This window comes from Cibotium barometz, chromosome 49, assembly GCF_041138505.1.
Source record: "Cibotium barometz isolate CiBa-2024 chromosome 49, ASM4113850v1, whole genome shotgun sequence".
Taxonomy (NCBI): Eukaryota; Viridiplantae; Streptophyta; class Polypodiopsida; order Cyatheales; family Cibotiaceae; genus Cibotium; species Cibotium barometz.
In genome coordinates, this window is record NC_141094.1 from 9,199,455 (window position 1) to 9,264,582 (window position 65,128).

General features: G+C 44.1%; 1 protein-coding gene across 1 annotated transcript; it reads left to right on the forward strand.

Annotated features, from left to right (window-relative positions):
* Positions 1 to 11,448: 11,448 nt before the first annotated feature.
* On the forward strand, positions 11,449 to 59,905 carry LOC147610270 (isocitrate dehydrogenase [NAD] regulatory subunit 1, mitochondrial-like). The gene is made up of 4 exons (XM_086786056.1): positions 11,449 to 12,275; positions 27,194 to 27,433; positions 59,044 to 59,122; positions 59,372 to 59,905. The coding sequence occupies exons 1-4, from the start codon at positions 11,718 to 11,720 to the stop codon at positions 59,644 to 59,646; spliced, it is 1,152 nt and encodes a 383-aa protein (XP_086642182.1). The 5' UTR covers positions 11,449 to 11,717; the 3' UTR covers positions 59,647 to 59,905.
* The last annotated feature ends 5,223 nt before the right edge of the window (positions 59,906 to 65,128 follow it).

Sequence of the window (65,128 nt, forward strand, 5' to 3'; positions counted from 1 at the left end):
GTCCAAGCTCCCACCTCAATACGTAAGTGTCAACTGAACTCGAAGAAGCGAAGAGGGAGGCGATGCAAGGAAGGTGAGATTGCATTTGTGCACATGATGAAAGGCGATTTCAAAATGATGGAAAAAGGAAAGAATTTTGAATTTATGGCACAGTCGTGGGACTGGGCAGCTGCCTTAATGAAGAATACCACGTGTCGTCCTATGATTGGTCCAAAAAAAGTAACCGTTTCACGGCGTGAACTGTTTTGCACCAGTTCATGGCATGAACTATTTTGGATCAATTCACTGTGTGAACCTTTTAAGATCAATTCACGGCATGAACCTTTTTGTACCAGTTCATGGCGTGAACTTTTTTGGATCATGTGTGTGCAAGATTGATACCTTCTATTTCTCTTCATGCTCAGACATTCAAACATGCATTTAAAGGAGTGAATGATACCCAGTTTTACCTTGTATCCATTTTGTGACTAATGGATACCTTCATCTTTTTATTGCCATGGGAACCAAGGTGGCACTTTGGCACTTCTAAGTAGGAGGCATTTTAACTCTGTGTGGGAGTGCTTGATTCTTCCCTCCACCCAACTAAATAGTTTTTCTATCGAGTCCTGTGGATTGGGGCTTGTATCAGTGTCCATTTGTTGAACCTTCTTTTTTCTCCTTTCAAGGTCCTTGTCTAGGTCCTTGATTGAGATGGTTACAAGTATTGGTTTGGCTATATTTAACCCATCTTGTTGGGTTGGCTTCTTCCTCCACACCAGTGTTTATACACTTTTAGCATTGGTTTTAGTTGGGAGTTGGTTCTAAATGCCTTTACTACCCTTTCCTTTGTATTCAGAGGTGTGTGCAATAGTGACCACTAGGTGGAGTCTAGGTGCCCATATTGTTGTATTACCTTGGTAGTAACGTTGTGCCATGCGCACGTCCTTTTGGACCCATTTCTTACGAATTCTTCGTGGAGTGTTGATTTGTTTGGAGTATCGCGCCAACTTACTTGTGAAGACCATTTACGTTCCTTATCTCCCTTTTGAATGCTTGTTGTTGATTCCTTATTGACCCCCTTCTTCTCCTTGTGGAGCTGGTTTCTAAGTTGACCCTTAGGCACCCAATGACGTGTACCCTCTAACTTGGATTGCTTTTTGCATAGGGATTGCAGAATTGCTGCCTTTTTTGCTTCATGAGTTGATGTCACCATGCTTGGTGTTTCTATCTCCTCAATCATGCCTTGCTTCCCTATGTTTATCGAACTCCATAAGGGTACGGATATGACATTGTTGCCCTCATTTAGAAGTGATGTCCTCTTCTCCCATTGGATATTACAGTTGTTGGCGTAAATCCAGGATCGGCCTAGGATCATTTCCTCTACCATGGAACCTGCACGCATGACAAACACCTTCCCAACCAAGGAATTATTTCTTATGGAAATATTAACACTTAAAAATCCCTCAGCTTTCGTAGTTGTCAAGTGCACACTGCGTACTTGTGCGTTGGTGGTTTCAAGGTGCGGTTTATCTAAGGCTACCCATGTCTCACATATGAGATCAAGTTATGACTTGATCCCGTATCTATCAATGCAATACTCATTGCATGACATTTAGCCATAGAGAGTCCCACCCTGAGTTGTGTTGGCTCAATGTTTAGTTCCTCTTCGTCCAGGAGAGTTAGTGAAGCCATGTTCACATGCAACCTTCTCTTCTGGAGGAGGAGTATCTATTTGGCTTTGGCCTCCCTTGCCTTAGCCTCTTCTTGAGCTTGCTGGATTTTTTCTTTTGCGAGTTGCTTCCGTTGTTTTAAGAGATATTCTTGCAAGAGCATCTCTTGGGTCAGTGGTCCAAAATATTTTTTAAGTTTTCTCCCATTGACATAACCCTTCATCTATACGCCCTCAATTGTCTCAATTCTAACCGACCCCCTGAGATGTGATATCCGACACTCGGAAGGGTCCTAGGCCTCTCTACTTGAGTTTCTTTTTTCTGGTGCTCCCTACACCATACATGAGGACAAGGTCCCCCCTCCAAAACATGTTCCGTATAGGGCAATGGATAATGGTCTTTCCTAGTAACTACGTTGACCTTTTTAAGATCAACACATACCCTAAGTTTCCCATTCTTTTTTGGCACTATTACGATCGATGACAACCAATCCATATGTTCTATCTCATAGATGAAATCCGCAACAATGAGTTTATCGATTTCCTCCTTTAGAATTGTCGCATATTTAGGATTTATTTGGTATGGTTTCTGTCAAGTTGGTCTCGATCCTTCCATGATTGGGATCGTATGTTGCACTACCTCAGGTGGTACACCCTTCATCTCCTTGTAGTTCTAGGCGAAACAATCCTTAAACTCTTTAAGGAGAGTAACGAGCTCATTTTTTTCAACCGATGTCAAGTCCTTAGCAATATAAACAAGTATGGCTTCCTCCCCTAGTCTCACAATATCAACTTCCTTGACTTCAACTGGGCCATCCTATGATGTGGGCCGCCCATATTCCTTAACCCTTTTTGCTATCAGTTAGACTACTTTCCGTTTGTCACGATGTAGGTTTTGAAGTGGTCTGGTAGTACTGAAAGCAAGTCTGATTTATCCTCATTCTCACTTTTTGTTTTATCCATGACTTTCCTGGCCTCTCGCTCAGCTTCTGCCAAAGCTTTGTTTCTTTTTCAATGCCCAGCTTTTGTAAGCTTAGACATTTCTGGTTCTTGAAGGATGACTTCCTCCTTATGTTTCCCTTCAAATGATATCTTACTCAATTCCTCACCCCAATCCTTAGAAAACTCATCGTGTACCTTAGTGGCTTCGAGGTATCTCAGCCACCACTGGGCATCCGTGGCTTTTCTTCGTAATAGGGCATTTCATCGAGTAATATATCATTTCTGCTTTCTCCATCTTCTAACGCGTTGGGCACTGGTATGGCCTTGTGATCCAGTCCCTTCTATGCTAGAGGCCTCCTCTTCTGATTCCTCATCAATGGTTTGCCAATTGGCCATACAAATAGAGGTAGTGAAAACAGTTCCAGATTCCACATATTGGGTTCCTTAGGGTTGCATCACATATATGGTAGCTAGCATATGCATCCAATTTTCACTGAAGTCTGGAGGAGGAAGTGATGCATACATTTTCGTTTCCTCTTCCTCTTTGGAATTTTCCACCATGGGTAGACATATTTGTACGGATGTGGTCCACTCAGTTGTGTGACTGAATCATTACCGAACAGTTGCCCTTCCATGGGGTGTGCTCTCCACATTCTCAGATCTATCTTTAAAATTTGTGAATCCATACGCACATACACATGATCTAATGCCCAATCGTGCACGAATTTGGATTCTCTCATGAAGGGTCTCCCCAATATTATGTCATATGAGTCTAGTTGGCATAGAAAACCCATTACTACAAATGTATGATGATGCGAAACGTAAAGAGTTTGAGTCTCACATTCTCCAAAAGCCCAATGGGCCTTGAAGATGTTCTGTCTACCATTTTAAGGATTAGATCTGCTCTTTTTAGATCGGGTTTTCCCCAGTTTTCCCAACACCATTTTGTGATGATGCTAACCCCCGCCCCACCATCCAGGATAGCCAGTGCCTGGTACCACCCATTATGATGAATTGGGATTGTAGCATTAGCGTTGTCACTTTTGTAATAACACCCCAATTGATTAACCGATATTTTGATGATTTTGTTTGTTCTTTCCCTTGTGTGTTTTGAGGTTCTTTCTACCAGAGAGGTGACAAAACATCCTCTATAGCATCGGCCGGCCTTACCTTGTACCCATTCCTTTATCTCTACCGATAATGTTGGTGAACTGCGTAGCAGTTGTCCCAATGGCATTTGCACAGAAGTGGACAGTATGACCACCCGCGAGGCTGCCTATGTCCCTGGGTTCTCTGGCAATTGAGGGTTCCTTCCATGTGTGTGTATCATATCCATCCCTAGTAGGGAAGGAATGGATGGACTCATCCTGTGCATCTTCCTCGAACATTCTTAACATTGTGTTTCCTTGAGATCCCTCTTCCATCTCTTCTAGAATTGGAGTAGGTACGTCCAATTCTCTTTCCCTTGTTGGTTCGTTTCTTGGATACATTGTATCCCTAACCCGGTTAGCCCTTAACTTGGCTTCATGAAGCTGTTGACACTCTTCTACTAAGGCCCTAGGGGGTCTTCGAGCTTCCTTATCTCCTCTTTGGCATTTGGGTATTCCCCAACTCCCTTGGAGGTTGATGGTCTTTCCCCTTGCATCTCTAGGTCAGGCTCTTTTTGGTTGACCTCTTGATCCCCTTCTTCTCTCGATTGGGTAGATTCGGTGTCGATCGTATCTTCTTCGGATCCATCTTGGATTGTGACCCTGGTGTCATCCTTATCCACTTTTTTCACTCTTCTTCTCCGACCAATTCTGGAAGTGGTTGCATCTACTCGGTTCTTCCCCTTGTCCCCCAATTGGGCCTAGGCTCGTGTCAGGACTTGTCCCCCAATTGGGCTTGGGCTCGTGTCAGGACATTGAGTGATGTGATATTTCTAGGCTACACGCTAATGGTCCGGACGGTGGCCTGGTTAGAAATGGAAGTCAAACCACTTGTGCGGTATGGACAATCCTTGATCAAATGATCAATCCTGCATTTAGTACAAGTAAGTATTGGCATGTCACTTGGTGGAGCAATCAATTGTTGGGGTTGGTGCATATGAACCACATTCTTGTTTGGAAACTCAGCGATTCGATGCAGCCCAAACATTGTAAGCGGTCCTCTCCTCATGTTTGAGTTTATGCCCTTACCCTTCCACTGTACCATGGTTTGAAACACAGGTCAGTACTCACGTGTTATTCATTAGGACATAGAATTCTGGTGCGATCTCCGTAGCTTCCTCATAGTACTCTCCACTAAGATCTACTTCACGCACCATATCCATATCTTTTGATGGCTGTTCAATCAATACTTGGTTGATTTTAGCCTCCTGTGGTAGTTGTGGTGGTAGAACAGGTGGTGGTAGAGGTGAAGTGTCCTACACCCGAAACATCCCCCCAGGTATAGGAAGAGTTGGGCTATCCTGTAGCTGCAGTGATTTGCACAGGTGGTGCTGGTAAGGCCAATGGATCTTTAGGTGCCAGCAGAGCAGCTGTGTGCAACTGTTTGGAACCTTGGATATCTACACATGGAAGTGTCATGATTCCCTAATTTTACAAAGTGTGCACAATAGAGTAATGGCCTTGCTCTTAACTGTGGACATTCAGTGGTAATGTGATTCAATCTAAACATAGAGCACCACACCAATTTCCTACGGGGGGTAAAGTGAAAAGATGCAGGGGTGAAGAGAGCTTGAGCTCTTACAAGCACACACACACAAAACCCTAAAAGAGAACACACAAGGTGAGAGGCTGAAAATCTTCTTCTTCTTCTTCACTCAACACTCAACACACCATATACAAAGATAAGAGTCAACAATATGAAAAGGTACTCAACCAAATACATACTAGGGTTCTCTATAGTGTGAACCCAACTAAATGAGCTGGCACTATAACTATGCCAGTCTCTAGAATGGCTGTCACACAGCCTGTCATCCCACTGGTCGCATATCACCCATGATCTCACCAACCATGCCAGTGGTGTAAGTGTGGGGCCTATCCCCCAGGCGGGTCATTAGTGTGTCCACCGCCTCACTAGATGAGCTCGATATCTCAACACTCCCCCTCGAGCTCAACTCCATCTCGTGTACACCAAGCGAAGCCCTGAATCTGTGTAGCTTCTCTGTACCCAATGCTTTGGTGAAGATGTCAGCGACCTGATCCTGTGTGCTGACATAAACAAGGTCAATGTCTCCTACCAAAACCTTCTCTCTGACAAAATGATAGTGGACTTCTATATGCTTCGTGCGAGCATGAAAAACTGGGTTCTTGGCCAACTGTATACTGCTAATGTTGTCACAGAAAATGACAACTTGTCTATCCACTGATAGACCCAAATCTGCAAGTAGCTTTCTCAACCAAGCTACCTCACATGCTGCCATAGCAGCACCTCTGTACTCGGCCTCTGTAGTACTGGATAGAGCAACCGTAGGCTGCTTCTTGCTGCTCCAAGTCACAGCAGCACTCCCCAAAGAAAACATGAAGCCACTAGTAGATCTTCTATATGAGATACTACCAGCCCAATCAGCATCTGTGTACCCATGTACACATATCTCTGTCCTAGTTTCATAAAATAGTCCACAATGCAAAGTAGACCTCACATACCTAGGTTCATTGAGCAAAAGACATGGGATAAGGAGGTGAGGAAGCACGCCAAAAATCGTCAACGATACTCACAGCAGGAGGGAGCAGCGACAAAGCATCTAAAGAGTGTGGGGAGCTCACACCTTGGGAGCGGTGGATGGGACTCATTTTATGAAAACTTTGTAAGTATCCATCATTTTTCGTAGTCTTGTTTGTATGCCAACAACTAGTGTATAGTAGATTGTTTTTATTTATGTTTTGTTTTGTATGCAGGAGAGAGTGGTTGGACACCAGGCTACTGACTGAGTTGGAGGAGCGTTATGCATTCAAACAGGGCACTTATGCCTTGCTTGAGCGCATTGAGCATGACGCGAAAAATATAGATTGAAACGTTGTGGTTTCGGTAAGTACATCATACCATATGCTCATTTCAGGCTTGTGGTAAGTTTGTATATACTAATTCATGGGTCCTTCCTAATTTTTGCAGAGAGTAGTACCTCAGCCTCCTCGTTGACGTGGGAGCTTGCAAATTAGATCCCCTTTAACTGGCATAGCTTTAGTATTGTATAGATCTTTTTGGTTTTGGAATTGTACAAATATTTCTTGCACCCCTTGTGGGCATATATAGGTCGCTCGTATATGCGACAATTTTTTTATATATCTGGACACGTATAAATATATATATCATACAGTTGGTATCAATGTCTCATTGTCATTTGACACCAAGTAATGCATTTAGATGCTCAACTTGATTTTGTACATCTGTGTTTGTGGTGATAACATAAGTGTGTCAAATTTCAATCAAATGTAGCTTTTTTTTTCAAATCTTTAGCAAATGGTGTATTCAGGTGTATCCAGGGATACAATTATACCTGTATGATCCATTATTTCAAAAAAAAATTACATGCATTCGTCAGTAAAAGTGTCAGTATATACGTCGATAATACCTTATGTCCGTTCGGTATATACGTCGGTAATACCCTACGTCCATCCTCGACGGTAAAGCTGTCAGTCAAAGCGTTGGTACCAGCATCGAAATAAGAGTTGAAAATAACTTTTTTTGGGATGGATATAGGTACACTGGTTTGGACAGACATACCGACGTTGTTTTCGACATATTTTGGGGGACAGGTATACCGACTTTGATAAAGACGTGCGTTCCAACGAATATACCAATGCTTTTTTACGATGTTTTTTCCAACACGAGTATAGACGATCGTGGGTTTTAAAGTACAAATGTTTTATGTAAAAAAAACGTCGGTAATCTACTGTCCTGTAGTAGTGAAAAAAGGATCTAGAGGAACGTAGATAAAATTATCAGAACGAGATTGTGATTCTCAGTTCCTCATCTGATTCATTGAAGCGACATTCATCACTTGAAGAATTTGGCCTTTGATGATGTCTCTTTTTGTGGCAGAATTCTTGTCAAGTGTTGTTGAGTAAGACTTGTTCCTGCATGCTTCTTCTCATGTGCTTTTTATGCTTTTATATATATTTAAGTGTTCAATGAGGTAGATTTACATGAAGTACATGAACTCAGTTAAATAAACTCTTATTGAGCTGTTGCTTGTTGAAGTAGCCACTTGTTGTGGTGAGGCATAAAAGAATTACATAGACTTGCGAGGCTAATATAGATATCTTCACACTAAGGATTAGATATCAATGTGTTATGAAGATTTAAGTTTTCGTTTGGAGATTTTTTTAATTTGAAAGAAAATTCCAAGCAATGGATTGTACCATTCACCAGGTTGTCACCTCTTCATGATCAAAATTCACGGGCATTGTTTAAGAGGAGGCTTTTGATCATGCAGCCCGCTCTTTTGGGGAGGTTGGTCGATGAGGAGTTGTTGTTAACCCAATTCTAGGGTTAATAAGAGCTACCACCATTATCTTACATCAAGACGGTAGATACACCAAAGGGTCATACATTCAAGATATGAAGCAATAGTGTCTAAAACTACAACCTCGATAGGCTCGATAGGCACCCGTAATGGTATGACAGAATATTTATAATGATTCTCGCTTCAAGAGCATGTGGTAGCCAGTGAGGATGAAGTCCTAAGTGATGTACTTCATGGATATATTATGAGAATAGTCATCGTAATTGCATCATTAGGCCTCTTATAAGCCTAAAGTGCCTGGTCGGCCATAGTTTAAGTGAATGTGAACCATGTATATAAGTGAATATCTCTCATAATACAACATACTCTCCCATTGTGTAATTGAGTCTTGCTCTTGCTAATCTCTCTCCCTGATGCATGCTAGTGAGTGTGTGTGAGTGAAGTGAGGTGAGAGGAGGGACGAGTACCCATAGTGCAATGCGGCGGTGTGACAACACTCAGGAGATGCGGTGGAATTGCTTCTCAAGGAGGTGTAGAGCTTGGAGACCTCAAGGGTTACGAGCTTGGCCATTGGAAAGATCCTCACGGCAGTTGCGGTTCACTAGGTAATCTCTTTTTGGATGTGTTTCAAGGAGGGTTAGGGTGAACCATAACATTTTTGGTGCCCATACCGGGGAGCCATCCCTTGGCTTTTTCCAACATTTTGTCTCTAATCTACGCATAACCCATTGCCCATTATCTTGATTAATGGTTCCCATGAAAAAGATGTGGATTTGATGGTGATTTGTGTGAGATTTAGTGTAGAATAGCTCTCTTTTTTGTTTTTTGAAAAGAATGCTTTTTGCTTAATTTTTAGATTAATTTGTTGTTTTTAATGTTGCTTTTGTGGTTTTCATGTTCTTAGGACTTGCACATAGTTTGTATTAGGCTTAGTTTGCATCCATTACATCAAACAATGCAAAAGAATGCAATTTTTAGTGAACGCTAGCTCTCTTTAGTTTTAAACATAGAACTAAGATCATTAATTTTAGTTTAATTGTGTGTGTTTGTTGTTAAAATTGTTTGGATTAGAGTGTTAGCTTAGGAGTAGCTTAATCTTCCAAAAAAAATCTTAAAACCATTAAAAAACCCTTGAATTTGACTAATTTCTCTTAATGGACGGGTTTTTATCATTAAGGGTGATTAATTTTGTTCAAGATGCTTTTTTTTTTGAAAATGTGTTAATTGGGATCTAAATTGATCATATGATTAGTCGAAATTGGTATTTTTGAGTGTTTTGAGAGCATCTACATGCATCAAAACGCCTAATCACATCACTTTTTTCATCAATTGGAGAAATTTGACCTCTTTGCTTAATTTTGCCTTAAAAGAGGAGACCATAATTAAGAGTCTAATTAATCTCCTATTTTAGCTTAATTTACACAATTGTTGATGCATAAAGATTAGCATTCCCTTGCTCTATCTAATGATGTGCTCAATTGTGTGAATTAATTAGGGATTAGTTGACAGCGTGAAAATTTAAAGTTTCACGGTGTGAAAATTTTTCCACACCAAAAAGTTTCACGGTGTGAAAAAAAATACAAATAATAAAAAAATCAAATTTAATATTCCGTGAAGTCCGATACACGACGTGAACCATTTCTTTTGCAATTTCACGAAACTAGAGTTTACGCGGAAAAAAATAAATCAATCAAAATTTATAAAACTTGTGAAGTCCAACGTGAAAAGGGGTCTATCGGCCAAAAAAGGACTCTGGAAAACACCCCAGTTTCAAGACCTATATCTCCTAAATCGTATATCTGATGAAGGCGCTTTAGGGCTCATCGAAAAGCTGAAATTGAGCTCTTCAACTTTGGACTTGGTCGTCCGAAGTCAAAATCGAGCATTTTGGCCTCCGACCAACAGCCTCAAAGTTCGACGAAAATCAAGGCAAGAAACAACCCAAAAACCATGAAAAATCGCAAAAAAAACAGCGCGAAAACGATGACGATATATTTGGGCTACTTTTTGAAGGTCTAAATGACAAAATCACGGATGACTCAGGGAAACAAAGTTGCAGTACTCCAAAAATATTACAACTCTCTCATACATAGTTTTTCAAAATTCTTTTTGAAATAATCTCAAAAACGTGTGAAACATGGAAAAAATTCGTAAATTTTTTTTTGTCTTAAGACAGTGATGGAAAACAGGTTTTAGAACCTCCTCTTCCATCTAGGAAGTTACTAGCATACACTTTTTCCAAAAAATTAACTCTAAGGTCGTTCACGTGCGTACAGCGTCTAGTAAGCTAATTAGGGCAAACGGACACCCATTTGATCCAACAAGAGTACGCCAAGCCTCTTGAGGCTATAATGGGCTTTGGGAGAATATAAAAAGCAACAAAAAAAAAACTGTGCTTGCTCATTAAGGAGCATTTAGGCACCATAACATGGCCACGATAAAGGGATTGCCCAGGATCACACAAGGACTAAACCCAACGGTTGACATCTTTGAGCCATTGAGATCTATGCCACAAATTCACCTCTCAATACCATTGGCCATGCCTATGGCGATTCCCGTTTCAAGAGCGTGTGGTAGCAAGATAGAATGAAGTCTTAAGTGATGTACTTCATGGATATATCATGAGAGTAGTCATTGTAATAGCATTAGGCCTCTTATGAGCTTAAAGTGCCCGGCCGGCTACTACAGTTTAAGTGAGTGTGAACACTTATGGCCATGTATATAAGTGAATTTCTCTCATAATACAACATACTCTCCCATTGTGCAATTGAGTCTTGCTCTTGCTAATCCTCTTGCTAATCTCTCTCCCTAATGCATGCTAGTGAGTGTGTGTGAGTGAAGTGAGGTGAGAGGAGGGACGAGGACCCATAGTGCAACGTGGCGGTGTGACAACGCTCGCGACGAGAGATGCGGTGGAATTGCTTCTCAAGGAGTTGTAGAGCTTGGAGACCTCAAGGGTTACGAGTTCGGCCATTGGAAAGATCCTCACGACAGTTGCGGTTCACCAGGTAATCTCTTTTGGGATGTGTTTCAAGGAGGATTAGGGTGAGCCATAATAGCTACTCATGACTGCATATGTTGCTTCATGAAAACCAAGGAAGAGTTATAGAATTGACAAGTGTATCTAGCATTACAGCACCCCCCCTCGGTGCACAACACTCTATTGTGAGCTAATTATGATTGCATATGTTGCCTTGTAAAAACCGTAATATTACCTCGTAAAAACCAAGGAAGAGCTATATAATTGGTCCGTATATCAAAACTAATGTTTCCATATCCAAAACGAGCTCATTCTTCCTTCTACTTGCAAGTTTACCTGCGAGAGTGCACTCCGGATGTAGTAAGACCCAAAAAGCAAGAACTTTTGCCAGCTTTTTGACATATCTTCTACTTGCACAAGTTCACCTGCACTCCGGATGTAGTTGCGGGTGAACACGCTCTAAGGAAGGACCCAAAAAGGAAGATTTCTTCCAGCTTTTTGACGTACAGATGAAAAAAACACACAAATGGTGCAAACTTCGCGCGTCAACGGACAGCAGCCTCCTCTCAGAAGCTTGATCTCGCAGAACTGTTTTTTTTTTTTTTTTTTTTTTTTGCACAGAGCATTCCAATCAAAACCCTAACCCTAACCGTCTTCTTCATCAAGACAGGTTTCCGGTTTCTTGTTCCCGAGCTTCCATGGCGTGGCGAAGACTGATGCCTCGCCTGCGGAGGCATGGGCTTCCTTCATTGAATCAGCATTTGAGCGATCTCTCCATCACAGAAAGCTTCAGCTTCTGCTCAATAGGCCAGAGGCGATCCATCACATACATGCCGCGTCCTGGCGATGGAGCCCCGCGCGCGGTAACCCTAATTCCTGGCGATGGCATAGGCCCCCTTGTAACAGGGGCTGTGGTAGATGTGATGAAGGCGATGCATGCCCCCCTCTACTTCGAAACCTATGAGTTGAGCGGCAAGATGGACAAAATGCCGACAGAAGTCTTGGATTCCATCAGGAAGAACAAGGTCTGCTTAAAAGGGGGCCTAGCCACGCCTGTTGGGGGAGGGGTGAGCTCTCTGAATGTGCAGCTGCGCAAGGAGCTTGACCTGTTTGCCTCTCTGGTTCACTGCTTCAACTTGCCTGGGCTTGAAACACGTCATGACAATGTGGACATCGTTGTCATCAGAGAGAACACAGAAGGTGAATACTCTGGTCTGGAGCATGAGGTCATTCCTGGTGTGGTTGAAAGCCTTAAGGTAACACTGCTTTCCACAACTTGTATTCAGCTTGCATTTGCATATATATATATAAAGCCATGGATGCCAGATCCCTGCGGCTATGGTGTTGAGAAGGCCTAGCCAATAGGCCTTTGATCTAACCATAGTTGCATGCAACGGAAACGGATGATGTCTCCGCAGCGAAACGGCATGAAACTAGGAAACGGAAATGGACAGGAAATGGCATGTCTTTAATATTTATAGTAGATGTAAATAGAAATGATGAAAACAGTTGAGAGAAGTAGAGGAGAAACTTGGGACAGATCATAATTTAATAGAAATAAAAAGGAAAATTACAACTTACCAAGGAAAAATCGTGGAAAAATTCTTAGATGAGATTAGGAAGTGGGGAAACGGAAACAGCTCCTCCTGAACATAGTTGCCAAGGGTTTTTTGAAATGCGTTTCATGAAGGTTTCTTTTAAATCCCATACATTTCAAAATCGTTTCATACAAGGGGGGTACAAGCTCCAAAAAATATATATATAAATTTATAATATTTATAAAAAATATTGCCCTGCTTGCAAAATAATATTAAACATGCATCATTCACACATTAAAACATCTTTACAAGTTAAAACTAAAGAATTTGGGTGACCTAGTTATAGTGGGCACCCAATCGACCAATTGGCATAAATAAACTGGCAATATCGGTCCGAATTCCATCATCGATAATGGCAATTGATCAAAACTCAAGAAACAATATATAAAGCAGGCAAGAGTGACATAGTCCACTGAGCACTTAAAGGAATCACAAAAAGTATGAATCTTGAGCTGATACAAAAAAAGAAAATTGAAGTCCGAAATACACAAAGTAAAGCATGCCGATAGATTAGAGGAGCTTAATAGTCCCAGAGACTAGAGTCCTCAATTTGGAGTCTGTACACTCAATCCTTAACATCTTTGATGTCCTCATCAGGAGCCTCCTCAATTGACTTAGCGTCACCCTCAGAAGAGGTCTCAGTTGCCACACTTGTCTCAGCTGGTGCATTGGTACTAGCACCTGTTGATAATGCTTGTGTGGCACGAGCAGGTGCCATCAACTCCTCATACAACATGGCATATATGTCGCGCTCCTCTTTCGAGGAATCTATGGGACATCTTTCACCTTCTCAATGTTGATTTTATCGACACTGACTTGGCGAGGCTCTATCGGATTGCCTGATTGCTCAATTAGGCAGAGATTGCAATGGCGATACACCAACCGCTCCAACTGAGCAGTAGACAACCTGTTTCTCTTCTTTGTATTGGAAGAGGGCCCAAGTGCTCTAGTTCCTCTCACAAGGACCTGAACTGCAATCCTATGAGAGGACTCGAATAGCAAGGTGTTTTCGCCATTAAAGGATAGAAACTTTGTAAGTATAATCATCACTGATCAACAGTCTTGACTTTTAGAGTTGTACTCACCAAGTGAGGGGTATTGATCTTGTAACTATTTGGCCCTCCACATGATGGAACTCATGCCCGCACACATGGACAGATGGATGAAAGCATTGGAACATGGATCTTGAAGTTGGCTCAAGAAAAAGCACTAGTCTCGGTCAAAAAGTAGGAAAAAGAAAAAAGTCAAATTGAGTTGACCGCGAGCCAAGGGCACCATTGGATAGAGGAGGTTGAGCCAGATCAAAAAAACTAAAGATCGCTTTTTCAAAAAAGCAGCTCTAGGGCCAAAACGCAGGGCCTTGAAGCTAGTAAAGCACAAATCAAGAACTTTGAGTAAATTTTTATCATTATTAAAATATAAAAGATAAAAGCAAAACAAAAACATAGTTTGGGCCGCTTTTGGCAAAAAGCAAGGGCCTCCCTCAAGTATAAAAGAATCATTGATTCCTCTTGAATTCATAGACCAAGGGTATGGAGATACTTTTGGAGTTGACAATCTTCCTCATCAATAGCAACCGGCTATCTTCGTACAGCAGCCTGCCACCGTCAGACACCCAGCTCCATTAGTGTGCTGCCCTGTAATGCCTGCTCCGCCTGTGCGCCGCCCTGCAGCACCTCTGCTCTGTCTCTGTGCGCTGCTTTTGAGCACTGCACTGCCTTGCCAACACTGCGCCACCAGAGCTTGTTGCACCATCTAGTGCCTCCTGCGCCCCCTTGTTGCCGCCTGTGTTACCTGTTTCAGTCAGCAGCGCTAGGAAACGCCAGCGCCACCTTGTGTAGTGCCGCCCCAATAGCTTTGTTGCTTGCTGCCTCTGAGCACCGCCGCCTGTTGCCTCTGAGCATACCACTTCCTCCGTGTGTAGTTGCCGACACTTGTGTTGCGCCGCCAGCCCTCAGCCCTGCTCCGCCACTTGCAGCATCAGTAACAGCAACAGCAACAGCAACATCAAGTGCCAGTTCTTCTCCGGAGCACTCTCAGATTTATCTTCATCAAAGGATATGTGATATGCAGCGGAAGTCTTTGTATTGGAAGATCCACACACAAATGCTCACACCGTCTTCTGTATCTTGAGTTTCGTGAGTTTAGCAATCCACTTTAATACTTCAAACTTTAAAGAGATATGAGAGAGAGATATATGAGAACTGTACACCAGATTGGGTCCCGAATTACCCACTGAAGGGCCCTCTATCCTGATAACGAGATAGTATTTGCTTTATTTCTTTAGAGAGAATGACTGTGGACTGTAGATAAGCCAAACGCAAGATCTCAGAGGATCGGAGATTGGCTGAACTGTACACGGCCGTAGAAACACCTCGATGAACTGATCTCGAGCCTATGCACTCTTCCCAAGGGCATGAGGAAGGGTTGCACATCTGAGGCTGAGAAAAGAAGATGGTGGATTGTTCTACGCTATGTTAGAATGCTGTAAATGCTTATGAATGCTTGGTTACCTTCACCAGATGACTGCTGCATATATGGATGATGCACAGAAGGCGGGATACTGATGTAAACTGATGATTCAGGGCTGAGAACTGCTGTAGACAGAAACGCAGACCTGTAGGGATGCTGCTGGTCTGAAACGCAGGAAGTACTGATGTTGCTGGACAGAAATGCAGGCTGATCTGCTGTGCTGGACTGAAACGCACAAGTGTATTGCTGCTGCTGGACAGAAAACGCAGGCTGGCTGCTGCAGGCGCCTATGGGCTGTACAGATGGACTGAACCTGAACTGCTGAATCTGTGGGACTGCTGCGTTGAATTAGGCTGAATAGATGCTAAAACAGGGACTGAACTGATGCTGAAGGCAGGCGCCTAGGGCTGTAGGGGTTGCTGAACTGCAGGTGTTGGAGAAATAGGGCTGGCTGAAGCAACCTCAAACACTCCAAGGGCTGGATGAGACTAGTCTAGTGCTAAAGGCAAGGGAACTCCTAGGGATGAGGAGGAAAGCTCTTAGCACACTGAAGATTGAATGAGAAACTGAGCCCTATGCAACCCTATTTATACTAACTGGAGGTTGGTCAAGTTGGTTGGTCATTTAATAAAGTTTATATTTATAAATGACAAATAATGCAAATAATGCTAAATAAATACTATAAAATATGGAAAAAATACCAGATAAATCCTGATAAATTCCCTAAGGCTTCTGGGATGTTCTAAATGATGCACAGACATATGAATGCATATTATGCAGGATGCAGAGTGCTTTCTGATGCAAACCCTAAGGCTTCTACTGACTCTACATGCATGAATGATTCTCACCAAGTGGGTTAAGGGACTTGACTGATTGATTGACTGACCGACCCGCTAAGGTCGAGGAATGACCTACGTAGCTCGTGCTTGACTTATCCTGGACTGAGGATGTACAATGGGGTCACGGCGTACGACAATTATCATCCTATTGGGTTCTAAAACTGTACAACTGTTGCACTTCTGATGATGAGCCATCTTGTCACCATGCATCGAGTGCAGAGTGCATGTGACAGGATATGATTTTTGGTACAAAATTCCTCCAATAAGAAAAAGGGTTACAATGCCATCTCAATGTTTGCTCTGCCAAAAAGTTTTCTTGAGGATCTTTTACAGATTGGGTATTCAGTTCTCTTGGTTATCTTTGAGATGTGGGGATTTGACTCATACCTTGGTACTAGCCCGATGAGGACATTCTTGAAAGAATGGCTGTAAATCAGAAAAAACAGCAAATAGATCTTGCAAAGAAACACATGTGCAAAAGAACTGAGGTAGAAAACTTGTTCTCTGTTGAAGTAGAGCACGAGGGCTGCCCTTAGGTACATACAACCAACAGCAATGGCTGAATAATGAAGTGCTAATGATGCTAACCCAAGCCACCTATTTATAGGTTGGAAAAGAGCTGGTTGGCCAGCATAAAAACAGTGGGCGGCCGACTATGCAAAAAATACTAGAATAATGTCTAAAAAATAGACAAAAATAGCAAAAAAATATCTACAATAAGATGAATGCATGGCCTCATAAATCTGGCCAGATACAGCATGAAATATGCACATATATGCCCAATTTGGAGATGATAATGCCAACACCTCCTCTTCAGCGCCAAATAGGCGGACCAACTCCAGCATGCTGAAGAAAGACCTCCAAAGAAGCTCGAGGGAGCGGTTTGGTGAAGAGGTCAGCAAGATTGTCCTGAGTGGAACAATACTCAAGTCGAAGAAGACCAAGCTCAATCCAATCCCGAACAAAATGATAGTGAACCTCAATGTGTTTGGAGCGGCCACGTATCACAGGATTCTGAGCTAAAGCAATGGCACTTTGAGAATCCGAGAAGATGACAACAAGGGAATCATCCGCACAACATAAATGCTCCAAAATTTGATGTATCCATAATGCCTCAGTTGCGGAGAGAAGATAGGATTTGTACTCAGCCTTGGTAGAAGAAGCAGCACAACTGTCCTCTGCTTCTAAGATTTCCAAGAGACCAATCCTGTCCCAAGCATGAAACAATATCCCGTAGTAGATCTCCGAGTATCAATGCAACCAGTCCAATCAACATCCATAAAGCCCACCAAAGAAGAACCACCAGAATAAGTGATGCCATAATCTGATGTGCCACGAAGATACCGAAGCACTCTCAAAGTTGCCTGCCAATGAGATCTCCGAGCTGCTAAAGAAAACTGGCTGAGTACGCTCATAGCATAAGAGAGATCCGGTCGGGTGTTGACAAGATAAAGCAAGGAGTCAACTAATTGCCAGTATTCTGTGGAATCCACCAAAGCTGTATCATCCTCCTTAGACAATTTCGCATTGGGATCCATAGGACGAGAGAGGAGAGCAATCTGTCAAACCATAAGTTGCAAGCAACTTCTTCACATACTTCTCCCGGGAAATGAAGATGCAATCATTTCTCTGCCAAACCTCCAGACCAAGAAAATAATGAAGTAAGCCAAGGTCCGTCATCTCAAACGTGAGGGAAAGCTGAGACTGAACCTGAGTGACCAACTCAATCTGTGAGCCTGCAAGAATAATAACAAGAAAGCATCAATCTTTTGATACCAAGCACGAGGTGCTTGTTTGAGACCATAAAGAGCTTTCTTCAAGAAGTAAACATGGTCCTCATGTCCTTGAATCACAAAACCAGGAGGTTGCTCCACATAAACTTCCTCCACTAAATCACCGTTCAGAAAGGCAGATTTAACATCCATCTGGAACACAGGCCATCTGAAACGAGCAGCCAGAGCCAAAACAATACGAATGGAAGGAAACCTGGCTGTAGGAGCAAATGTCTCATCAAAGTCCTCGCGGGCCTTTTGAGCATATCCACGAGCAACATGACGGGGCTTGTACGTATCCAAAGTACCATCTGCATGAAACTTGACTTGAAGATCCATTTGACACCGATGACTCGTCGATGTAAAGGCCGTGGTACTAAATTCCATGTATGATTCCTCTCAATAGAGGACATCTCGGCTTCCATAGCCTGTCGCCACTGTGGTTGCGCAAGGGCCTCCTCTGGAGATTCGGGCTCATCAATCGTCTGCAAAGTACTCATAAGAGCATAATTCACTGTGGGAGTGGGAACCCAAGAAGATCTCCTCAGACGAAGAAGTAGAGACCTGGTCATGCAACGGACTGTCAGAAAGGCCAGAATCTCGAAGTAATTGCTGGACCCAACGGGGTGGACGAGCCCTCACAAATGTGGAAGAGGAAGGATCCGCAGCTGTAATGGACGCACACGGGGCAGCCGGGGATGAAGAAGGGACGTCTGAGCGTGTGGGAGATGATGTAGAGACTGTCCAGATTGGCTGAGAAGTTTCGGAAGACAGTCCAGCACTCTGTATGGGGCTGGAAACAGCAGAAACAGGGGCTGAAACAGTAGCAACAGCGGGCTGAATCGCTGCCGAAGTCACCGGAGGCACAGGGGGTGATGAAGTGCCTGATGGGAGCAAAGAAAATTCACCGATATCGGGCGGAAATGGATCAATATCCTCAGAAAACTGTATGGGTGAAGAGGAATCAAATCCAAAGAGGGTCTCATCAAAGCGAGCATCACGAGATATGATGATGTCCTCCAACGCAGGATCCCAAAAGCGGTATCCTTTCGACTTCGAACTATATCCCGTAAAGATCATCCTCTTCGACTTCGGGGAAAGTGTAGTCCTCTTTTGACCTGGCACATGTACAAACGCAACACAATTGAAAACTCATAAGTGTGAGACGGAGGGCTTATGTCCAGAAAACGCCTCCTCTGGTGTCTTCCCATCGACCGCCTTTGTGAGAGAGCGATTGATGAGATACACTGAGGTAGCCACAGCTTCACCCCAGAAAGAGACTCGCATGATGCAAGAGGGATCGAGTCATCTCCTTCACTGTTTGGTTCTTCTGCTCCACTACTCCATTTTGCTGAGGAGTATAAGGAACAGTCGTCTGCCGCTGGATGCCTTTAGAAGTAAGAAACTCATCAAAAGGTTCAAACTCACCACCATTGTCAGTTCATAAGAATGAAACTTTGCTTTGAGATTGGTTCTCAACCATTGGAAGCCAAGACCTGAAATTTGCAAATGCATCAGATTTGCGTGACCTTCCGTGTGAAGTCATTCACCAAGAGCATATAATAACGGGCCCCGCCAAGGGACTCAACCTCCATAGGGCCAGCCAAGTCTGCATGGATCAACTCAAGTGTCCGAGTAGCTCTATGTGTAGCCTCTTTTGGAAAGGACTCCCTGTGATGTTTCCCCATCATGCAAGAGGAACAAATGTGTGGGAGAGCTCTCAACTCTGGAAGTCCACTAACAAGTTGCTTGGAATGAAGCTTTTGTAGAGCGGCAATAGGCACATGACCAAAACGTGAATGCCACAAAGAAGTATCTACAATAGAAACTAAGGCATGGGAGGGAGAGAAAAGCTGATGAAGATGAGATTCCAAGGAAGAAATCTGAGAAGAGAAGTTGGTAATCTTGTAGAGGCCTTCATCATGAACACCATTAGCCACAACCGTAACAACCGAGTCTTCCGATCAATCACCTCAATCACCTCATCATCGAAATAAATGCCAAGTCCCTTCCGAGCAGCCATGTTCACTGAAAACAAATTCTTCAAAATACGTGGCACATGTAAAACATCATGTAAAGTTGCAGAGGAACCAAAAGAAATGTTACCAACTCCATGGACAGGTAAGGAGGAGTCATCTCCAATGCGTACAGAAGAAGAAAGTGGCTTGTAATCCTCCATAATGTGGGAATGTTTGGTCATATGTGCCGAAGCGCCGCTATCACCAATCCACTCAATTTCTTCATGTGTGGCACTCACCTTTGCATCAGAAGTGATCTTTGTGACCACAAGGAAGGAATCCTATGAAGAAATGGGAGAATATGTAACTATCATGCATGCCACTTTGGCATTGCCCTCCTCTGGAACCTTATCCTTGCCTTTGTCCTTGGAATCTTTGTCAGCATCTTTGGAGGTGTCCTTGGCTTTGGCGGCTTTGGAATCATTACGCTTTGCAAAACACCGAGCCTCCGTATGGCCAGGCCTGCCACAATAGGCACACTCCTCTTCTTTGGAACCTCTGGATTCCTTAGAACCCTTGCTTTTGCCCTTCTCGCTTTTGTTGTTGCTACCTCCTTTGCCTCCTTTGAACTTGCCCTTACTTTGGGCAACAAAAGCAGAATTTGTCTTCCCTTTGCCTCTCAATAAACATTTGTCATGTAAGTAAGTCACAACTTCCTCAAAAGAGGGTAGAGGCTCACGGAAGTAGATGTGATCTTTGAAAGAGTCAAAGGATGATGGCAGCTTACCAAGAAACAAGAGAAGTGGGATGAGGGTTGTGGGAGGGGAGAACCAAGAGAAGTGGTGGTGGTGGGGAATATGGAAGGAAAAGAAGCAGGAATCTGAGAATAAGGTAGAGAAACAGGAAGTTGGGAAGAAGATCCCTGTGAATTTGGGGCTTGGGATCGGGGAGAAGAAAAGAGAATCCCCGAGTGAGAAGAATGACTATGACCAGAAGCCATATCTCCGATAACGCAGCAAAATCCTCCTCTTCAACAAAGCTGATCAGAAAATCAGCAAACTCCTCCTCGAAAGCTGAGTGCAGCCAAGAGAAAGGAAGGAGAAGAAGGGATGGGAGGGTGGGAAACCAAAAGGAGAGGTAAGAAATGACTCCCTTGGGTTAAAACCATGTGAGATCTGAAAACACAGATCTCAGGCTGAAAACGCAGCACCTCTGTGGAAAACGCAGCACCTCTGTGGAAAACGCAGGTCCTCAACAGAAAACGCAGCTCCACAACAAAAAACGCAGCTCCTTTGTAGATGCTTCCCCCTCTGCTTCTTCGGAACATGTACATACGCGTCACTCCCAAAGACACGGAAGTGTGAGACATCGGGTTTCCTGCCAAAATATGCCTCAAATGGAGTCATATGGGGTACAGAAGTCGTCGGAGAGCGGTTAATGGTATGGACAGCTGTTGCCACAGCCTCACCCCAAAGTGGACGAGGAAGATCTCGATGCTCCAGCATGGTCCTCGCCATCTCCACCACCACAGTCCTGTTCTTACGTTCAACAACTCCATTCTCCGAAGGCGATCCGGTATTGGCCAATTCCCTCTTGATGCCATGATCTGCACAAAACCGAAAGAATACAGTCGAGGAGAATTCCCCTCCTTTGTCAGCCCTGAGAGTCTTGACCTGAAATCCAGACTCTTTCTCCACCATCACGTGCCAATCCTTGAACCGAGCAAAAGCCTGGTCCTTCTGTGAAAGAAAGTAGACCCACGTGAATCTGGTACAATCATCAACAAGCAGCATGAAGTAGAGAGATCCTCCCAAGGATGGTATCTGCTGTGGTCCACACAAGTCAGTGTGAATCAACTCCAAAGGTTTCGAAGCCCGCCTGGAAGCCTGCTTCGGAAAGGATTCCCTATGCTGCTTACCACGTATGCAAGAACTGCAGCGTCCTTGCCTACTACCAACATCTGGCAAGCCAACCACCATCTAGTCCCGGAAGGCGCGTCGCAAAGCATCCACATTTAAGTGGCCAAAACGAAAGTGCCACAAATCTCCGACCTGAGAGCCTGTCAATGAGGAGAGTGCAGAGAGCTTGTAGATGCCATTCTCCACACCGCCTTCCCAAACAACTTTGCCTGTCTCACGGTCCCTTAGAGCAACTGAATGCTCCTCAAATTCCACCCGAAAGCCAGTCTTGCATACCTCATGCACTGACAAAAGATGAAAGCCCAGAGCAGGGACATAAAGAACACGGGAAGCATGCTTGCCCCCCTTGCCGTCGGGAATGATCTCCATCCGGCCCTCACTATGAATCGGAATAGTGGAGTTATCGCCAATAAAGATACGACCTGACTGCCGTTTCAGATCCAGGAAGAAGTCACGGGATGGAGTCATGTGCCTGGAAGTACCACTGTCGAGAATCCATTCCCGAGTATCCTTTGCGGTGAAGCCAACTGCCTCCTCGCTCGAAGATGATGAATCATCGGAGTCCACCATCTCTAAGTGCACAAATGCCGGAGTCTTTGCAGCTGAGGCTGAGGAATCAGCACTCTTCCTGTGGTGGTGAGACTCCTGTCGGTAGTGCGAAGCAGAGAGACCTCAGATGGGTCACAGCGCCCAACACTCACGAGTCACAGATCACTGATAGGCTGGAGTACTATTGCTCCAGGAGTGACTGGCTCTGATACCAGTTGATGGGAGAAAGAAAATTAGGGTTAGGTTAATGTGGGAGACATACACAGAGAAGAACAACAAGGGAGAGAGAGAGAGTTGTGGGGATAAGTCAACTCATGAGGCATGAGTGTGTGACTCCCCTATCACACATGTATATTGCACTAGTACACATAGTGCACTTAGTACATTAAAAGTACTAAGTGTACTATGTACTATAACTTATGGGCTTGTACACACTATAAGGGTGGGCATAACGCCTTTACCCCAACACTTCCCTGTCCGCTTAGGGCACTTCCTCCAGTAGTGGCCTTTCTCGCCACAATCATTACACGATCTTTCGGCCTTCAGCTTCTCTCGTTCTGGATCAGGCTTCTTCTCGGAAGACTTATCTGGTGAAGCCTTCCCTTTGCCCTTGTTGGTATTACGGCCTTTCGACCGTTGGCCAGTTAAGGCCTCCGAACCTCCGCCGTGAGGAGGGTTCGTGAAACGTTCCTCCTGGTCCAAGACCATTGGCACAAGCTCCTCCCAAGTAATGGTGCTGAGCCTGCCACTAGTGATCAACGAGGAATAGAAAGCAGAATATTGACCAGGCAAGTGGGAAAGTAACGTGATGGCCATATCTTCGGATGATATCTCTTTCCCAGCTTGAAGGACTTCCTGCTAAAGGGCCTGCAGCTTGTTAATGTGTTCCCGCATCGTCGAAGACTTTGCAGGGTTCATAACCCGCATCTGCACTTCCAAGGATATCCGCTTCATGGGTGACATCCTTTTGTACAAAGAAGCCAAGTGCTCCCATATGCCTCTTGCCAGCGTCATGTGCTTCACATGGTTGATCACCTGTGGTGTGCAATTGAGGAATATAAACGACCGGACCCTGGCGTTGACACGGTCCCACATGTGTGCCTGTGCCTCGCGGTCCTTCCTCGTCGATAATAACTCCCCTTCCTCAGCTTCCGGCCGTGGCACCCCTATGATAATAAAATCAGCAAGATCATATGACTCCAAAACTGACTCCATCATGACCTTCCAGATGCCATAATTGGACCCGTCCAACTGACGATCCACTGGGAACGTGGGGAGAGTCGGAATCTTCACGTGCTTCTCAGCCATCTCGAGTAAATCCGCCATCTCGGAGAGTAACCTGAAAGGGTGGGTGGGTGGGAAAAAATCAGAAAATCAGAAAATATGCAAGTGGCTGTCCAGCCCCTTTGCCCGCCTTCCTCTTGCACCTTCACTTCCCGTTCAGCCCGAAACAGTCCACCGATCAGCAACCTGTTGCTCCCCCTCTTGCTCAGAAAAACGCCCAAGATCTTGTAGAGCCTAGGGCTCTGATACCATGTCAGAATATGCAGCGGAAATGATATCCAAACTTGGGTAGACAAGAGCAAGTAGACTGCAGAAAATAATCAGCACAAGAAACACAGAGAGATGTGTGTAAACTCTTCTCTATACACAAGATCCCGGAAATACTGAATGAGAAAGTGGAGGAGGATGGGAGGCAATATATACAATCCCATGAGGGCAGTCGGCCAGCTCTAGAAAGTGCCCACGACTGAGTAAAATCCCACGACTGCTGAATATAGCAGTCGGCCAGCTCCAGATGCCCCACGCCTAGACAGAACAAGTCGGCCAGCACTCCTACAGCCCACGACTGATACAGATGCAGTCGGCCAGCTTTAGAGTGCTCCTGGCATCAACTGGCAGCCCTCCAGCCACTAGAAAAAAATGCGAAAAATAGGGAAAAAATACGGGGAGTGTGGAAAAATGATATACGGGCGGGCACACCCACAACAACAGAGGCCCTAGTGTATACAAATAGACAGGAGATGACTTCTAACAGAGGGCTGCCCGTAGGTGCATACAACCAACAGCAATGGCTGAATAATGAAGTGCTAATGATGCTAACCCAAGCCACCTATTTATAGGTTGGACAAGAGCTGGTCGGCCAACATAAAAACAGTGGGGCTGGCCGACTATGCAAAAAATACTAGAATAATGTCTAAAAAATAGACAAAAATAGCAAAAAAATATTTAAAATAAGATGAATGCATGGACTCATAAATCTGGCCAGATACAGCATGAAATATGCACATATATGCCCAATTTGGAGATGATAATGCCAACAATTCTTGTGGGTTATCCTTGTGGTGTGCTCGCATCAAAGATCTTGTGCCTCGACACTGACTTCGACCCGGACTTCTTCATCGACATACTTGTTTGATATTATATTCATTTGATGTATTGGTGGTGGCTTGGAAAAGCCCGTGGATTGTTCTTGAATAAATTCCTGAAAGGGAGCGGGGTTTGTTCCCCGCTCGGTGTGCTATCTCCATGATAGCCTCCCACAAGTGTGACCATACGCACCGCCTGAGAGAGAGAGAGAGAGAGAGAGAGAGAGAGAGAGAGAGGTGATCAATGTTGGAGTTGAGACCCAAGTGGAGAAGGTGCACCACTTTTGAATTGAAGTTTGCATTTTGACAAGAAAAGTCACATGTTATCCCAATGTTCAATTTGCATAGACAAGCTTAAACTCAAGCATTAAATCATCACCATTTCATGCTGTTCATTGATTCTTTTACATCTTGACATGTTATGCTCATAACTTCTATGCTGCTTGGTCAATAAAAAATGAATGTGCAGCTGGCACGGTTATCCACATGCAAGAAACTCTTGCTGTCCCAATTATTTAAGCTCATTGGTGCTACATGCACTATGTTAGTCCTTATTTTGGTAAAATTTCAATGGCCTTTGGGGTTCAGGGTCTTGTAGGTCAGTTCCATTCATGGGTGGGCATTGCGAGAAGACAATACCCAAGAGTGCCAAAGTTTGAGGACCTTTAATTTGATCATAATATACTTGTTGCATTGATGGCTCAATGAATTCCCCCTCTTCTTCTTCTTTTTTTTCCTCGAAAAAGAGACTTCTATTAAGTATGATTTTTTTTTACAAAAAGGAAGATTTCAGACCAAGCAAGGGGGAAATCTCAACCAATCGGGTGCCTTGTGCTGCCAGCAAGGCCCCATATGAGATCGAGTGAAAAAATGCCATGATTCCATTCTCTCATAAATTGGCCACGTTTTCTCTTTGCGGCCCTCCAAGATCTTTGAATCCTGGCCCAAGTGGCCATGAGCGTGTGGATAATTTCACACTTGATCGTGCAAATGCATAGGGTAGCATAAACCAAAGTGCCCTCCATGGCCTTAGTGCATCTAGCCTTCCAGATGTGCCGCGCTGTGATGCTAGCAATAATCTCCCATGGAGTGTCCAACCTTTGTGCTGGAGGTACGTAGCCTGACTCTGGCATGTCCTGAAGAAGATACCGCCGACCTGCTACCTGGGTAACCCACATGATTATATCTCTGTCATTCCCTTTAAACTTGATTTGGAGGCCCAACTGTGTCAACCAAACAATAGCACCAAAACAAATGAAGGCAAAATCAAAAGTGCACGTTCACTAACGTTTCCTAACATTTGGATTACAACCAAATGTCGTTTGGATGCAACTATGGATGGCGGGCAAGAGCAAAAGCGGGCTGAAGGGAAGGAGCAAGGCAGGGAAGGGAAGGCTGGAAGGGGGGCAGGATGATGGGGATGGGCAGAATGATGAGAAGGCAGGCAGCAGGAGGGGTGCGCAGCAAGGAAGGGGATGGCGGGCAAGAGGTGAGGGTAGGTAGGAGGAGGGCGTAGCAAAGAAGGGGATGGCAGGCAGGAGGAGAAGGGCGTAGGGAGGAGGGGAGCGAGGGGAATGGCAACTAGAGAGGAGGGGAGGCGAAGGGAAGGCAAGCATTGCATAGGTGTGACAGTACGGAGCCGTTGCAAGGTTTTTTTTCCGAATTCCCCCTCTTCTGAACACTCTACTGGCTTATGATAATAATGTTTTGTTCATATACACATGGGCCGTGCCAAGACTGATTTTTCACACAATGATTGCTTATAAGATGATTTTTAAAGCTATAACTTGTTGATATATTGATGCCAAGTTCACATTGTGAAGTTTTTGTCCAAGTTGCGGACAATTGATATCGTGTTAATTCTTTCTATCTTTAGTGGTGCATATGCCCTATCAACTACTTTTTTGTTGTAATAATTCTTTCTATTTGTTATGATCCTTAGTGCCAGGCTTCATTATGGTTGAGTCTGCCTTGCATCTCTGGAGCTCTGACAGAAACTCAGTACACAGACCTTTGCATGAATGTATGCTCTTATGTGTGTGTGCGCGCGCGTGGGGTGTGTATGTGTGGGAGCATATATTGATACCAAGCTCTACACCCACTATTAGTCACTTATGATGTTAGTGGGGATGTCGTAGTATCTAGTCCATATTATGCATGATGGAGTTGATGGTTTATCGTCTTGTGGATGACTATCATGAGGTTATAAATTGCACTTTCTTATAAGGTGTATTTGGGCATGTTCTTGGATTCATCCAGGTATATATTAAAATATCACAATGGGTGTTGTTGTAAAGAGCATTTGTACACAGGTTTCATACTGTCTGCCTGCCTGTCTACCCTTCAGAAGCTGCCTGTAAGGTTTGCAATGGGGCAAGGTTTTGGAATTTAGAAGCCCGAAGATCAAGGTAGGGTGTTTGTTTAATGTCTGCTGGCTTGCTCACACAAATTACCCACAGCAGCTCCACTCTCATGCAAAGGGTGCTTTTGTTGTTTGGCAACTCTCAGAAAGTTATGCATGCCATTTACGTGTGGTTTCAGTATACAAACCCTGTGATATTATTTATGGTCATTTAAATAATCGCCCTCCCTGAATTTTATACTTTTGTAGTGTTTTTTTCACTTATGTTTACTGGTGAACTATTCATGAGAAGCAAACAATATTTTCTATGTTGATCTCATTGTTGTATACTGCTAGGTGATCACAAAGTTTTGCTCGGAGCGGATTGCCAAATATGCCTTTGAATATGCTTACTTGAACAACCGAAAGGTGGTCACAGCCGTACACAAGGCCAACATCATGAAGCTAGCTGATGGGCTTTTTTTGGAGTCATGCCGGGAAGTGGCCAAGAGCTATCCTGGGATAAAATACAATGAAATCATTGTGGATAACTGCTGTATGCAACTTGTAGCGCGGCCAGAACAGTTTGACGTCATGGTGACCTTCTTACCTGTGTTACATATGAAATATGTAAAGTTTTTCTCTTTTGTGAAAATTAAGTAGATAGCCTTAGCTGTGTTGAGGAGGCAAAAAGGGGGGGTAGTTGGGGTGGGCTGGACATGCTGCTGGATTCCTCAAATCCCTCTTTTGGATCGCACTGTAGTCTAGCTTGTGATCTGTTCTCTCATAACTAGAGCCTCTGAGATGGATCTTTATACCAAGTGTGTTCATGGAATCTGACCACCTGAACTCTTTGGGGCACAAAGATCCTCTTCGGTGCTCTTCTAGATGGAGCACAAAGATCCTCTTCCGTGGCCTTTTAGGTAAGATGCAAGAACAAAAGTGGAGGTGGGGAAGCGATCGCTTCTGAGCAGTCACTGAGAACTGCCAAAGTTAAGGTGATCATGTAATTTTGGCCACTCCAGTCTTTCGGCCATGGCCGTTGTATTGTAAGCTGTGAGAAGAGTCAGGAGTCAAAAGACTGCATGCGATCAGAGTCTCAAGCCGCCCATGAGATGTGGGAATGCATACCTATAACTGATGTGCAAGGGGAAGTGGGCAAGTGAACCAGGCTGTTTCGAATCAGTGGTCTCTGAAGCTTGTCTTCGTTTGTGCTTCTGGCTGAAGACAGCGGATTATAAGCTTGCTGTGTGTGTTACTTAGTAATGAGGACATAGCGATGAACTGAACTTTCCTTTGGTAATCTATAGGACTACATGTTTGCATTCTAGATGATTTCGACTTGGGACTTGTGTCCTGTCCCCAAAAAAAGAAGCTGGTCCCCAAGAGTGAAGGCTGACGTTGAAGTGGCTGCCCCACAGTGGTTGTAACAACTCCATTGATCTCCTAAGCATAGAACACAGGTGATTAGTACAAACCCCCTAAGAGGGGTGCAGGCTAGCTCACTTACCAACCAGGAGAAAGTAGCGGCTAAGGTTATTCTTAATAAATCCATGTATGTTGACTATTTATAAGAATTTGGTTATTTATAACAACAATGGACATTATATAAGTGAAACATAGGTTATTATTGTTATAGCCTCACTTTTGGTCTAAGTCTTGACCAGGATTCCAACCACAGTTGTGGTAGAGCACAGATTGGCTTGCCTAGAGCCTCTATGAGGCCAATGCAGCCCGTAGGATTGCCATGCTGGCAGGCATGGATCTGTGGGAGTCAGACTTTAGCTTCTGGCTTGGGGAAGGTTCAAACCATAGAACCTATGGTTGGGAGGTGAGCTAGCCTGCACCCCTCGTAGGGGCTTTGTACTAATCACGTGTGTCCTATGTTTAGGAGATCTATGGACTTGTTATAGGGGTCTACCTGGGCTTTCGAGAAGGTAAGAGGGTGGCAGTGAGGGAGGAGGATGAGCCTTCCCTTGGGGCACACTTAGGGGAGCAGGTTTGCCGCTGCATCTTCTGCTATGGGTTAGACATCAATGCTCTCGCCTGAATTTGGACCAGGCATCTGCTCATTTTTGTAAGGCCCCGTCATTGAGGAGATGCCATGAGTATGTTTTGGATTGTGGTTGCACATAACATGGGGATCAAATTGACCTGATTGCAAGACAGCATGAACACATGGGTGACCGGGGAGCAATATCTGGCACCGAAGAAGGCAAGAGAAAGCCCAGTTGGCTGGGCAGCACCAGGGAGGACTACTGCAGCATTTTAGGCTGCAATGGGAAGCCTGTGGGCACCTTTGAGAGAGCAGTAACCCCTCAGAAAGGATGCCCAAATGTAGGTTGGCTGCCCACATGGCACCTGGCTGGTCAGCTGGCTGCATCTCACTATCAGCTGGCTAAAGAGGTGGCCATGTGGCCACACACAATTGTCAGCAGATTTCAGCTCTCATCTGAGCCCTCTTAACTTGCTAGGGCATGTAGATGCAGAGAAATTTGCCATTTATTGTAAGCATTTATTAGCAATTAAAATCATATTCTTACACTTGTGTAACTATCTTTGAGTCCCGAGGCCAAGTTGTTAGTACTCTTGCAGAGGTGGTTATCTTAGAATAGGTATTGTTGCTCTGAATCATTTTAGAGTTCTAGTGGAGGCTGGGCATTTGTTACATCACTAGGGCCCATGGCCATACATAATGCAAATCAATACTAAGCTAGAGGCGGGGATGAGTTCTTGTGACATGTTGCTAGCTATGCGGAAGCGTGCTTGATCTGTGATTAACGCTAAGCATCATAGATTAATTCTGATCAAACTACTTGCATAAACACCATAGACAAGAGATGTAAACCATAATTTATTGTATATTCTAAAACATGAATATGTTCAATGATGATCTTGAATCTTGATGGAGATCCTGTTCATGCATGCCTATCTAGTGTGCATACAAATGGTTCCTGTCTGTCCTCCACTTGTGCATGCTCTTACGCACGTGAGGGCGGCCTGCCTTGCGGCACTACAACTTGCCTTCTTAATGTTCCACAACATGTCCTTGTTCCTTTCTTCTGGTCTTGCAAGCTGTGGCTAATATTTGCCTTCAAATGACCCTCGAGTTGCATGTACCTAGGAATCTGATAGTAGGTTGGCCAGCCCTTTTCTGACCCAAAAATATCATTTAAAATGTCATTAAACACGTTCATGCTGTGCCCAACTTGTGTCCCATCCATTGGTACCCGTCCTTGGCACCTATTAGATTGTGTAGACAACCTAAATTGGACCATATCCTACCCCTAATCTTGCCTCTTAGGCGGCTGCAAGTAAGGTCCATATCAACGTGCTAGGCTCATGCTAGGCCATTAACACATGCATGTGATAGTGCTAATAATACGCGAGGTTGGTGTTACATGTATGGAAGCTTTGTGTCTTCTTTCAGCCCTAAGCACCTTTCATAGGAACATCCTGATGCAAAACTGATGCAAAATGTAAATAGAGAGAGAGAGAGAGATGGCTGTGTATTCAGTATCTTCATATAGTACAAAAAGGTGTATGTGTCTGAACAAAAGTCTTGGCCTTTGGCCTGCCCAAAAGGGTGACTAATGATCTTCTAAGATTGGCTCGACCTGCCCCATAGTGAGGATTAGATTCCTACAATGATCCTTGGCCTAGCCTTTATATAGGCCCCAAAACTGCCCATAAACTGGCTGACCTGCTTTCGGCCAGGAAAGAGGACACATATATGCAGTAAACCCCATGGTTCACCTACTGTGATGCTGGCCAACTTCATCTGTGTCCAATCAGAGCCTTTCTTGGTTGTGTACTCCATATATTCATATGGTACAAAAAGGTGTATATGTTTATACAAAATCCATGGCCTTTGGCCTGCCCAAAAGGGTGACTAATGATCTTCTAAGACTGGCTCTTGACCTGCCCCATAGTGGGGATTAGATGCCTACAATGCTCTATGGCCTAGCCTTCATATAGGCCCCAAAACTGCCCATAAACTAGCTGATCTGCTGTCGGCCAGAGAAGAGGACACATATGTAGTAAACCCCATGGTTCACTTACTGTGACGTTGGCTAACTTCATTTGTGTCCAATCTGAGCCTTTCCTGAGCCTAGTGCCCTAAACCTGATGTTTATTGGCTGCAAATCAGGGATTAGCTTTGTCATGTCCATGTGTGTGCACATTGCTAGCACATTCATCCCCAGTTTCTACCCATATCTGGTGTCCTTTTGGTCCATTTTGCATGGCCCTTGATTGTGGGCTGGCCACCCTTATTTTATATATTTTTCTGGGATTTTTCCCAGCCTAGATGCCTTTTTCCTACTCTGCCAGCTACAGATGTCCAGTCAGCCAGCTTATGCAGTTCCAGTTGGCCAGCTCTCCCCACCTGTAAATAGGTGGGCTGGCCTCTCATTTTTTCATCTTGCCTAGTCTATCTTTTGCTCCCTCACTTATGAGACTACTTCTGTCTCTTGCTTGGGACTGGATCACTTCAGTATATTCAGCATGTTGCTCCATCTCTCTCTCTCTCTCTCTCTTGCACTCTCTACTCAGCACACTAGTGCTTATTTGCTTCTGCTCTGTGCACTCTTTCTTGGTATCATCGCTCGGGTTCAGCGATTCCCTCTGCTGCCCCAGATTCAGCCCTATTTACAGTCCCTTAACCTTTGTGTTTTTCTCAGATCTGCAGCCCCTTGGTTACTGTGTTTTCTGGATAGCTTCTGCTGATAGTTTTCCCTTCAGTTTGGCTTCATTGCTTGCAGCCAGAAGGTAGTATTGTCATCAGCGTTTTACTTCTACTTGGAGTTTGGATCTAGGCGGCTTGTTTTTTCACGACAGCAGTCCCTCTTTGGCTGCGTTTTCCTCTCCGGTGGACATTCCCTTTTGCAAAGGGGGATTGTGGTGGTTCGGGCTTTGGTGGCAACCTTGGTACCTGTGGTGGTGGACACTTCTTCTTCTGAGATTGTGCGTTTTTTTTCTTGAGGAGAGTCCAAGCTATAGTCCTAGTTGATGCCTTTCCCTCTTGCACCCTCTTACAGCATATTCCCAGCCCTTGTGTGGCTGCCTTTTCTCTCTATATCAAATTTGCACTTTTTGCTTCCCTCTTCTGGTGGCCTCAAGGTTGGAGTTATAGTTTACAGAAGCTTTTGCGTTTTTTTCTACAAGAGGATTTTCGGGTGCTGTCCAGCCTCTTAGGGCTGCGTTTTGGTGGGAGGAAGGGACCTACATCAGCGTTTTCTGATTTGGACAGTTTTTTTTCTTATGAGGTTTGGTCTTGTTGGTTGGATCAATGATGAGACAGCTTTAGATTTGGCTCCTGTACCACTTTCTTGTTATTTCCTAGACGAGGTAGACAAGTTGGATGGTGGTAACTTTCAGTCATGGAAGTTGCAGGTTACTTCTATTCTTAGGGAGTATGGTTTGATGGATTTTCTTTCATACAAGAATCGGTGCTTGCCGGACCTTGCCTCTGCGGAGGATGTGTGTCGGTGGAGGAAGACTGATGGACAGATCTATGCCTTTCTCCTCCTGAATTGTCAGGATTCGGTTCTTCGACACTTCCTCTATGCACCTGATGATGCTTCTACTTTCTATGTGTGGCAGTTGCTTTGTGACCTGTATGGTGATGCTAGTGATCGGCAGATGGTTTCTACTTCTGGGTGCTATGCAGCCAGTGATCTTGTGGATACTTCTTTTGGAGATGTTCCTGCAACGAAGGATAGTGGGCTAGTTTTGCTCACTGCATCTGAGGAGTTCGTTTCTCCTGTTGCCTTGCCTTTAGTTTCTGTGCATACTTCTCTTTGCCAGCATGATATATCTGGTAATGTTTTTGAGGAAGACAGTGGGCTATCTTTGCTCACAGCTTCTGAGGGGGATTCGTCTCCTATTGCTTTGCCTCCGACTCTTTCTTCGTCAACCAGTGATCAGGATGTGTTGTTGGTCCCTTTGCCTTCTATGGAGGAGCCTGCTTCTACGTTGTGTGATGCTATTGAGGAGGCTACTACTACTTCAGTTACCACTATTGTGAATGTTCCTCTTTTCCTTACTTTGTGTGAGGATTCTGGATTGTGGTCAGGTGTATCCGTGACTGTGCCTTGGACACAGTGGTACTTTCAAGGCTTGAAGGATTGGGATTTGGATTTGGTTGGGCGTGTGGAGTCCCGACATCAGTTTTCAGAAGGGCCAGTTGAGTTGTTACATCTAGCGATGCCGACCTTAGAGGAGGGTGCTATTGTACAGCATTTGGCTACTCTTGGTACAGAGTTGGGGTAGATGGACTCTTTCTTTTGAGGGTATTATCTTCTTGGAGCTACAGGCTTCTAGGGATTTCTGTGGCACTGTGTTTACATTTGGATTTGGCACCGATATTTGGAGCAGCACGACGCAACCTACATGGTTGTTTTCTTCTAGAGGAGCAGTGTACCTGGCAGCTTGTTCTGTTACTTTTGTAGCTGAGTTGCTGTCACATGCACTCTCCACTGTAGTGCATGGTGACAAACTGGCTCATCATCAGCAGTGCAACATCTGTACATTATTAGAACCCAATAGGATGATATTTGTCGTATGCCGTGACCCCATTGTAATCCTCTGTCCAGGATAAGTGAGGCACAAGCTACGTGGGTCATTCTCATCCATAGTCAGTCAGTCAATCAATCTAAGTCTCTCAACCCACTTAAAGAGACGCATTCATGCATATACAGTCAGTAGAAACCTTAGGGTTTGCATCAGAAAGCATCCTGCATATGGCACAACATTCATGCTTAGCATCTAGACCATTGCAAGAACCTCAGATAGCATCCAGGATTTATCTAGGATTTTTTCTAGCATTTTTATCATTTTATACATCATGTTACGACCCTGTGTTTTTTCCTCTGGACAACAAGCAGGTGGGCACACGCACGGGCACGGAATGTGTGAACAGGCCTCAGTTGGATATGAAAAGGAAACTCAAAGATAGTGGCCAGCCCAAGTGTGAAAGGGGACAAAAGGGAATTTTATTGTTTATAAGGTTTAATAACCTTTGAAGGTTTAAAAATTGTATTTTTATAAGCATGCGTTTTGTTATCTTGCTTTTGGCATTTTTGGAGAAAGCGAATCACCTCTTTATAAGGCGAAGGGTGGCGGAGCTGAAGAGGCAGGTCGCCGCGTGGAGGTTGACGCGTGGATCATCATCGTGTGGCATGGCGGGCATCCCTTGGAGCTGGTTGCCGTGTGGACAGCGCCGCTACCCGTGGTATAGGCGGCAATCAGGCGGGCTACCAGGCGGGTGACCAGTCTGTTGCGCAAGGGCTAAAGGTGGCGTGTACTGCTGCTGCGCGTGGGCCACGGGCAGGTGCTGCTACGCATGTAGGCTACAAGGTTGTTGCGCATGGTCTACAAGTGGTGAGCGCTGCTGCGCGTGAGCTTCAACCAGGTGCTGTTGCGCATGGGCTGCAGCCAGCAAGGAGGCTACCAGGCGGCTGGGCTACAACCAACAACGGGTAGCCAGTCAGGCAACTAGGAGGAGGCACTAGAGGGGAGATGAAACAGGGGGGAAGCGCTGTCGAGGAGAGGCCGCCAACCATTGTATAACCTCTTTCTTTCATTACAAGGGCCCGGTGTGTTTTTCTCTTTTGTGTACCATGGAAGTACGAGAGACTTTGAACAGGAGAATAAGCTATAGATGCACGGGACAATGTTCATGGGAGTGATGGTGTGATTTCTCTTCGTGTCGAACTTATATGTGCTCAGGGATTTGCTTACAGGTTCTCTTTTCTCTCACTTAGTGCTATGGAAAACAACCCTCGGTTTGTTTGGCACCGTGATTGGATGGTGCATATATGTGGTTTATCTGTCATGGAAACAGGACATTGGTTTTTCGAGAAGAAACAAGACTTTGGTATCGAGGAAACAGGTCTATGGTTTATCAGATATACAGGTCTTTGGTTTCATGTGGAAAGCATGTCTTTGGATTCATGTGAACTGGTTCTAGTGTTCTCGAGGTTACATGCAAGCTGTGACTATAGGAAGGACATATGGTTTGGTATAGCCCTACTGTTGTTTGGGAAAGGGTTTGAGGGATCCATGTTAGCAATGGAGAAGACCTTTTCAAGCAGGGAGGTGTTGTACAGGTGTGCCTTCTCTATGGAATGCTCTGTTGTAAGAACGAGAGTTCTTTTTTTGGAAGTCTTGGGTGAAAGCTATAAGGGACCCGATTGGTAGAGGATTCTACGAGTTGTAATATGTACTCAAATTTTGTTCAAGTAAAGAAATACCGCAAGGGGCGCCACTGCGTTTTGGGGCCAATTGGTGTCCTTGTACTATTTGCAGGAGCACTCTAGCTCCCCTTGTTTGTTTCTTTTTCCAGGTCCCCATGGGTGATGAAGTGTTTTGTGTGCGAGTGTTTGTTTCACCGCCTGTCAGATTTCTGACGGCCGGTTTCACATCATTTAGACATTTTATTTGGACATGTGCAGTCGGCCAGCACTGTAGCGAGCCGATCGGCACATCTTGTCCATATAAATAGAGGCTTTGCATAATCATTCATTCATTCATCATATTCAGCAAGAGAGCCATCCAACGCTTGTCATCCTCAGCTTCAGGAGCATAGGCGATTGCAATTTCAGCCCTCTCTCTTCAGAGTTTGTCTCCTACAGCCCTAGGCACCTCAAACGCATGAGCATTCAGCCATCTACATCAGTCAAACGCAGCAGTTCAGCATTCAGCCAGCATTCAGCCTTGTGTTTTCTGCATCCACATAGTTTTCAGCATTCATCATATCATCGTTTTGCTCCAGCCTCTTGGTGAAGGTAAAACACAGCATTCTCATTCATTTACAGCATTCATATACAGTCTAGAACAGTCCCAAACAGCCCCTCTCTTAGCCCTAGCTTTGCATCCCTCCCTCGCACCATTGGGAAGAGTGCATAGGCTCGAGATTGAACATCTTTGGTGCCTCTATAGCAGTGCACAGTTCAGCCCAACACTTGGTCTTCAGGGGTCTTGCATTTGGCTTATCGTCAGTCACACCGTCAGTCTCTTTAAAGATAATAAAGCAAATACTATCTCGGTAACGGGATAGGGGACCCTTCAGTGGGTAATTCGGGACCCCATACGGTGTACAGTTCTCATCTCTCTCTTATCTCTCTCTAAAGTTTGAAGTATTAAAGTGGATTGCTAAACTCGCAAAACTCAGGATACAGTAGACGGTGTGAGCATTTGTGTGATAGGATCCTCCAATACGAAGACTTCCGTTGCATGTTACATTGGTATCAGATTCAGCTTGTCCACACACACCGTATCCTAGCGTGGGGGCATCCTTGAATGGTCAGATGTGCGTTCTGGCACGACCACCGACTTCAACATCATGTCTACAGAAGAGAGTACTCATCAGCCAGAAGATGTCTCCTCCGAAGGAGACCTTGCTCTTCCGTCTATCGCAGACACCATAGCTCTTCTTAGAGCTCAGAACCAGTTGCTCATGGAGCGTCTCCAACTCTTGGAGGCAGCAACAGTACGTCCTCCTCCACCTCTAGCAGCACCCGACTACATCTCCCTCTTCTTTCAGATGGAACAAAGGAGAGAGGATGAGGCCCGAAGGAGAGAAGAAAAAGTAGAAGCAGAAGCTAGAAAGCAACAAGAAAAAGCAGAAAGACGGGACTATGAGGAAGCCCAACGCGACGAAGACCGGCGTCAGGCTGAACTCGCCACTCGGGAGCACCAACGAGAGCTTGATCGAGAACGTATGTTACTCGAGCACCAAAGGGAAAAGGAGGCCATTCATCTTAGATACCAGCACCTCTCTTTAGCATCCCCAGTCTCAGGTGCCACTAGCCAGCAGTCCGTAGCATCAACTACTGTCATTCGAAGTCAACGTAATTTCAATAAGTATGATGGTAAGTGTGATCATTTAGCAGTAAATCAGTTTATTCATCAATTTATTGCTCATTTTCATTAGCTAGGATCACAGATCCTCAGGATAGAGTGCACGTAGCGGCTCCCCATATCACTGGTGAGACAGTCACTTGGTGGCAACATTGGTCTAATCTTTATACATACCAGACCACAGGTGTCACAGCTTTCAGCTGGGATACCTTTGTCCATGACCTGAAGACCAGATTCCTCCCGCCCCAGTACATGACCGGTCTGGCAGATGAGGTCTATGGACTCAGACAGAACGGATCCCCACTGCTTCAGTTTTCTGGCAAGGTTATCACTTTAGCACAACAGTTAGGACTATCTGCACAGGCCAAGATGGAGCAATTCATTCGTGGATTGGATCCTAATATTCGGTTCATAGTTCGTTACTTTGAACTCAGTACACAGGCATTATTGGAGGTTATCTTCCTCCAGAGGAGCAAAAGAAGTATCAGTCAGAAAATAGATGTTTTTTCTGTCACATCATAGGGCATGGTAAGAAGGATTGCCACAAATGGCAAGCAGAACAAGCCACTACAGCCCCTTCTGCCACAGTTACCACAGTCTCCTCAGCTCCTTCGGCCCTGCCTACTACCACAAATGCGGTTCAACTTTTACCTTCTATGCATCCTATGCCATCAGTGGTATTTGATGCTAAGCAGGAGGGTGAGAGCGATGCTGCACAAAAGAGCCTCATCCGAGCTTATGGCTTTGCCAAAGGCCGACAGTTTGTAGTCCTTTTCGATATGGGTAGTTCTGAAGACGCCATCTCTCCCCAGTTGGCTAATAAATATTGGATCCATCAAAGGTTCACGAAATCTTAGATTGGGACATTCCTAAGACCGCCCAAGAAATCCGCTCATTCGTAGGTCTTTGTCAGGCCTATAGTACCCATGTCCATCAGTTTTCCAACCTTGCAGCAGCTCTTACCGACTTGCTCAAGGGGGTGAAGACTCGCAAGCAGAAAGTCTCAGTTACAGGCAAGGCACTTGATGCATTCCTTGCACTCCAGAAAGCTGCCTCAGAAGCGCCTGTATTAAAGTTAGCATCTTGGGATGAACCTTTCGAGGTCATTACCGATGCAAGTAATGTAGCCATAGGTGCAGCTCTCCAGCAGGACTAGAGACCTGTGGCATATTGTTACGACCCTGTGTTTTTCCCTCTGGACAACAAGCAGGTGGGCACGGGCACGGGACGCACAGTGTGGACATGCATCAGCTGAATGTGAAAAGGAAACCCATGTTAGTGGCCAGCTCAAGTGTGAAAGGGGACAAAAGGGATTTTGAGGCTGTAAGGTTTTTAAAACCTTTAATGATAAAAATAATAATATTATTTGAAGGCATGCGTTTTTGCTAAGTTGCTTTTGGCGTCTTTGAGAAAAAGTGCATCGTTTTCTTTATAAAGGGTGGCGAGCTGAAGAGGAAGGTGGTCGTGTGGTGGTCGCTATATGGATCTTCAGGGGTGGCCGAATGGATTACGCAGGCGTATCCCCTAGGGCGCAGCTGCTGCTCGTGGAGTTGTGGTGGTGCTGTTACTGCCGCTGCTGCTGGGTACTGCTGTCGTCGTCGGCGGGACTTTGGTATCAAGGAAACAGGCCTATGGTTTATGGGATACAGGTTTTTGGTTTGTCGGGATACAGGTCTTTGGTTTCGTGTGGAAAGCATGTCTCTGGATTCATGTGAACAGGTTCTAGTTTTCTCGAGGTTACATGTAGGCTGTGACTATACGAAGGACATGTGGTTTGGTTCAACACTACTGCTGTTTGGGAAAGGGTTGTGGGATCCATGGTAGAGATGGAGAAGACCTTTTCTAGCAGGAAGGTGTCGTACAGGTGTGCCTTCTCTATGGAATGCTTTGCTGTAATAGCGAGAGTTCTTATTTGGAAAGTCCTGGGTGAAAAGCTAAAAGGGATCCTATTGGTAAAGGATTCGACAAGTTGTACTTTGTACTCATATTTGATCAAGTAAAGAAATACCGCAAGGAGCGCCACTGTGTTTTGGGGCCAATCGTTGTCCATGTACTATTTGTAGGAGCATTCTAGCTCCCCTGTTTGTTTTTCTTTTCCAGGTTCCCATGGTTGATGAAGTGTTTTGTGTGCGAGTGTTTGTTCCACCGCCCGTCAGATTTCTGAAGGCCGGTTTCACATAGTACAGTAGAAAGTTGGATGTCGCCGAAAAGAATTTGTGCGCTTTTGCCGCACAGGTCGTAGCTGGGGACTTGCCGAACACCGTATGCGAGCCACGAATGGCTGCAAGCATACAACCAGGAAGGCAAGCTCAAAACAGAATGCAAAAGGTGTGTCACTCACCGCTTAACTGCCGCCTTGAAGGATTCCCGCGTCGCAGCCGTGAAGGAGGAGCCGCCGTCGCCGCTCTACCGCCTCTCCGCCGTCGTGCCGCTACACAATGCTCGATCGCTCTCTCACTCTCTCTCTCTCTCTCTCACACACGCAGGAGAAGGAAACCAAGGAGATAAGACAAGAGCACTCTTGTATTCACAACACATGAGAATGAGGATTTTAGGGTTACATTTGACTCTTATACGTGACTTGGCCATTCACACTTGGGCGCCCATACATGGCCGGCCGACCCTAACCCTTATCCTACTGATATCCAAGGTGCGCCTCTCATCGGCGATCACCCAATCCCTTTATCCTTAACATATGGTGCCGACAAGCCTGGCCCATGACTCAGAATATTTGAATTAATGACGGAAAATATAGTACGTCTCAATGTCCGCCATGGGTTAACATGCCTCCCTTCCTGATGTAGATTCCGTCCTCGGAAGCTATGGTATGGTAAGCTCGATAGGGTTGTTGTGGTTGACCGTCTGCAAAACAGGGAAAAGAGTGAAAGTATGCTGGAATTCAAAAGATATAAAGTGTATAAATTCAAGCATGTTAGATCACAATGGATGTTGCTATGAGAACTTAGTTTAAGGGTCACATGAATGAGCTAGTGTAGCAAAGTAACAAGAGTTTAAAATTATTGAAAGTAAATCAAGAGTTAGCAAGGTGTCAAAGGTTAATCAAGGTTTATAACTGGCTTAAGTCAAGGAAAATAACCAAGCTTAATAAATAAACAGATGACCACACTGTGTCTACTCTAAGAACAAGTAGTTACCACGAGCCTAGGGACACAAGAAACATCAGAGTTACAGGAGCCTTTTGCTTTATTTTTTTTTACGCACGTGACAATTTTTATACACAATGGCGACCTCTCCCTACCAACCAAGGCATCGGTCTGGAGTAGAATACTCCTCGCCTACCAAGTATCAATAAGGCGATAGGCCAACATTAAAGCACATCATAGACTTGTATTGCCATTTATTGTAGGCTTTTTTTTTAAAAATTTTTATTTTTATAAAGTTTCTTTTGATCTTCGCTCCTGAATTAAAATGTGTTCTTATATCCTTTCGACAAGGGGTAAAAGCTATGTCCTAGAGGTCAACACACACACACAGCCAGGTGTTCAAACATTAAGATGGTTTGACCCTAGACCTAAGACAATCGTATTCCAAGGTTAACTAAAGACGTCATGGTGCCTAGGAATATTTCCAATAAAGTTAAGCTCATTAATGATTTACACTAGCATGCAAGCAACTTCAAAAACTAAGTAGTACATTGACAATTTCCATGTGGTCAGGCCTTATAGTTTATGAAATTAATTGAACAGTAAAAACGAAAGAGAGTGGGTATGGAAGAATTACACCTGTAATTGGAGATCTCCTTGATTTGACGAGACAGCTTGCAATTTGATGTAGATATATTTTGATGAACGTTGCGGCAGTCTCAGGACTCGAAAGCGAACCCACCTCAAACTTTTTAACCTGTACAATCAACTAACAAGCACTATACCTCGAGAGGCACATCAGTGTGGAAAATCAAAGACTCGTTTAAAGAATCCAAACTAGAAAAAACTTGAAAACACTAACCTACCTACCAGTTACCACACTACCACTGAGGATACGGTAAGAGGATGTTGTAGAGTCCTGGCTCTAGCCCTAAGGCTAAGCCTCTATCCGCATCATCCAAACAAATAAAGTCAACCTCAGTAGTGCCATGAGTTTCATCCGTCCATTCATCATTATCAGATATTTCCTTTTCATTTTCCCATCCACATAAACTCATCAAGAATGTAACCATGCGAGGATAGTCATCTTGTGGAAAAGGAAAGCATTGGGCTATCGGGAATATTTCCTCTACGGAGTAGGGGTCAGTCATGGTCAATATGCGAATTAGCCATTCTAATTCTTCAACATTTTCCTCTCTGGCTAGTACATCTATATGATCCCATTCAGTTTCAATAAAAGGATAGCACATGTGAAATATCTGAGAAAGGTATAGATGATACCTCTCACCAAAGGTGGGAGTGGATGAAGTGTTTGATGATCGTGCATCTGCCATATCTGCAAACACAGATATAGCATCAGTAGGTTTGTGAAACAGGTCAATCTAGTTCTTGATTGTATACGGATATTTCTCCTCTTTTTGTGCTCTTGCTCTTTTTACTATTTTTTATTTTTCTTTTCTTTGTTTTTGTTTTTTTTTGTTTTTTTTTAAAAAATGTATGAAGCTATATATATACATCCCCTTGAGTTTGGCAATTGCATGGTCAGGGGAGAAGGTTAAGGAGAAAGCATTAGAATGTCGAGCGTGAGTACATGCTCTCCCTTTTCTTGGGTAGATCATATTATTTGCAATGATGTTGCAGCCTCTTGGAACCAATTTGTCCAGCGGGTCATAGGTTGTGATGTGGGCAGATAGCTTTTTATGACCCTTGTGGCCACATCCAATTGTAGAGATGGTAGTGTACGCTCCCATTGACGAATGGAGGAAATGGTTTCCGACGATACTATTATAAGGGGAGACGTAGACTCATCGGTTTTTTGTTGGGTGTTGACAAGAGTAGGTGTAGAGCATGTAGAAACTGCTATATGAGTGTGTGCCTGGCATGAGGAGCTAGAAGCTTCATGTGGCTCCCCCCTTCCTGAGCTAGGTGGTAATGATCGATATCGTTTGGGAATCCAAGCTAACTGTGGAAGAAGTGGTGCGGAGCACTCTGTTACCTTTCCCTTACCACGGTCTTGAATTGTCATTGGGGTGGCAACAATTGGTTTGCAAGGTTTTACAGGTGATGTAGAGGGATTCACCTTATGTTTAGGGACCCAAATCTGGTCATTTCCCTCGTAGTACCCTTGGGCTACTAATAATTTTTTAGGGATCCATCGCGATGTTACATTGCCCTTTCTCGGGTGGGTAGCTGCTTTCCTTTTACGAGGCTTCTTGGTGGCTGAACGAGATTGAGCAGGGGAAGTAGCTATTAACGAAGCTTTCGGGACCCATTTGTATGTGTTTTTTGGCATAGTAAGCGGAGCTTTAGAGATCATCCTGCATGTTTCCACTCTTGGCGTTGAAGCGTTAGAGGGGTGGCAAACAATCAAAGATGGTTTTGCCATTGGACTTTGTGATTTTTCATTATCTAACATTTGAGTGGATGACTTAGGTGCGGGATTTTGAGCGGTCAGACCTAGTGTTGGTTCTTGCGTTGTGACTCGTCTGGTTGCCCAATCGATATTGCACTTGGTAGCCATCATCCATTTGCATCCTAAGTTTACAGTTCCTTCCATGGTACCAGCAGGCATAACCAAAAAGCTTTGAATTATGGTTCCCTTGTCATAAGCAACCGGAGCGTGCAGAATTCCTGAGACAGGGGTTTTCTTCTTGTTGATTCCTTGAACTTGGATAGAACTCTTGGATAAAGGTGGTTTTCCCAGTTGACACCACACGCCATATGATAGCAAATTGTGTTGAGCTCCTGTATCCAATAATGCATTATACAGCACCTCCCCGTAAGGACTCTGTAACTCAATTGGGTATCTTAGAGGTGGGTCAGATTCCAGTGCATCCTCCTCTGCTTCCTCGAAAAATACTTGCGTAATTCCCAAGTTGGCTTCTCGTTGTCGCCTAGCACGCTGTTGACGTTCTTTGACTTCGACTCTCGCTTGTATCTTTTTAAGCTCAGCTTGTTCTTTAGCTGCCTTCTTTTGATGGATTGCATGTAACTCCTCTTGGCTTAGGGGGTCATAGTATCTTTTGAATTTACTCCCATTAAGGAATCCAATGGTTTCAACTCCGTCGAGAGTCTCCACTCTGATGGTACCTTGCGGGGTAATTTCACATACTCTATACGGTCCCTTACCAGCATATTTGAGCTTCTTCTTTTCGTTTCGCACTCCATACATTAGGACTTTATCCCCAACCTTGATGTCCTTGTCCTTCAGGTGGCGATCAAACCATTTTTTCCTTCTATCCTTCTCCACAAGAGCATTGTACACAGCCAATTGTCTTTCTTCGTTTAGCCGCTCAAGGATATACAGACGCTCTGCTAAGGGATTACCATCCCAACCCTCTTGAGTAGCAACACGAAGACTAGGAATGACAAATTCCCACGGCATGACTGCTTCTTGGCCATATACCATTTTGAATGGTGTGCAATTAATAGCCACTTTGTACGCAGTACGATAGGCCCATAAAGCTGTTGTAAGCTTTAGATCCCAATCCGTGCGAGGAGCTTCAACTGTCTTTGTCAAAACCGAGATTAGGGTCTTGTTGGTACTCTCGGCTTGGCCATTCGCTTGCGGATAATAGGGAGTAGATTTATGATGGGATATCATGAAATTTGTTGTGAGCTCCTTAATCACGTCATTTATAAAATGCGTCCCATTGTCGCTCACAAGTTCAAAAGGACAACCGAAGCGTGTGATTATATTTTCAAAGAGGAACTTGGCTGTTGTTCTCGCATCTGCCTTACGTGTCGCTTTCGCTTCTGCCCATTTGGTCATATAGTCAGTGGCCACAATAATATAGCGAGATTGTGTGTTGCGGGCCGCTGGACTAATTGGACCTACAAAGTCTAAACCCCACTTTTCAAATGGTTGGTTTACTTTGATCGGATGTAGGGGCATTTGATCTTTTCGCTGGGGTTTCTTGTATCTTTGGCATTCATCGCAACCCTTCACAAAGAGTGATGCATCTTGGAACATAGTGGGCCACCAATACCCTGATTGTAAGATCTTTCGCGCAGTTAAGTCTCCTGAGAAGTGACCACCGGCTACGCCCATATGTGCCTCTTGCAAAATGTATAGATACTCATCCTCTCGGGCACAACGCCTAAGAACGTCATCCTTTCCTCGTTTATAAAGAGTCCCGGCTATCAGGCAATAGGGTTCGCATTCTTTGATCAGCTTTCGAGCTAGATCTTTACGAAGCTCTTTGGGTGGAAAGCCATTAACCAAAAAGTTAACAATCTTCTCACTCCATTCAGGCATTGTCTCCACCATGAACAGGGAAGTGTCATATGTTTTTTGCCAGGTCTCACAACAACAGTGAAATCAAACTCAAGAAGAATCAATAGCCATCGTGTGATTCTTCCTGTGGAGCATGGTTTGTTTACCAGATACAGCAATGCTTGATGATCCACATAGAAAACAAACTTGGTGGCAAGAAGGTAATAACGAAATTTCCTTACTGCATATATCATTGCCAACCCTTCTCGCTCCGTAGTGGTGTAGTTCATCTCTGCATCGTTCAACTGGCGACTGGCAAAGCTAATGGGGTAGTCTAGCTTGTGTTCTCCAGGTTGAGTCAACACACACCCAATAGCAAAGTTTGATGCATCAATATGCACATGGAAGAGTAAATCCCAGTTAGGCATTCTCAAGATTAGAGCACTCGCCAAGGCCTTCTTTAATAGCTCATAGGCACGGTCACATTCTTCGGTCCAAATAAACTCGATGAGAAGCTTATACAATGGTCGAGCTATCTCGGCGAAGAATAGAATAAACCTTCGATAATAACCAACGTGGCCCATAAAGCGTTGGACTTCCTTGTAGTTGGTGGGTGGTGGCAATTCCAGAATGACCTTGATTTTACTCTCGTCCGTGGAAATCCCATTTTTGGACACTATATGCCCTAAGATAACTCCGTGTTTAACCCAGAATTGGCATTTGAAAGGATTCAAGGAGATGCGATATAATCTACACCTTTCAAATATTTTTCGTAAACACATCAAGTGCTCATCCCAAGAGGAATGAACACAAAGATCATCTAAGAAAGCTTCACAGAAGTCCCTTAGATATTCTTTAAAGGCCGTGTTTATCAATCGTTGGAATGTTGCAGGTGCATTGGTCAAATCAAAAGCCATGACGCGGAAGGCAAACACTCCAAACTCCGTGATAAATGCTGTTTTAGCTTGGTCCTCGACTGCAATTGTGTTCTGATTGTAACCCGAGTACCCATCTAAAAAGCACATGTTCAGAATACGGCAAGGGGTAATGATCCCTTCTGGTGGCTGCATCAACCTTTTTGAGATCAACGCACACTCTGAGTTTCCCATTCTTCTTTGGTACGATGACTATCGGAGAAACCCATTCTGAGTGCTCAATAGGGTATATGAATCCACATTTTACAAGCTTTTCAATTTCCTCTTGTACAATCTTTGCGTACTTAGGATTCATTGGGTAGGGACGTTGCTGGACTGGTTTAGCAGTGCTAATCATTGGAATCGTGTGTTGCACCACCGAGGATGGAACACCCTTCATATCATGATATGTCCAAGCAAATATGTCCTTGAATTCTTTAAGAAGCTTCGTAAGTGCAGCTTCTTCCGCCTTGGTGAGGTCTTGAGCAATATAAACTGGTTTAGACTCCTCACCCGGATCTGCTAAGTCTATCTCCTTAACTACCGCAGGGCCATCGTAGACACCGCTACTCCCATTGGTAGGCGTTCGTTGGGCTTTTGTGTAGACCACTTTACGTTCCCCTGTGGTAAATGATTTGAAATGCTCGGGTGCGGGGTGTAAGTCTACTGGTTCTTGTTGTGCCAGGCTTTTTTCTTTCAATTCCGCTTCCTTTTGCTGCTGAGCCAACTCTTGGTTTTGCCGCCTTCTTGCAATACGACTTAGTTTTGGCTTCTCTTCGATTTCTAATTGGGCGACGTCATGAGGTTGCGGAATACACCACATGACACTTTGGAGATATTGTCCCCAATTATTAGCTATCTTTCGATGAGCATCAATGGCTCCTACATAACTGAGCCATTCTGCAGTGGATCTTTCCTTGTTTATTGCAGTGCGTACATTAGCTTGATAGCGTTGGCGCTTATGTCTCGTTTTCTTCTTACCAAGTTTTTGATTTTTGTTTCTATCAGATTCAGACTCACTCGGTCGATCTTCACTTGTGTCCACCTCACTTTCGGATGAATTGCAGGAGATCACTGTCCTAGGCCTTGAGCACATTGCTTCCACATTTGGGTGAATATTTGATTCGTTTTCCCCATGAGGCTCAGGGTCAGTTTCTTCTTGAGATTCATACTCAAAGTTGCATTGGTCAGAGTCTTCGCTACTTTCAGTGTTGGTGGAGTTTGCCACGTTCTCGCCATCAGGAGTCAAGTGCATAACACCTATCATGTTTATTGGCACTAACGGTGGCATATCTTGCCCCTCAGGTGTTACCCAACTTGTGCCTCTATTTCCCCATGTGTCTATGGTTGCCGCTAGGTGTACCCAATCCACGTTATCCGACTCAGTCATACCCGGTAGGATATCCATATAAGGAGAATCTTTCCCATCATCAGTCTCTTTTTTGCATGTATAGTAATACCTTAATGGGGCGGAGTGAATAGTGGTATCTGATCGATTATCAATGATAACCTTGCTTCCTAAAGGATGTGCACGACCATTCTCGAGATCAACTCGAATAACAGAATCCTGGAATTGTAGATAGACATGGTTTTTCGACCAGTCATGCACCATTTGTGCTTCCCTCATGAAAGGACGTCCTAAGATTATTTGATATGACATAGGATGCTTGGAGAAATCCATTACAATGAAGGTATGTTTTACCTTGTATCCCAGAATCTTGATCTTAAGGTCCCTTAACATTCCAATAGGTTTAGCTATGGTTCCGTTTGCCATCTTAACCACTATGTTTGTGACTTCGAGGTGAGGTCTCCCCATAGATTCCCAACAGTTTTTAGTCACAATGCTCACTCCAGCACCACCATCAAGGATTCCCTTTAGAGTTAATCCCTTGGTAGTAATGGGGAGGGTGGCATTAGATTCGTCCCCTTCAAAGTACTGACCCAACTTGTTCACAGGTATTTCAACGACCGAATCTTCATCTAGGTTGGGTTGTAGATCCCAATGTTCCCCTTCATCTTGAAGTGTGTCGGGTCTATCCATATTTGCAAATTGTGGTAGCCCCGCCTTTAGTTCTCCATTGAGAAATGCCCGAAGAGCTAAGAATAGCTCAGGATCTCCGTATAATCTGGATATGATCGTGGTTCTGATTTCTGAGGACATGAAATCCATTAACTTGGACACATTCAACGGTACTTTTCGAGATATCGCCCCTTGACTAGGGACTGGTGAAGATGGAATCACTTCCTCTTCGATGGGGTCAGGCATTCCCTCACTAAACATTCTTTCAAGTAAAAAGGGTGTTTGCCCACTTCCTGATGTCCTATCCTCACTTTCTTCCCGAATGATACTAGGTATAGCTAACGGTTTATGGTTCCGGTGAGGCTGAACTTGCATAGGAAACACTGTGTCTGGAATTTTGATTTTTCTCGGGTTTGGCTCCAGTTCTCTTTGTGTTTCTTCCACTAAACCCCTTAAGTGTTGCACTTGTTCAATCTCCTCAACTGGGTTTGGGTAAGTTCCAATCTTTTTCTTGAGGGTTTTTGGCCCACGTGGCTTGTCTTGGGGAGTCTCAGTCAGTTTGGGTGGTCGAGAGGGCATTAACTGACTTGGTTGTGGGGCCGAGGAAGTTTCCTTCTGTTTCCCCTTATTTATGTACTCGCTTGATTCTCCTTCATTGAGCTCCCGAGTGGGTTCCTCCCTTAAGGTAGTGGCTTTGGTCCCCATGGTTTCTATGGAATCGGAATCATCTTCAGGATCATTCATATACACGGGGTCATCTCCTGTCCCTATGTTAGTCTTTGAACTAGGCTTGGAGCTCGTGGCATTAAGCGATCTCTTTCGCTGCTACCCCCCAAAGCACACCCTCACGTATGTATTCTTTCAAGAACAATCTCTTGAGAGTGGGGTAGTGAGTGCGCTCTTCAACCCTTAAGGTTCGATACCAATCTCCGGCCTTTCCGCTCAAGGTTAAGCCTAAGGCTTTACACTTATGCAGCTCATTGTGCTCTTCCAAGGAATCACACACGTGTTCAAAGACTTCAATGTGCTTCCTAACATCCTCGTTACCACTGAAGTTTTGAGTGAGCTTAGCCACTTGTACTGCCTTGCTTCTAGGTTCTCGCTCAGGCATACCCCGCATGTTTTCCGCAATAGATCGTCCGATCGTCTGAGCAAACGTTGCGAGATCACCTAGGTGAGCAGGCATAGCTGGTGGAGGTACTTCTGGGATAGCCTGGCTGATAGGAGTTGGCGTTGGTCTGAGTAGGTTGGCAAATGACGTAGGATATGATATGTGACTAGGCCTAGCTCCTCTTGGATAAGGGTTGTGATAAGGCGGTCGTGGAGCATACGCTATTGGCATACCAACAGGCGTAGGAGCTACTTGAGCATGAGTAGCAATAGGTACATAAGGCCGATAGGCACTGCCACGCACTGTTGTAGGTACTGTTCCACTAGGTAGCGGTGTCGTACTAACTACAGTGGTAACAGGTGTGCTTTCTGTCATGCTCATCATTGGGGTAGGCATTGTGGAGTCCTTAATGGAAAGTTGAGCCAAGGTTGGAAAGCTAAAGTTATTGCTCGTGGGCTCAACCTGCATTGAGACTCCAGGCGAAACAACATACGAAGGGTCTATGGGACTCACCGAGGGAGTCTCCAATTGTGATAGGGTTGGTTGTTTGGCCTTGCCCGTATCCAAAAATCTCATAGGGCCAGTGGAAACTAAGTTCACTCCCCTATTTTGCCTCTCAATTTGGATAATTCTATGAATAACCTCACATATCATTTGTTGTTGCTCCTCTAGATTAGTGGCGCTAGATGTAGATCGTAGGACTTCTAACCAACCTACATGGTATGTGTAACCCGTGTATAGGTCAGTTAGAGTCTCTGTGTGTAGATCATATTTCCAATTTTCATTGAGAAATATCCCATCCAGACTTGGTGTGCCAAACGGTTCTCTTGAAGTGGACGCAATGTCACTTCTTATGGATTGGCTTCTAGGGACCTCTACTTTAGGAAGAGCATCGGAATGTGGTAGCTCAGTAGGGCCCTCATTAAACGAAGTGGGTAGAATATCCACATGGACACTCTTTGGGAAGGTAGGGTCCACATGAGATGTGAATGGTGAATCCACTACCCCTCCTTCTTCATTTGCTTCGCTTGTCGCATGCTCAGAGCGTGTAGCTCTACTAAAGGTCTCGATTAGACGACTAAACATGCTAGATCCAGGTTGTGGGGCCCACACTGGCATGTTTTGGCTTGTCTCCTCAGGGTTCTTGGTAGGGTGTCCTTCCATGGCTTCTGAGTCAGAGGACGAGTCACTATCCACTATTCGTGGATCTTGGGTTGCACTCCCTTGGGTTCCAGCCGAAGGCCAAGATGCCAACATGGAGGGATGGTGTGAGCCTGCGTAAACTGAAACACTTTCTAGTGGTTCAGGCTCTAGTACCCGACCAGAACGTAGATGCATGTGACGTGGGTACCCTACGTGCGTTGGTAACTATCCTTGAAACTCACACAAGTGGTTTCTTAGGTGTTTCGCACCCCGTTTTTACTTGTTTTTAGATTGTTTTTAACTCGTTTTTGACCCCCTTACTTACGGTCGAACTTGGACTAGGACGTGTGATAGCTCGAAACGAGCGTATCGTTCAAAGGGTCGTAGCGTGCTTTACAGCACCGTGTTTGCCTATCCAGAGTTCCTGTGGTCCTCAAAACAGTCCGTTTCCCTATGGGGGAAGGGGCAAAAGCCTATTTGCTTGTGGAGGAAAGGGTGAGGGCTTTATCCCACATGCTCACTTTACTCCTTGGGGAGTGGGCTACATATAGGGCACGACTTCCCATAAGCTCTCACTTGAAAGAAAGCTATGGAGGCTCACTCTCCTATATATATATATCAAAAGACCGAGACCGAGACCGGGGCCGGGGTCGTGGGTCAATTGGGGGTTTTTTCTTTTCAAAATTTTTTTCTCCAATTAAAAAATCTTTCCTCTCCACACGTTTGGTTCTTTCTTTAAAAATAAAATTTATTTTTTTATTTTTTATTTTTTTATGTTTTTTTTAATTTTTAATTTTTGTTTTTTTTAGATAACTTTTCTAGGGTTTCTTTAGGGTTCAGCCTTGGTCGCGGCACAGTTCGCACACAGCACAGATCTGGGGATTCAGAAATCCCCTCCCACACGCAGAAAACCAGATAACAGAACGCGCGCCCACACGCGGAGCGAAAAAAATAACAAAAGAAACAGAAATGCAGAAGACAAATTGGAGGAATAGATTGCAAAACACAGAAACACCTCAACAACAAACACACAGTCGCTTTCCTACAGTGTAGATTAAGCTTCACGCAGCAGCCGAGCTGCAAGCTGGAGCTTGGTGCAGGGAAATTCCCCGGCAGCGGCGCCAAAAATGTGCGCTTTTGCCGCACAGGTCGTAGCTGGGGACTTGCCGAACACCGTATGCGAGCCACGAATGGCTGCAAGCATACAACCAGGAAGGCAAGCTCAAAACAGAATGCAAAAGGTGTGTCACTCACCGCTTAACTGCCGCCTTGAAGGATTCCCGCGTCGCAGCTGTGAAGGAGGAGCTGCCGTCGCCGCTCTACCGCCTCTCCGCCGCCGTGCCGCTACACAATGCTCGATCGCTCTCTCACTCTCTCTCTCTCTCTCACACACGCAGGAGAAGGAAACCAAGGAGATAAGGCAAGAGCACTCTTGTATTCACAACACATGAGAATGAGGATTTTAGGGTTACATTTGACTCTTATAGGTGACTTGGCCGTTCACGCTTGGGCGCCCATACATGGCCGGCCGATCCTAACCCTTATCCTACTGATATCCAAGGTGCGCCTCTCATCGGCGATCACCCAATCCCTTTATCCTTAACATATGGTGCCGACAAGCCCGGCCCATGACTCAGAATATTTAAATTAATGACGTAAAATATAGTACGTCTCAATGTCCGCCATGGGTTAACAGAATTATTCGGTATATGACAAAGAGCTTTTGGGTGTGATAACAACACTCAAACATTGGAAGCCTTTTCTTTATGGACAGTTTTTCACAGTGAAAACAGACTACCAAGCACTTAAGTGGCTTCAAACTATGCCAAGTGCCCAGTGGAGTGATCGACAAGCGAGGTGGAGTCAACTCTTCCAACAGTTTGGAGGAATGATTGAATATATCCCTTAACCCAGTAGCAGATGCTCTTAGTCGAAAGGCTAGCATCTAGGCAGTCCAAGAATCTATCAATCTTGAAATCACGGGAAGGACTTAGATAGTATGAAAGACCAATACGTCGACTCCCCTGAGTTTGGTACTCAGTACAGTTTGGCTCTCAATTCTGAGCGGGGCCATTATTCCATCCAGAACTCTGTGTCATTCGGGAAAAGCGTTCCACTCTTCTCCATGATGCCCATGACTCCTTAGTTGGAGAACATAGGGGTATCAACAGTACCCTCCAGAAATTAGAACGGTCCTTTTATTGGCCAAAGATGAGATGTGATGTCTATGCACATGTACAAGCCTGTAAAATTTGTCAAAAAGTAAAGGTTCCACATACAAAGAAGGTTGGTTTACTTCAACCTTTGCCTGTCCCCGACGGACCTTTCATCGACATATCTATGGACTTTGTAGGGTCTCTACCAGCATCCACCGGATCTCGTAACACTTAGTGTTTCACCATTGTGGATCGCTTTAGTAAATTCTGCATGCTCATCCCATGCAAGCATATGGCATGCAAGCATATGGCCATAGCCGAGGACGTAGCCCGTCTGTTTCTCAAGCATTGGTACCCAATTTGTGGTTTGCTTAGCACCATTACATTAGATAGAGATTCCATTTCTGGAGGGCATTATTTGAAAACTTTGGAACTAAGTTGCAGTTGTCTAGTGCATTCCATCCGCAGACAGATGGCCAAACATAAATTTATAACTAGTTGGCCTTTGATGTTCTCAAGTCATACTGTCATGACCAGCAGTTCAAATGGGAACATTATCTTCCATGGGTCCAAGCTATCTTGAACGACACTCATTCATCTAGTGTCGGACGGACTCCATATGAAACAGTCTTTGGTCGCCTTTTCTCTTCTCGTTTGACGAGATATCTCTAGAGGCTAATAAAACCACGGAAGCATTTTCCGAGATCATTGAGTCAGTCATCAAGGACCGCTTGGCCAAAGCACAGGAAGCATATAGTAGACATGCTAATAAGTCTAGACGAGATGTCCACTTCAAGGAAGGGGATTGGGTCTATCTGCATATCATGAAACAAAGATTGAAACAAGTGGGCAAACGTTGTCCCAAGCTTTCATTCCGTAGTTTTGGCTCTTTTCCAATAGTTAAAAAGTTAAGTGATGTCTCCATGAAGTTAAAGTTGCCTGCCAGTTGGACAATGCATGATGTTTTCCATGTTTCTTGGCTAAAACCATATGTTGATCTAGAAGTGTTTGATGTTTCAGATGAACAGCAGCCAAACGTAGTAGATGAAGCAAAAGTCATTGAGCCCGAGCACATCCTTCTTCATCGTTGGAAGCATGGTTCCGGTTGACGGATACGTTAGTTCTATACGAAATTCCAAGATCGAGGTACCCACGAAGCCGTATGGCTAGACGAGGAGTTCTTTCAAGAGTATCCCCAGTTGTTGGCGTACTACTTGGAAGCCATGAACTTGCCGCCAAGCTAAGCAGGAGGGAATGTCACATGCACTCTGCACTGTAGTGCATGGTGACAAACTGGCTCATCATCAGCAGTGCAACATCTGTACATTATTAGAACTGAGTAGGATGATATTTGTCGTATGCTGTGACCCCATTGTAATCCTTAGTCCAGGATAAGTCAGGCACGAGCCACGTAGGTCATTCTCAGCCATAGTCAGTCAATCTAAGGCCCTTAACCCACTCAAAGAGACGCATTCATGGATATACAGTGAGTAGAAACCACAGGGTTTGCATCAGAAAGCATCCTGCATATTGCACAGCATTCATGCATAGCATCTAGACCATTGCAGGAACCTAGATAGAATCCTGGATTTATCTAGGATTTATCTGGTATTTTTTTCAGCATTTTTAGCATTTTATACATCATTTAGACATTTTATTTGGACATGTGCAGTCGGCCAGCACTGTAGCCAGCTGACTAGCACATCTTGTCCATATAAATAGAGGCTTTGCATAATCATTCATTCATTCATCATATTCAGCAAGAGAGCCATCCACAAGAGAGCCATCCTTATCTTCAGGAGCATAGGCGATTGCAGTTTCAGCCCTCTTTCTTCAGCATTTGTCTCCTACAGCCCTAGACGCCTCAAACGCATGAGCATTCAGCCATCTACATCAGTCAAACGCATCAGTTCAGCATTCAGCCAGCATTTAGCCTTGCGTTTTCTGCATCCACATGGTTTTCAACATTCATCATATCATCGTTTTGCTCCAGCCTCTTGGTGAAGGTAAAACGCAGCATTCTCATTCATTTACAGCATTCATATACAGTCTAGAATAATCCCAAACAGCCCCTCTCTCAGCCCTAGCTTTGCATCCCTCCCTCATACCATTGGGAAGAGTGCATAGGCTCGAGATTGGACATCTTTGGTGCTTCTACAGCAGTGCACAGCAGCCCAACACTTTGTCTTTAGAGGTCTTGCGTTTGGCTTATCGTCAGTCACACCGTCAGTCTCTTTAAAGATAATAAAGCAAATACTATCTCGGTAACGGGATAGGGGACCCTTCGATGGGTAATTCGGGACCCCATACAGTGTACAGTTCTCATCTCTCTCTCTCTCTCTCTCTCATATCTCTCTAAAGTTTGAAGTATTAAAGTGGATTGCTAAACTCGTGAAACTTAGGATACAGAAGACGGTGTGAGCATTTGTGTGACAGGATTCTCCAATACGAAGACTTTCGCTGCATGTTATAGTTGCTGTGGAGAATGCTTGTGGAGCTTTCCTGGTACGTGTTGTTGCTTCATTCTTTTGTCTTTGAAAGAGGATGACTTCTTCGACTTCTTGGAGTATGTTCAGCATCTGGTGTTGAGAGGGGGTGTTAGCACATTCATCCCCAGTTTTTGTCCATGTTTGGTGTCCTTTTGGTCCCTTTTGCATGGCCCTTGATTGTGGGTTGGCCACCCTTATTTTATATATTTTTTTGGGATTTTTTCCAGCCTGGATGCCTTTTTCCCAGTTGGTCAGCTCTACAGATGTCCAGTTGGCCAGCTTATGTACTTCCAGTCGGCTAGCGCTCCCCATCTATAAATAGGTGGGCTGGCCTCTCATTTTTTCATCTTGTCTAGTCTATCTTTTGCTCCCTCACTTATGAGACTACTTCTGTCTCTTGCTTAGGTCTGTATTGCTTCAGTATATTCAGCATAGTTGCTCCATATCTCTCTCTCTCTCTCTCTTGCACTCTCTACTTAGCACACTCTAGTGCTTATTTGCTTCCGCTCTGTGCACTCTTTCACACATGCATGGTTGTCACGGTACGAAAATACGATACCGTACGATACGATACCGTACGGGAATTTTTGGTACGATATGAAATTTTCAGATACCGTACGATAAAATACGGTTTTTATTTTTTACACTTACAACCTATGGAGCTTCAAGCTTGAATGTGAGGGAAGGTTGGGAGGGGAGGAGTCTACAGTGCTTGAGGAACCAGAACATGGATATGTGTCTCTCCCGGTTGGATCTCCCGATTGTCTCCAAAAAAGAACCTGGATGGGTAATGCAATACCAGAGGTCTCCAAGTGTAGCGTTTATGACTAAGGGACCGTCCTTGCACAAATACGAGGAGTGCATCTAGGGTGATAATGTTAGGGACTCCTCTCTAGATCAAAATGGCCATGTCCAAATCTTCTCCCTCGTACATAACTTGAGAATCTAATTGTCTAGCCTACCTATACCAGGGATCCCCAAGTGATGTAGCAAGATTCTCTCATCCTACCAATCAAGTGTACACTACCAGTCTACCTCGCCAGATTTTTTAGGTCTCTCAACAATCCCATATGGAATACTGAGTGGACACAAAAGTTGCGAAGTATTGCGAGCATTTGGGATCTTTGTAAAGCAAGGTTTCTATATTTTTTTTAAGCATTTGGAAAAAAAATTTTCAAGGAAAAATGGTTTTTGGGAAAAAAAAAACTTTTCGTACCGTACCGTACGAACCTGTTCGTACGCGTACGAGAAACAACCATGCACACATGACATCCCCTCTTGCTAAACTTGATGATGAGATTCTAACCTTTGACCATGGATGGCTGTCATGATCCCTTTGTCTCCACATGGACTCCCAAACTTGTCATCCTTCCCTTCCTGGCAACCTTTTTACTGAAAACCTTGTTAAACTCTAATTTCTCTCCAAATCTGATGTGAGATCAGGCATCAGAGATCTTGTGCCTCGACATCGACTCCAGCACCGATCTCGTCATTGACATATTTGTTTGATATTGTATTCATTTGTTGTATAGGTCTTGGCTTGGAAAAGTCCGTGGATTGCTTCTGAAATAAATTCCTGAAAAGGGGGCGGGGCTTGTTCCCCGCTTAGTGTGGTGTACTGTGTAAAATCCCTATACCTCTCTCTCTCCCCCCTTTTCTCTCTATATATTTCTCTTGGACACGTGGTTGCATCTGTTGGGCTTACAAAGCTAATCTTGGAGCACTTTTCTTGTGCACCAAACACGGTTTCAAGATGTACCTACTATCCAAGCCTCATGTGATGTATCACACCCATCAATATGATAGATGAATGAGTCGCTTAATCCTAAGGCTATGATAGCAAGGGTCTTCTCGTCTTTGACTAGCCAAGCAACTTCTCCTTCCCGTGTTGTTGACTTTTTCTCTTTTCTGTTTGCCACATTCCATATCCCTTTTCTCATAAGGGTGAATTTGACCTTCGTTTGCTAGGTGTGGAAGCCTTCTCCTTCAAATTTATCGATTTTTGCTTGAGTGCCCATGATTAATGAATGAGGATCTTACTCTTTATAGGTCAAGAACAATGTCTAAATCCTTTTCAAAATTTGAGATCAATTCACACAATTCCTCCGTTGTTCTTGAGCTTCTTCCCTTCTTCTTTGAAGGAGTTGATGACTCCTTCCAGGGTGAGGTGGTGATGAGGTTTCCGTAGAATTCTTCAGGCTTTGATTTGATGAGTACAGCTACGGCTACATCTTCCTCCACATTTGCTTTGAGTGCTGTAAGCTGGTTCATTAGGGACTTCATCTTATTCACATGAGCATCTATGCTCTCATGTGACTGCATCATGAGTCCATAGAACTCAATCTGTAGGAAAACCTTAGAGTTCTTCCCTTGAGCTCAGAAGAGCTTGTGCAGCATCTCATAAGCTTCTCATAAGCTTCCTTAGAAGTTTGGAGATTTGCTACATGATGTATACAACCCTAGGCTATCAATCCAAAGGCTTTTTGATCGAGGCTTTTAATGTTGTTGCTGCTCCTTCGGGCTTCTTTTGGTCTGCCAGGTGTGAAAGTTGTCCCCATCAAACTTTTCAATGAACAAATGTGAACCCATAGGGGTCTTAGCTCTTATTGATGAGCCCTTACAAAGTTGATGCTAAATGCCCAAATCCCTAAAAAAATAAAATTTCAGCTTTTGAAACCCTTAAAAATTTCAACTAATGGGCTTTTTTTTTTTTTGAAGCTTTAGCAGGGTAGACCATGAGCCTAATGTCACAGATGTACTTTCATTTTTGAAAAAAACAGCCCAAAACCCGAATTTTCTTTGATTTTTGAAAAATGCCAAAACCCTAAAATTGACCTTTCTTGAGGGTTGAGCTTTGATGTTTGCCCCTTCTGATGTAGGGATTTGGGATTAATGCTTTGATTAAGCGTTGATTAAAAAAAATGATAAAAGCCCCAAATTTTATGACTCTAGCAGCATTAATTTGATGAGTTTACCCTTTATTTGAGGAAGCCCCAAATTCACTTTCACTTCAATGCTTCAATGCTTCACAGGTCGGTGATGGACAGGTCGGTTATGCTGATGATATTGATGAAGCCCCTCTGGTCTTCTCTTCAATGCTGCGGTGGTGTACTTGTTGGGCACACGGAAGGTAGCTGCTGTGAAGGCAGGTCTATGGTGCAGGTAGAGTCGGGCACTAGTCGCGAGACTGTATGTGTGCCCAGTCGGTCTGCTATGCGCAGCCAGAAGCTTGCTTCACAAGCTTTGCTTAGCTTAGCTATGCTAAGCTTTAAAGGCAACTGACGTGGTCCAATCGGTGGGTACAAGGCTCTTCACATCAGGTGGCACACAAGCAGTAGCACTGGCAGCAGCAGCACAGGAGTCGGGCTGCTGGCTGCCAGGGTATACAGCTGTACACAACACAAGTGGGGCAGTCAGGTAGTAACAGCAGTATGCACAGCAGGTTCAGAGACGGGTGCAGGCTGCATACAAGCCATAGTCACCAGAAACGGGAAACGGGGACGAGACTGGCACCCCGAACCGGTAGATGTGTAGGAAACGGCCAAGAAATGTTTACAAACGTTTGTGTTACTTTTTTTAAAACGTTTTTTATTGAACTTTTAATAGAAAATGCCATTTTGAGAAAACACAGACCGTTTCCATACATCATATAAAAACGCTTCTTAAAAAATGTACAGCATGAACTTCCAATAAAAAATGCCGTTTTGAGAAAAACAGGCCGTTTCCATACGTTCCCCTGTGAGAAAAATATGAAGTGGAGTTTCAGGTCGTTTCAGCCCATTTTTGACTAATCGTACCTTTGAAACGGCGTTTGAACGATTCAGACCTCCGATTCCGGTGACTGTGATACAAAAGAACGTTGAGGTTGCAGAGATGGATGTAGGCACACAGGTAATGTGAGTTGACAGTGGTGGCTGTGATGTATGCAAGCACTAGATGATATTGTGTGCATGTGAACAGCAGATGGTCAGAGTCGTGTAGAGGCTATATTCGTGTTTTTGAAGTAAGGGTGTCATTGGGCATACAAGGTGGACTAGGCAGGTAAAAGGCTGCAATGCTCTGATACCAAATGATGGAGATAGCACATGCGAGGGCTATAGGGGCTCATAGGCAATGAAGGCCATGGCTACAGCATTGCACAATAGAGAGGTGAAGGGAGAGAAAGGTAAACACTCAGTAGTAAAGGGGGAGAGAGAAAAACACGATTGCTGATGTGATAGTTGCTTGATTAATTCTGTGAAGTACAAGTACAATTTATAAGTACAAAGGTTGCCTTAGTGACATCACTGCTTAGGTGAACTACTCACAAATATCTAGATATTATTCAAAACCCCTCTAAGAGGTGGTTCTCTCTCTCAGCAGAGGTACTCCCGATTGGCATTGACCTCATCCATAGTACATACAGTTGGCAGAGGATGGAGATACTCATTGCTGGTATGCTCAGATGAGATCATGGTTTGACCTACATGGTTTGCGGATATAGGCACTCCCACCCTTTCAGTACAGCTTGGATTGTCCATTTTTGGATCTCACCCGCTCAAAGCAAAACCACATGATTTGGATGGATATTGTCAGAGTGGACACAGAGAGGACATGGACTAAGTCCCCTTGAGCCCTTAGGCACGAAAATGGCTCATTACAAAAGCCATTTTTTGCACCTCTCACCAGATGGTTTTATCACCTGCCCGGCGTACATGGATGTACACCTATCACATGGGATACATTGTGCCATTGGACAGATCCGTACCTCATCACACCAGCGAGGAGCACTACATTTGTCGATGTACAGTCTATTATGAGATCTGAGGGAGATATCACTGCCTCTCCCAAGAGGCCCAAGAGGGTTTTGGGCCGTTACGCAGGGTCATGGAGTTTGAGGATCAGAGATGCCTGGGATTATTCCTACTTGAGCTCAGGAGACACAGAGAGACCCTCTTGGCAGATAGGAGACCGAGCCATGATGTACCTAGACACAGGATCCTGATAGATATCTTCAGCACTAGCTTCCCCTTCTTTATCAAAAGATGTATGCTTCCTATGTCAAGGGCCATAACTCTTGGACATGACACTTGCAACAGTGTTGTGGTGGGATGATATTTTACAGAAAGTGCATTGTTTTTTTTCTCTTTGGATGGCTGTCGTTCATCAATGGTCCAAGGCAAAGCTAAATGATATTGTTACGGTTTTCAGGTCACACCAAACTTGTATGGGAATTTGGTGGCAAATACTGCAGCTGGTATAGCTGGTGGAACAGGTGTAATGCCTGGAGGTAAGTGTTTGTAGGTGGCACCTTGTTATGCCTGCTTGTCTCTTGCTCACCCTCAGAAAATTTGATAGAAACGTTGTAATGAAGCATTTTCATATAGGGAATGAATATGTACTCGCAGGCATTGAGAACTGTAGTGGGGGAATTTTTCTGATCCATGAACTTGTTTGTCTTCTTGAATTAATGCTAGGGCCTGGTTTGATTTGCTTGGTAAGCACCAATCTTTTCTCATTGTGTCTCATAATATTGCAGGGAATGTAGGTGCAGAACATGCTGTTTTTGAGCAGGGAGCCTCAGCTGGTAATGTTGGATATGAGAAGCTGGTTCAACAGAAGAGAGCAAACCCGATAGCACTACTACTATCTTCTTCTATGCTCTTAAGGCATTTGCAATTCCCTGCTTTTGCTGATAGATTGGAGCAGGCTGTAATGGGTGTGATCAAAGAGGGTGTTCATCGAACAAAGGATCTTGGTGGAACCAGCACAACACAGGAGGTGGTTGATGCTGTGATTGAGAAATTGGGCTGAGTACAAACTTGATCTGGGGCATGAACAAAAGAGTGTTTTTTGTTCAAACTTTTAAATAACCACACCAGCACGTACTTAACTCATTTATGAATGTGTAGTAGAAGAGCTGAAATCAGTGTACATGAACACACGAAACCCGGTACAACAGCACACAAGGTATACCAGCTCTGATGTGCTTATGTGGCTCTTCGCCTCTGCTTTTCCCTATGTCAGTGGTCTCAACTGCATCAAATAAAATGGATATTCCATGCTTCTTGCTAGGATTAAGTGCATGGTTAGTATTATGGTAAGATCATGCAAGTAGGGCTGGCTTTGTGGTAGTGATGGGTTGCTTTGAAGCTCTTCAGGACCTTACTACATCTACAGTAGGTGGCTTCAGCTATCCGTCTCTTAGCGAGCATCTCTGCACAACAGGGAGGATACTCGCCAAATATTGCCAAAGAAACAATCTTTGCTTTAAAGGCAGCTTACTTTTCCATATAACCCGGAGGTGTTTTTTCCACCGTCTTTCACTCTTTTGCATACCCCATAGAATGTTGCTATGTGCGTGAACCTAAGGTGGTAGAAACAAATGCTTATACATGCTACCTGCAGTTATCTTATCAAAACTGAGCATTGTCGGTTTGCCCTTATCTTTCCAATCATGCAATGCAGCCTGTCATTTTCAACTAGTGGAGGCAATGGTATAGCCTTTTAATCTTCTCGAAATCAGTCTATGATGCAGACCCAAGTTATGTTTACTGCACGCCTGTGGGAAAGGATAGCACATTCCCTGTATCATCCACAACATCCTGAAGTATGCATATATCCAAGGATGCTAAAAAGCATGCTTTACATGGCTCTTGCATAGCTAGCAATTGTGCAAACAAAGAGGACCAGTGCAGACTTTTTAGTCTCATAGAGTTACTGATTGGAGAATCACGTCCCACCCATTTGAGGTTATTCAATGTAGTCTTCCAATCTTGTAACATTCTTGTAGGATATGGACAGTCTACAATGCAACCCTCAAAACGGCCTAACACCACTTCCCAATGTGAATTCACCCAAATTCCATAAGCCATAGTTTTTATGCCTTTACACATAGCTGCAAGCATAATTTCCTAAGGTTGCTCTTGTCGAAAAAACACTTGAATCATGGTAGCTTTTCGAGCCAAAACATGGTAGTGAATGTTAAGAATATTCATACCACCATGTATCTTTGGCGAACATACAGAATTGCATGGCAACAGTCTCAAGGTTTTTTTATTTGTCTTGGTCTTCCAGAACAATTCCAAAGCTTGACATGAAAGCATGCAAATCTTTCCTTCTCCAAACAAGTAGTGGCAAATGGAATTGAACATAGGCAATGATCATTGATTGTACAAAGCATAATCTCACATGCAAGGGCCACGTAGAGAGCTTCCAATAAGCAAGTTTCGCTTTGAGCCTCTGTAATACCCATTGTGCCTCCTTCTCAACCGTCATATCCCATCCCAGTGGATATCCAAGATGCTCGACAATTTGATTAGGTTGAACTAATTGTCTTGGCCATAGAAGTCGGTGCCAATCCATACAATGTAATGGAATCAAATTTGACTTCTCAAAATTTGTACAAAGTTTAGCAACATTACCAAATAACTCTAAAATACTCATGATGCGTGTGAGATGAGTTGGATCATTTTTAGGCATAAAGAGAGAGTCATTTGCATAGGCCTGTGCCATAAAGTGAGTTTCATCCTAATTTCGTAAGACATGAAGTTGTCTTTTGCATCAATTTATCAATATACAAGCAAAAATCCTAATTCAGTCATAGCCTATTTTGAATCTTGCTCAAATGTTTACATATTACGAGAGTACTCCCTTAGAGCTTTGCTCATCCAGAGTGATATAGGTTTTGGCCTCACAATATCATATGCTGGACATCCGATAATGTATGACATTGGCTAAGTTTAATCAATGATTGTACTGTTTGTTTTGCATCATCTATCCCTTGCCTTTGTTCTCCCATGTACCATTTACCATAGTTAGCAACATTAATTTGCATGTGGAGCAAAGCGATACCAAGCTACATCTAGATCTTCTAACAGTTGATCTCGAAGTGGCACAATAGCATCCTTCACCATTGCTTGAAATACACTACGATAGCTGTTGTTAACAATAAAAATAAAAAAATGTTGATGCTACAATGGAGGTTCGTGGACAGGCATTTGAAAATACAAGCCCATCCAGGTACATGATCAAACAATTGAGCAGCATAATCCACCCATAGCTTGCATGTGCATGCATCATATTGCCGAGCATGTACTATCTGTCAAGACGTGCCTAATAGTGATTGACATCATTATGTTTGAAAGTAAATCTAGGTACATGTATCATATTAGGCAACCACATATCACTAGCGTCCGTCTAGCATCTGTTTGGAAAATGAAATTCTGCCATTCATGTCTTTCATTCACTAGCATATGAGATGCATGAAATTCATCTCTAGGGCAGTTATTAAAATCTCCATATACAAATGCACGTGTGAGCCAAGGATAGGAAAAGTTCGCCACAACCTTTGTCTTGTAGAAGACGATTGAGAAGCATAAAGTCTTGTAGATTGATATACTTATCCTTGTAACATACATTGCATAACCATCCATCTCCCATGAGGATCATTGAATTCAAGCACTGTTGCAACTCACGTCTTACAAGGAAAGCAATCCCTAAATAGCTATTGGTTCCTGCATAAAATATGCCCAGACTATAGCCACCATACTCATGTCGATTATGTTCTTGGTACACAACACATTAAGCTTCATTCTACGTAGTACTGAAATTTCCTCCATTTATTAGGACCACAGAGGCCCTAAACATTGTAAGTCACACACTTTATTGGAATCATTGACATCTCTATCAAAAAAAGTAAAAGAAAGCTAATTCACATCCATGATGTGGTCGCCACTAGCATCCTATAATAGATGCCATATAACATCATTTTATCTACAATTTGTGTGCCTCCTTTACAAACTTTTGCCCAGTTTCTTGACACAACATCTGTAAAAGGATTTTGATTCTGATCTCGTACAGTTTGTGTCTCAGTCCAATTTCGGATATGATATGGAGATTGGGCTTAGCTATATATTCTCTGGAGACACGAATCCATCTTTATCAACCTTCCCTTTGACATTTTCCTTTCGAGAGTAATTGCGATTTTATTATATGTGGAGCTTACCCTTTAATTTTTCCTTCATCTTAATCTCAACTCATGTGTTAACCACCTACTACTCCTATGTTAACCAGCTTGTTGACAAGTTGTGTAACTGCCTGTTTTTGAGGTGGAGATACAACTTATGGAGGGGGTTGGTGTATTACAAATGGACATTGTGCCCAAATTTACGACATTGGAAACAAGCACCAACAAACACACCCCAATTAAGCTCATAATATTTTATGCCAATGCTAAAGGCCCATTTCCAGGTCTACTCACCCGAATAGAAATGTGAGGGATAGTGGGTTTATAAGTATCCCACAAAAATACAAAAATGATTTCCATTTCCTGTGGGTCTAGGAAGGCATATAACCTTATCCAGCAATGTCGCTATGCTTGGGAGATGATCTTTGAATTCTTAAGGGAAGTGTAGCACTTCCAGCCACATTAATCATTTATTCTTAATCACATTGTGATAGTCCTTATTAGGTGAACGAGGCATACATGAAGGGCGACATTTCCAAAAGCGTAGTACGATGTATGCTATCTAAGAGAAGCACTTCAAAAAAACCACGAGAGGCCCAATACACCGCATCAACAAAACCTCCTTGCAAGACTCGCTTTGCGCCACCTCTTGAGCTTGAGGCATTTTTCCCAGGAATCTAGAAAATCACTAGTGCATTTTTAGAAAAACTCTTGAGAGGGGTGATAATCTAAGTGCCATAGTGATGCTCAAGCACTGGATGTTTCCACTGTTTTCTATTATCCGTAAAAAAAATCAGCAAGTGCATCATAAACAAACTGCTCTTTAGGAGAAAGAGCCACATCTGAATTGACCAATTTATCTGTACATAGCTGCTTATTCCTGTGTTCTACTTCATGAGACCAGAGTAAACTTGATTGCTAGAATCAGCCATGAAGAAACACGAGCACACAGACACTCTTACACAAACACACACACGAAGACAAGCCTAGACACTCTTACACAAACACACACGAAGACAAGCCTAGAGGTTGTGCAGAAGCAAGAGGCAGTAGACGAGAAGAGATCAGTTGCAGGAAACAACCGAAACTCTCCACACACGACCATGGCAGGAGCCTATCACCGCAGAAAGCACACGCGCGCGCGCGCGCACACACACACAGCCCCCCACGCGAGCGCAAGGCAGACAAGAAGATGGCGAAGACAGCAACACAGGGCCGAGGCTGGCGAAGAGGGCAGGCAGATCGCTGGCGAAGACAGCAGCCCATGAGCACAGGCACTCTGAGGTTGCTGGCGAAGGAGGCAGACGCCGCAGCAGGTTACAAGCAGACAGAGGCGAGCGCGATCACCCGTCACACGTGTGGAGCACATATTTATTTATTTGGAACACACGCACTCTACTGGTCGTACAAATAAAAAATGTAATTGAGAGTATACACACGCATACTTATTCTTAAACATGGATTTTTAGGTATATATTGATACACACTTTTAACATCTATACAGGATTAAGGACAACCCCACCTCCCTCACGTGGGCAAAGGAGCTGGGGTTATTTCAAAATAACCACTCCTCCTGCAAGCCAGCCTGAGGAGGAGCCAAATCTCACATCTTCCAATGCAATTTTGAATTTGAATTTAGGAAGATCTTATCTCACATCTTTCAATGAAATCTTTGTATACATGCTTACATACCTATAGATACACACACTTATATATATTATGTATGTATGTGTATCAAGCATGTATATATAAATAGATTTATGTATGTTCATGCACACACACACAACACACAGATACCAGCACATGATACGTACACACATACACACACTCGCACGCATGGACACACGTGCAACATATAGAGATATACACACTTGCACACATACTCAATCTTGTACATACACACACAAACATATATATTATGTGCATGTGTAAGAGAGAGAATATATATACACACGTATATATATTATGTATGTATGTGTATCAATAGGTATGTAAGCATGTATATATAAATAGATTTATATGTATATCGACGCACACATGTATGTTCATGCATACGCACACACACACATAACACACAGACACAAGCACATGATACGTGCATACACGCATACAAACACACATACACACACTCGCACACATGGACACACATGCAACATATAGAGATATGCACACTTGCACACATGCTCAAGCTTGCACATACACACATGTGTATACATGCACACAAGCACATACACTCACATACACAAGTACATGTACACACTCACACACACATATGCACCTGAACGTGCACACACATAGATGTACACACGAGTATATTCACATGCTCAC

What these genes read in the sequence shown, in the direction of transcription:
- LOC147610270 (XM_086786056.1), top strand. Translation starts at nt 11,718, where the DNA reads ATGGCGTGGCGAAGACTGATGCCTCGCCTGCGGAGGCATGGGCTTCCT. An exon ending in CAGAACAGTTTGACGTCATG is followed by an intron (nt 27,434 to 59,043) that starts GTGACCTTCTTA and finishes TACGGTTTTCAG; the next exon opens with GTCACACCAAACTTGTATGG. An exon ending in AACAGGTGTAATGCCTGGAG is followed by an intron (nt 59,123 to 59,371) that starts GTAAGTGTTTGT and finishes ATAATATTGCAG; the next exon opens with GGAATGTAGGTGCAGAACAT.